This window comes from Salvelinus namaycush, chromosome 2 (assembly GCF_016432855.1).
Source record: "Salvelinus namaycush isolate Seneca chromosome 2, SaNama_1.0, whole genome shotgun sequence".
NCBI classification, from domain to species: Eukaryota; Metazoa; Chordata; class Actinopteri; order Salmoniformes; family Salmonidae; genus Salvelinus; species Salvelinus namaycush.
In genome coordinates, this window is record NC_052308.1 from 10,427,816 (window position 1) to 10,499,904 (window position 72,089).

The 72,089-nt window shown below is 43.9% G+C and overlaps 3 protein-coding genes across 4 annotated transcripts in view; 2 read left to right on the forward strand and 1 right to left on the reverse strand.

Annotated features, from left to right (window-relative positions):
* Positions 1-6,283: 6,283 nt before the first annotated feature.
* Positions 6,284-29,685, forward strand: LOC120058825 (protein phosphatase 1H-like). Its single transcript, XM_039007560.1, has 10 exons — positions 6,284-6,612; positions 20,953-21,070; positions 22,224-22,559; positions 22,869-22,981; positions 23,561-23,645; positions 24,361-24,479; positions 24,646-24,709; positions 26,329-26,436; positions 26,735-26,886; positions 27,973-29,685. The coding sequence occupies exons 1-10, from the start codon at positions 6,353-6,355 to the stop codon at positions 28,151-28,153; spliced, it is 1,536 nt and encodes a 511-aa protein (XP_038863488.1). The 5' UTR covers positions 6,284-6,352; the 3' UTR covers positions 28,154-29,685.
* Positions 29,686-56,391: 26,706 nt separating this feature from the next.
* Positions 56,392-62,607, reverse strand: LOC120058850 (F-actin-capping protein subunit alpha-1). Its single transcript, XM_039007590.1, has 10 exons — positions 62,489-62,607; positions 60,592-60,655; positions 60,420-60,471; positions 60,262-60,325; positions 58,708-58,914; positions 58,542-58,621; positions 58,254-58,332; positions 57,945-58,016; positions 57,566-57,628; positions 56,392-57,450 (listed from the first exon to the last, which is right to left on the reverse strand). The coding sequence occupies exons 1-10, from the start codon at positions 62,525-62,527 to the stop codon at positions 57,310-57,312; spliced, it is 861 nt and encodes a 286-aa protein (XP_038863518.1). The 5' UTR covers positions 62,528-62,607; the 3' UTR covers positions 56,392-57,309.
* LOC120058835 (suppressor of tumorigenicity 7 protein-like) overlaps positions 62,569-72,089 on the forward strand; it is a 35,556-nt gene continuing 26,035 nt past the window's right edge. The window contains exons 1-11 of one of the 2 annotated variants that reach the window (XM_039007572.1): positions 62,569-62,820; positions 63,646-63,728; positions 63,937-64,096; positions 64,233-64,287; positions 68,544-68,659; positions 68,872-68,950; positions 69,096-69,184; positions 69,308-69,408; positions 69,852-69,966; positions 70,471-70,543; positions 70,782-70,884. In XM_039007572.1, coding sequence (XP_038863500.1) covers positions 62,613-62,820; positions 63,646-63,728; positions 63,937-64,096; positions 64,233-64,287; positions 68,544-68,659; positions 68,872-68,950; positions 69,096-69,184; positions 69,308-69,408; positions 69,852-69,966; positions 70,471-70,543; positions 70,782-70,884 — 1,182 coding nt within the window. In that variant the 5' untranslated portion in view covers positions 62,569-62,612. The remainder of the gene's footprint in view (positions 62,821-63,645; positions 63,729-63,936; positions 64,097-64,232; positions 64,288-68,543; positions 68,660-68,871; positions 68,951-69,095; positions 69,185-69,307; positions 69,409-69,851; positions 69,967-70,470; positions 70,544-70,781; positions 70,885-72,089) is intronic. The other variant, XM_039007581.1, reaches the window with a different exon arrangement.

Below are 72,089 nucleotides of genomic sequence, written 5' to 3' on the forward strand. Positions count from 1 at the left end.
CCGGATCCCTCTTTGGCATTCATAGTGGAGGTGGACGCGTCCAAGGCTGGGATCGGAGCCGTGCTCTCTCAGCGCTCGGGCACGCCACCGAAGCTCCGCCCCTGTGCTTTCTTCTCGAAGAAGCTCAGCCCGGCGGAGGGGAACTATGATGTGGGGGACCGGGAGCTGTTGGCTGTGGTTAAGGCTTTGAAGGCGTGGAGACATTGGCTTGAGGTGGCTAAACACCCTTTCCTCATCTGGACTGACCAGCGCAACCTGGAGTACATCCGGGCAGCTAGGAGACTGAATCCTCGTCAGGCAAGCTGGGCCATGTTCTTTACCCGTTTTGTGTTTACCCTGTCCTACAGACCAGGTTCTCAGAATGTGAAGGCAGATGCATTGTCCCGGCTGTATGACACAGAGGAGCGGCCCATGGATCAGACTCCCATTCTCTCGGCCTCCTGCCTGGTAGCGCCGGTCATGTGGGAGCTGGACGCGGACATTGAGCAGGCGTTGCGTACAGAGCCCGCTTCCCTCCAGTGTCCCGTCGGGCGTCAGTACGTTCCGTCTGCTGTCCGTGACCAGTTGATCTATTGGGCCCACACATCACCCTCCTCTGGTCTTCCAGGGATTGGTCGGACGGTGCGCTGTCTGACTGGGAAGTACTGGTGGCCCACCTTGGCTCAGGACGTGAGGGTTTATGTTTCCTCCTGCTCGGTGTGCGCTCAGTGTAAGGCTCCAAGACACCTGCCCAGAGATAAGCTACATCCCTTACCCATTCCACAACGAACTTGGTCACACCTGTCGGTGGATTTTCTAATGGATCTTCCTCCCTCACAGGGAAACACCACGATCCTGATCGTTGTGGATCGTTTCTCTGAGTCCTGTCGTCTACTCCCTCTGCCCGGTCTCCCTATGGCCCTACAAACTGCGTAGGCCCTGTTTACACATGTCTTCCGGCAGTACGGGGTGCCTGAGGATATACTGTCTGATCGAGGTCCCCAGTTCACTTCGAGAGTCTGGAGGGCGTTCATGGAACGTTTGGGGGTCTCGGTCAGCCTCAACTCGAGTTTCCACCCCGAGTGTAATGGGCAGGTGGAGAGAGTGAACCAGGATGTGGGCAGGTTTCTGCGGTCCTATTGCCAGGACCGGCCGGGGGAGTGGGCGGCGCTCGTGCCCTGGGCAGAGATGGGGCAGAAGTCGCTCCGCCACTCCTCCACTAACCTCCCCCCCTTTCAGTGTGTATTGGGGTACCAGCCGGTTCTGGCACCGTGGCATCAGAGTCAGGCCGAGGCTCCTGCGGTAGACGATTGGTTCAGAAGCACGGAGGAGACCTGGGAAGCCGCCCATGGTCACCTCCATCGGGCCGCTCTGCGTCAAAAGACCAGTGAGGCCGGGGGACACCGGGGGACAGGGTCTGGATCTCGACCCGAAACCTGCTCCTCCACCTGCCCTGCCGGAAGCTGGGCCCGCGGTTTGTGGGGCCATTCAAAGTCCTGAGGAGAGTGAACGAGGTATGTTACAGGTTACAGCTTCCCCCTGATTACCATATTAACCCCCCATTCCATGTGTCTCTCCTCAGGCCGGTGGTGGCTGGCCCGCTCCAGCAGTCTGAGGTGCGGGAGGTTCCTCCACCCCCTCCCGCACCTCAGGTGGCTGATGTATTTAACCCTGAACTGCTGCGGGAATTCCACCATCGCCGGCCGGATCACCCTGCGCCTCGCCCTCCGGGTCGTCCCCGAGGCCGGTGTCGACGCACCGCTGGAGCAGCGCGTCAGGGGGGGTACTGTCACGACTTCCGCCGAAATCGACTCCTCTCCTTGTTCGGGCGGCGTTCGGCGGTCGACGTCACCGGCTTCCTAGCCATCACCGCTCCATTTTTCATGTATCCATTTGTTTTGTCTTGTTCCCTGCACACCTGCTTTTCATTCCCCAATCAATCTACATGTATTTATTCCGTTGTTCCCCATCATGTCTTTGTGTAAGGTTGTTTGTGTTCCGTGTGTATTGTTGACGCGCCAGACTGGCTTGTTTTTTCCGTGGTTTTTTTCACAAAGATGTTTATTGTTAAACAAAGTTCTTGTGACTGTTTTGCACGTTTTGCACTTTTGCCTTAATAAAGTGTGTGCCTGTTCACAAATCTCTGCTCTCCTGCACCTGACTTCGCTACCAGTACGCACACATCTGACACTTAATATAAGGAATTTGAAATGATTTATACTTTTACTTTCGATACTTAAGTATATTTTAGCAGTAACATTTACTTTTGATATTTATGTATTTATGTAAAACCAAATACTTTTAGACTTTCACTCAAATAGTATTTTACTGGGTGGCTTTCACTTTTACTTGAGTCATTTTCTATTACGGTATCTTTACTTTTACTCAAGTATGACAATTGGGTACTTTTTCCCCAACAGCTTGCTAGTTTGGCAAACCAAACCATCAGTCTTAGCTTGCCATTATGAAACTTGAATTCAACCATGCTAATGTGTCTTCAATTCTATGTTTGCTTTCAAAAGCAGCTCAAACATAGAACATGTAAGAATGAACTATAGCCATTGAATTCTACCATGCAAATATACAAATATAAAGCCTGAAGGGTTGTAGTATATGGCCAATATACCACGGCTAAGGGCTGTTCTTACGCATGTAGCAACTCGGAGTGCCTGCATACAGCCCTTAGCCGTAATAAACTGGCCATGTATCACAAACCCCTGAGGTGCCTTATTGCTATTATAAACTGGTTACCAACGTCATTAGAGCAGTAAAAATAAACGTTTTGTCATACCCATGATATACGGTTTGATATACCACGGCTTTCAGCCAATCAGGATGCAGGGTTTGAACCACCCAGTTTATAAAGGGAAATAATGCACGCTCTAGAATGCCCTTCAAGCCAATCAGAAAGAAGTATTCAACAATGCCATGGTATACATTGCAATACCAAATGTAATGATTGATTTACAGTATAACCAGCCAACATATGATTCAATGATGTACTGTAAATCTAGCCAAGATGAACCACAGATCATTTACACAGGACTGCCTTTCATCTCATTCTCTGTCCTTATTCTGCACTCCCACCCACCTGGCATTCTCTCTCTCTCTTTCTCTCTCCATCTCCCCCGCTTCCCCTCTCTCTATCTCGCTCGCTCCCTCAAACGCCCTCTATCCCAACTTAGCTTTACCTGTCATTCTTGGCTGCCTCTCCCAGAGCACACACCCCCACAGAGAGCGAGAGAAAGGAGATAAAAGAAACTAAGTCACATGTCATTCTCCCTTTTTCCAATATGATACAGCTCAGGTCTGGGGTTACACATTTGTGCCCAGTAAATCATTCCTCTGACAGGCAAGTAGAGGGCCTTTTATCAGCTCAGAGATTACATCTTCAATGCCAACCACAGTCAGTTGGTAAATTGGGAATACTCTATCTTAGACAAAATAGAAAATTACAAAAAATTGTTCTTTGAGGCTAAAATTCTCATTTTGTTTTCTGGTATAATTTGCAAGGGTTGCTTCCTGGCATTGTTGGCAGCATGTATTTTGGCGTATCTAGATCACCAACAGTGATCGCAGCAATATAACCACAGTTATTAGTTATGGTAAGCAAAAACATGCATCAAATGTAATTTGAATGCATTCTCTTCAGCAACATAATGGCCATCAGGCATTAACAGTAAGTACAAATATGGCCTGTATCCTTTCATAAACACTTGGCTCCAAGGGCCCAGTTGATTGGAACGTGGTGTTTGTGTAACAGTACTCTTCTTGCGTTGTGTACAATCAATCCTCGACACGAATTCCAACATGTAGCACCAGTCATGGAGATTTATTCTTTAACAATGTACCTGGTAGGAACAGCACAAAATTGCACGTCATGCAATGCACGGCTCACCATCCAACTCTGCACTCACGCACTGTACAAAATATATGAACCCCCCCCACCAGACACAGTAAGTTGCTAGCTAGTACTGGCGGGAATTCTTTACAACCAAAATGCACAACCAATATTCTCCAAAAAACATTGCATCTTATGTGTGATGTTCGAATAACATTTACAAACAAATGTATATAAATTGTACACTTAAATCATCACTTGGGAGTATAAAAATCACTTTTGATGTACAGTGCTTTGCAACCAACAACTTACCGCTGGTTTGGTGCTTGTTCACTGGGACGATTCTAATGAAACATCCTCCCTCGTAAGCAAGCTACGCAAACCAGCCAATAAGATGCCATGTTGAGTAGGTGACGGCAAGACAAAACTAAAACCAAAAACCCATTGGCTTAACAATAAAGTGGCAAGGGGAATCACCAATAAAACCCTGTTACATTTGCTACAACATATTTGTGGATTTAATTCTTGCATGGGTCATAGATACTTAGTTTAAAATGTGTGGTAACTGCAAATCACTTTGTTTACAAGCATCTGCTAAATAACCATTACTACATTACATTTTCATCTGTTCATCAGCTGATGAGCCAAACTGCTTCTCATCTCCTATACTCTGCCTCCCTCTATTGGGGAAATATTTACACTACATGACCCTAGAGTAATTACAGAGAAAATGTGACGTGATCTCTGTGATTAGACTACCACTTTAAACTGAACACAACACGTTTTTTAATTATGTTCTTCTGTCAAAGACTGAAGACCTTGAAATATATGCGTCATCCTAGACCTGGAAAAACCTAACCGTGGTGGAATTGGCAGACCCTCATCCAAACGTCATTGCAGTAGTGTAGCAATTGAAGGGGAACAGCTGCATCAGCTCTGGACCTCAAACAACCTGTCTTGTGCCAGACCTCTTTACAGAGACAGTAGTAGGCCTATGTTTAATGTAGTTGTGCCCCAATGGGAACAAAGACTGAGGGATTGTCCCACCACTCCCACCAGTGTAGCGTTGTAGGGAAACAGGCCGTGTCATAAAGGTCCAGACCACTCAGGCTTTCATATCTAAATCAGACTGAAATTTATCATCACTAAAATAATGCAGGTGAATGTGAATTTGTCCTTGTGATATAGGCCAGGGATTTTGTAGGCCCACAGATCCATTTTCAACTCTGGAAAGCATGAGGTTTATTAGGCTACAGATGAAATAAATGATGATGAACTTCACAGGGAGGTGAAAGTGCAAAGTGATGAGCTTGATGTTTCTTTCCAATAAATACCAAGTGTCTTATTCTGGTGACACAATGATCGATGCTTGGCTGCCGTTTTACAAATTTAAATAATCTCTCTCTTTTGTCCATAATAATCTCATCATGTATGCTATACCCGCACTGTATCTGCCAGCTTTTGGCTAGAGCAAACGTGCCAATACCAGAGTGGGCACATTTGCTATAAACAGTCTTTTTTTGGTGACAAAACCAAAAAGTTGAAAATGCGAGGGAAACCCATTTAACTTGTATTTTTTATTCAGTACATGGAAATTTAACCGCAAAATGTATTTTTATGTGTACTACCTCATCACGCACAGACTTTTATTCGCAACAAGTTAATTTGATGGAAATACATCTCTGGTGGGAAAATTATAATATTTTATTTATGCAGATTTTAGAATATTCGCATGAAAATCTGTCGCCAATTGGGTGGAAACCTAGCTACTGACAGTCACTCAATTAGCCCATGTCAGCTACATTTTTTTAGATTGTAAATTAGTCTCGCAGCCAGCTATCTAAACTTGTAATCATGGTGGATATACCAACAGGGAGGGGGGGCCCCATTGATTTTGTTAGTCACTCTTAGTCAGATATCATATTAAAAACTGCAACATTGTTCTCCACCGTATTGCAAAATGTGTAGAATTGTAGGAAATTGACTGTAAAACTGCACATTTTTCTCTACGCCCCATGGTAAAATGAGCCAAATTGCATGAAATTAGTTACACAATTGCTAAATCTTCTCTACGCCCCATGGCAAAATGTGTAGAATTGCAGGAAATTAACTCTAAAACTTCGCTTAGGGCCCCCAACCCCATTAAAGTTGCCCATCCCTGATAGAGACTATCAATTTGTTTTGATAAATGGACCGCTCAAGAGTGTGCATTTTCTGCATTGTGACAGGGAATAGTTATTTTGTGTCCAGTCCAGTCAAGAGCGCAATTTGGAGTGTGTCCCCCCACAGACAGCAGCGTTCACTAAACCCCTGCCTTCTGAGGGACTCCTTGGTTATTATATGCACTGAGTGTGCAAGGGGTAGGCTATATTTTCAGTGAGGAAAACAGTGTCTGTCAAACGTCACATGAGGCCGGAAACGATCGCTTCCTGAAATGCTGTTTATAGTCATTGGATCATTTTGTTCTTCGCTACGTTAGTATTGGGTTATTAATTAATTTCTGTGTCGTGTTAGGTTATTATTCCCACCGCAATGATAAGTAAAGTAAAAAATGCGATGTCCACGCTGGTGGGAGGAATGATACCCCACGGTCATCACCAGCACCACGGTTCCGGGAACGTTCATCATCAGAACTGTCACCAGGACGGTCTGCCTCCACGGTTCCCTTACGGTCGACCCGAGTTTCTGGACCTTACATCGGAGCTTCTTCAATACTCGACAGAACATGCATCTCGACCTGTGCTGACTTTGAAGAGGGACAGCAGGCTTCCCTGGCGGACAGGATACGCAGAGTGAGTGGTTTCTCGACTGGTCATTCATATGCACTGTTGGCAATAAAACCGTTTTAGTGTTGCAGTAGAGAACGCAGTTAACGGTGTGTGGCGAATATGGACACGGTGTTGCTATTGCAAATTCACCAAATAGCACACAGCCTTCTGCTGCTGCTGAAACTGATGCTGTAGCAGCCACTGTCTGGTTACTATGAAACAGTGTAACAAACAATGAACTGCTACAGTTGTTGCAGTTCAATCTTTTTTGGGATCCTGTATTTAATAGGATCTCGCAAAATGTAGGATAAACAAAAACGTTGAAACGCTACAGACTCACAGTATGATATATTCAGTAGTAGTCTATGATAATTTGTCCACGTCACTAATGATCTATTATAAGCCTTTTCTTTCTTAATTGGACATCAAATAATATAAATCATGTGACTTAAAGCTATTGCTGGAAATGTGTCTTATACGATATGGATGGACTGTGTACTACTATACTATTACGTGTCAAAATACGTTTGGTCTCTTTCAAAAAGATTCAATAAGTCGCATAGTTCAGGGGTTTTTTGCACCGTTTTTTTGCTTTAGTTTTGCTATGACTTTGTCAGTACATGGCCAGACGAACCAAGTCTTGGGCCTTGGAAAGGGCCCTTGGCATCGGAGAGAAAACGTTACTCTTTTCATCAAATTTCCTGCAATTCTGCACATTACAAGAGTACAAGAAATAGGGAGTTGAAAAATGTATAATTGGTGGAGTACTGTGGATACCTGTAAACCTCCCAGGCCCATGTTGCCCAGGGTGAAGAACATAAATTGTAGATGAATAATGTTACATTGTATTGTATTGTATTACACCCTCTAAATGTTATTTATCCACAGATCCCTTGGCCAAAATGTGTTTAATCTTTTGTAGGGCTGGGCGATATGGCCAAAATATCATATCACAATATTTTTCACATTTGTGATGGTATTTGACAGGATTTTATGTTTTTGAATAATAAAAGTTCTAAATAGTTTTTATAAGTAGTTAATGACCCCAGGGTGGCAACAGTTAAATTATAAGTGATTTTAGCCATTCCAATTGTTTTATACTGTTCAATCCAACTTCAACCCAAATTCATTTTCAGCATTTTCATCAATATCTGCATTTCCTGCACTTGTTATAATTTCCACACTGTGCCACACAGGGCTGTATTATATGGGTAGAAAAAGCTAGGCCTAATTCATTGTTGAACTGTTAGAATCATGGAAATAGAATGATTATTCTAATTCTATAGTTGGAATATAATGGGCAGCACTTTGAATACATTGTTGTTTGATGAAAAAAGCCAGGGAGGAATTATTGTGTCTGGGTATGAACCGTGTCCGTCAGTGTTTCCCAGGGGACCCTAATGACATGTTACATGACATGTTTTCTCATGACATGATATGTTTTCTCTTCATGTAGCTAGCTTGTTGTTGCATTGTCAAGAACCAGCAAGTAAGCATTTTGTTGGATGGTGTATACCCAGGGCTCTAAAGTGCTGCCAATTTGGTGGCACATGCGACTTAAAATGTTGCTGTGCGACCAGTACTTTGGGAGCACCCAAAAAATGATCCAATAAAAAACTAAATGTAGTTCCTCTCTTCACTGCTCAAACAAGACAGGCTGATACATTGTTTACCAATCATAACCAATCATAATTCTACAAATGTTCTGTTTTGTATATTACATTTGTTTGTCCAAAACAAATCACCTATGTAAATATGTTTGCAGTTGCACTTTTGAATACAATTATTAAAAGTTATTTTAATTATTTTGTCTTGCCCACTCTCTAGTGATGTGCTATACATCATCAAAGTAACAACTGATGACAATTAAGAATGATAGGACAGTCATTTGCAGTAAAAAATAAATCAATGCAATCTGGTGCTCCAAGATTTTGTCTGGTGCTCCTTACTTTTTTAAAGTTAGGAGCACCAGTGCTACCAATGAAAAAAGTTCATTTAGAGCCGTGTATACCATGTGTGTCCCGTACATATAACTAATAAAACATGAAACTAGCTAGCGCTAGCTAACATATTCATGCTTCCACTATAGGCCTTTATAATTCATAAAGGTAATGTTAACTGACTGATATTATCTCACATAAACAAAACATACACCATAAGCTCTCCTAATCCTTTGTTAACATCAGACCTTTCAGCATTTATCCCCATTAATTTCCCCCCATAGGAGTGGCTGAACAAACCAAAGGTAACTTATTTCCAGTTTTTAGGACTACATGCTGGCGAGCTCTATTCCTCTCTGATTTAAAATATACCGTTGCACAAACAACATGCTGATCTAGACCTACACCAACACTGATACCAGGCTGTATTAGCTAGCTACTTTTGCCCGGACTCTTTGTAAATTTAGCTAGCTTGATAGCCAGCTAACTAGCGATTAGCATTTATCGGCCAACACAATTTATTTGAGTCACAACTTACTAAGAAAAGACAAACTAGCTGTTTGCAGACAGTTAGATACACAAAATAATAGTGTAATTATAGAACACTTGTGGATTTATATTAAGATGCAAAGTGTAAATCTGCATCGTCGTCACCAACATTTTGTTGCATCTGACCATGCAGACAGAGTGAATGGCACGGCAAGTGCTTGAGTAACAAGAGGCAAGGCTTGGTGTCAGAAGCGCATGGGGAAGTGGCATGCAGGACGAGAGGGAAAGAGATGACTCAAGTAGCAAACAGAGAAAACTATAAAAACGGACATTACACATGCCAGAGTGGTATATCACATTTATTTTAAGAATGTGAAATGTCAGAATAATAGTAAAGAGAATGATTTAGTTCAGCTTTTATTTCTTTCATCACATTCCCAGTGGGTCAGACGTTTACATACACTCAATCAGTATTTGGTAGCATTGCCTTTAAATTGTTTAACTTGGGTCAAACGTTTTGGGTAGCCTTCCACAGCTTGGAAAATTCCAGAAAATGATGTCATGGCTTTAGAAGCTTCTGATAGGCTAATTGACATCATTTGAGTCAATTGGAGGTGTACCTGTGGATGTATGTCACGATCGTCTTTGGGAGAGAGAGAGGACCAAGGCGCGGCGTGTGCAAAATACATCTTCTTTTATTTAGAAGACAGGAAAAACCACACGAAACAAACACTAGACACAAACTAACAAAATAACAAACTGACGACCGTGAAGCTATATCTACCAATAGTGCTGACACAAACACTACACATAGACACAGACATTCCCCATGTCACACCCTGACCTAACTAAAATAATAAAGAAAACAAAGAATACTAAGGCCAGGGTGTGACAGTACCCCCCCCCCCCAAAGGTGCGGACTCCGACCGCACAAACTGACATAGAAAGGGGAGGGTCCGGGGTGGGCCCCATCATGGCGGCGGCTCGGGTGCGGGACGTGGCCCCCACTCCACCATTGTCCATACCCGCTTTGGTAGCCTCCTCCAAATGGCCACCCTCCAAATACCCCCACCTAAAATAATAGGCCTCAGCAGGACAAGGGGCAGCACCGGGACAAGGGGCAGCACCGGGACAAGGGGCAGCACCGGGACAAGGGGCAGCACCGGGACAAGGGGCAGCACCGGGACAAGGGGCAGCACCGGGACAAGGGGCAGCACCGGGATAAGGGGCAGCTCCGGACTGAAGGACGGCAGCTCCGGACTGAGGGGCGGATCCTGGCTGGCTGGCTCTGGCGGATCCTGGCTGGCTGGCTCTGGCGGATCCTGGCTGGCTGGCTCTGGCGGATCCTGGCTGGCTGGCTCTGGCGGATCCTGGCTGGCTGGCTCTGGCGGATCCTGGCTGGCTGACGGCTCTGGCTGGTCATGGCTAGCTGACGGCTCTGGCTGGTCATGGCTAGCTGACGGCTCTGGCTGGTCATGGCTGGCTGACGGCTCTGGCTGGTCATGTCTGGCTGACGGCTCTGGCTGGTCATGTCTGGCTGACGGCTCTGGCTGGTCATGTCTGGCTGACGGCTCTGGCTGGTCATGTCTGGCTGACGGCTCTGGCTGGTCCTGTCTGGCGGAAGGCTCTAGCGGCTCCTGTCTGGCGGACGGCTCTAAAGGCTCATGGCAGACGGGCGGCTTTGAAGGCTCAGTCCAGACGGGCAGTTCATGCGGCGCTTGGCAGACGGACAGTTCAGACGGCGTTGGGCAGACGGGCAGTTCAGGCGCCGCTGGGCAGACGGCAGACTCTGGCCGGCTGAGACGCACTATAGGCCTGGTGCGTGGCGCCGGAACTGGAGGTACCGGGCTAAGGACACGCACCTTTAGGCTAGTGCGGGGAGCAGCAACAGGACGCACAGGACTCTGGGGACACACAGGAGGCTTGGTGCGTGGTGTAGGCACTGGTGGTAATGGGCTGGGGCGGGGAGGTGGCGCCGGAAATACCGGACCGTGCAGGCGTACTGGCTCCCTTGAGCACCGAGCCTGCCCAACCTTACCTGGTTGAATGCTCCCCGTCGCCCGACCAGTGCGGGGAGGTGGAATAACCCGCACCGGGCTATGTAGGCGAACCGGGGACACCATGCGTAAGGCTGGTGCCATGTATGCCGGCCCGAGGAGACGCACTGGAGACCAGACGCGTTGAGCCGGCTTCATGACACCTGGCTCAATGCCCAATCTAGCCCTGCCAGTGCGGGGAGGTGGAATAACCCGCACCGGGCTATGAACACGTACAGGAGACATCGTGCGCTCTACTGCGTAACACGGTGTCTGCCCGTACTCCCGCTCTCCACGGTTAGCCTGGGAAGTGGGCGCAGGTCTCCTACCTGCCCTCGGCCCACTACCTCTTAGCCCCCCCCCCCAAGAAAATTTTGGGTATTACTCACGGGCTTCCAGCCTTGCTTCCGTGCTGCCTCCTCATATCGCCGCCTCTCTGCTTTCACTGCCTCCAGCTCAGCTTTGGGGCGGCGATATTCTCCTGGTTGAGCCCAAGGTCCCTTACCATCCAATTCGTCCTCCCATGTCCAGAAATCCTGTGTAGGTGGGTCCTGTTGCCGCTTGACACGCCGCTTGGTCCGATTTTGGTGGGTAATTCTGTCACGATCGTCTTTGGGAGAGAGAGAGGACCAAGGCGTGGCGTGTGCAAAATACATCTTCTTTTATTTAGAAGACAGGAAAAACCACACGAAACAAACACTAGACACAAACTAACAAAATAACAAACTGACGACCGTGAAGCTATATCTACCAATAGTGCTGACACAAACACTACACATAGACACAGACATTCCCCATGTCACACCCTGACCTAACTAAAATAATAAAGAAAACAAAGAATACTAAGGCCAGGGTGTGACAATGTATTTCAAGGCCTACCTTCAAACTCAGTGCCTCTTTGCTTGACATCATGGGAAAATCAAAAGAACTCAGCCAAGCCCTCAGAAAATAAATTGTAGACCTCCACAAGTCTGGTTCATCTTTGGGAGCAATTTCCAAATTCCTGAAAGTACCATGTTAATCTATATAAACAATAGTACGCAAGTATAAACACCATGGGACCACGCAACCATCATACTGCTCAGGAAGGAGACGCGTTCTGTCTCCTAGAGATGAACGTACTTTGGTATGAAAAGTGCAAATCAATCCCAGAACAGCAGCAAATGACCTTGTGAAGATGCTGGAGGAAACAGGTACAAAAGTATCTATATCCACAGTAAAATGAGTCCTATATCGACATAACCTGAGAGGCAGCTCAGCAAGGAAGAAGCCACTGCTCCAAAACCGCCATAAAAAAGCCAGACTACGGTTTGCAACTGCACACAAAGATTGTACTTTTTGGAGAAATGTCCTCTGGTCTAATGAAACAAAAATAGAACTGTTTGGCCATCATGACCATCGTTATGTTTGGAGGAAAAAGGGGGAGGCTTGCAAGCCGAAGAACACTATCCCAACCGTGAAGCACGGGGGTGACAGCATCATGCTGTGGGAGTGCTTTGCTGCAGGAGGGACTGCTGCACTTCCCAACATAGATGGCAACATGAGCAAGCAAAATGATGTGGATATTTTGAAGCAACATCTCAAGACATCAGTCAGGAAGTTAAAGCTTGGTCGCAAATGGATCTTCTAAATGGACAATGACCCCAAGCATACTTCCAAAGTTGTGGCAAAATGGCTTAAGGACAACAAAGTCAAGGTATTAGAGTGGCCATCACAAAGCCCTGACCTCAATCCTATAGACAATTTGTGGGCAGAACTGAAAATGCATGCGCGAGCAAGGAGGCCTACAAACCTGACTCAGTTACACCAGCTCTGTCAGGGGGAATGGGCCAAAATTCACCCGACTTATTGTGAGAAGCTTGTAGAAGGCTACCTGAAATGTTTGACCCAAGTTAAACAATTTAAAGACAATGCTACCAAATACTGATTGAGTGTATGTAAACTTCTGACCCACTGGGAATGTGGTGAAAGAAATAAAAGCTGAACTAAATCATTCTCTCCACTATTATTCTGACATTTCACATTCTTAAAATAAAGTGGTGGACCTAACTGACCTAAAACAGGGAATTTTTATTAGAATTAAATGTCAGGAATTGTGAAAAACTGAGTTTTAATGTATTTGGCAACGGTGTATGTAAACTTCCGACTTCAACTGTACATAGATTGGTTGTATTATTTAATCAAACTGCAACAGCTAAATTAGTGGCATTAAATGTGTGTATTTAGTTTGGCACAGCCATTTTAGAATGGAGAAGAATTTAGCTGCTCCCTCTGTACCGATGATCATTACTAAGTCCATATATAACCTCCATGCAGTCCAAATCACTCTAGTCAGGACAGGGTGGAAACAATGAGCACGCAGTGAAGATGGACTCTGGACGCTCCAGCTGGTCAAACTTAACTATGTAAGTTCAGATGTGGTCATTTTGATATCAGAATTTGCAGCCAGTCACCTATCCCAGTCACAACTCTTTTCTGTCCTCTACATTAATGACCTCGTCTTCACTATGGTCAGGACAGCAGACTAAAGAACGGTCTCTTCAGACTGAAAGCACTCTGGCCTCCAGCAACTTTAGACTCAAGAGAGTCCCTCCCCTCCCATCTCCTCCGGCTCCTGACACTTACTATATCTTTGTCTAACCTAGATCCCTTATGGAATGGCACTTAACCATGTCGCACACACTACTGTGGTTTCTGCCTTTGGATTTGATGCATGTTATGCAATTGTTCATGGCCCTTCATTTGAATGCACTTATTGTAAGTCGCTCTGGATAAGAGCGTTTGCTAAATGATAATGTCAATGTAATCTCCTCGTGGCATCAATTGACAGATCCTTCACTGTTTCACTGAGTGAGGCTGAGATAAATGTTAAGCAGCACAACTGTGGCCAGTGTGCTGATGTTCATCATTGCAGTACAGTTGATTATATTGTTAAATTGTGACACCTATGGCAAACCAGACAGCTACCAATGCTTTTCCAGCCTTGGAACTGTTTGGAGCCAGTATACTGCATACTGTGTCAATATTTTCAAATTGGGTGCATACCCAGAGTGCATTCACACACAACACTTCCTCAAAGCAGTTGCCTCACAGTATAAACAATTAGCAAACAACCGATCTGTCATCTGTCTGTGAAAGCTTTTAGGTGGGAACAGAGAGTCACAGGAAGGCTTACTGTACAGAAATTCAATGGACGACTTTAACCTTTTTCAAAGTTGGCATGCTGGAGCTCAAAAGCCTTTTGAATTACTCATACAGTAGCAATCCATCTCAGTGAGCCTGGCATCAATTATCTGTAACCCGGAACTACCTTCCATTACATTCCACTTTAAAAGCCTTCAGTCAAATTATATTAGAAGCACAATTTACAAATCGCCCAAAAAGGCTGTGAACACTGCCTAAAACAAAAAGTCTGTGAACACTGCCTAAAACAAAAAGTCTGTGAACACTGCCTAAAACAAAAAGGCTGTGAACACTGCCTAAAACAAAAAGGCTGTGAACACTGCCAAAAACAAAAAGGCTGTGAACACTGCCTAAAACAAAAAGTCTGTGAACACTGCCTAAAACAAAAAGGCTGTGAACACTGCCTAAAACAAAAAGGCTGTGAACACTGCCTAAAACAAAAAGGCTGTGAACACTGCCAAAAACAAAAAGGCTGTGAACACTGCCTAAACAAAAAGGCTGTGAACACTGCCTAAATAAAAAGGCTGTGAACACTGCCTAAAACAAAAAGGCTGTGAACACTGCCTAAAACAAAAAGGCTGTGAACACTGCCTAAACAAAAAGGCTGTGAACACTGCCTAAAACAAAAAGGCTGTGAACACTGCCTAAAACAAAAAGGCTGTGAACACTGCCTAAACCAAATAGGCTGTGAAAACTGCCTAAACAAATAGGCTGTGAACACTGCCTAAAACAAATAGGCTGTGAACACTGCCTAAACAAAAAGGCTGTGAACACTGCCTAAATAAAAAGGCTGTGAACACTGCTTAAACAAAAAGGCTGTGAACACTGCCTAAAACAAAAAGGCTGTGAACGCTGCCTAAACAAAAAAGGCTGTGAACACTGCCTAAAACAAAAAGGCTGTGAACACTGCCTAAACCAAATAGGCTGTGAACACTTCCTAAACAAGAAGGCTGTGAACACTGCCTAAAACAAGACCTCGGAGTCTAAATGTTTGTGTGTTTACTTTTCAGTTGTTTCTACCTGTAAAATACTTTTGAAGTTCAATCGTTTTATACACTGAACAAAAATATAAACGCAACATGTAAAATGTTGGTATCATGTTTTATTAGCTGAAATAAATAATCCCAGAAATGTTCAATACGCACAAAGCTTATTTATTTCTCTCAAATGTTGTGCATGAATTTCTTTACGTCCCTGTTTGTGAGCATTTCAACTTTTCCAATATAATCCATTAGTGAGGCATATCAAGATGCTGATTAAATATCATGACCATTATACAGGTTCACCTTGTGATGGGGACAATAAAAGGCCACTTTAAAATGTGCAGTTTTGTCACACAACACAATGCCACAGATGTCTCAAGTTTTGAGGGAGCGTGCAATTGGCATGCTGACTGCAGGAACATCCACCAGAGCTGTTGCCAGAGAATGTAATGTTAATTTCTCTACCATAAACTGCCTCCAACGTCCTTTTAGAGAATTTGACAATGCATCCAACTGGCTTCACAACCACAGAAACCGTGTAAGGCACGCCAGCCCAGGACCTCCACATCCGGCTATGCACTCCCAGGCCCACCCCTGCCCACCCCTGCTCATGTAAAATCCATAGATTAGGGCCTAATGAATTTATTTAAATTGACTGATTTCCTTGTATGAACTGTAACTCAGTAACATCTTTGAAATTGTTTCATGTTGCATTTATGTTTTTGTTCAGTATATAATTGTATAACCTTGTAAGTACAAGGTTTTGACTATACTATTAGCATATTTCCCCTCAATATATTTTGTACCACCCTCCTTATCTCACTCTCAGTGTAATAGAGGGAACAGTTTACCACCTCCAAATGTTATATCAGATCAACTATCACGTGTTCATAAGATAATAAATGAACTTGAATAAACTGTTTTACTACTATATTTTCTTCTGAGAAGTTGAATAGTTTGAGAAGTGTGGAGGCTGTTGTCATGCAGGTCCTCCTACACTACAACGAATCACTGCATGCTTGAGAAACTGTGACAGGAAACCGCAGGCACCTCAGGCAGGAATAGATCATCTTGACTTCTGGTGATAAACTTGTTTGGCTTTCTTAGAAAACTGATTATGAATGAAGTTAGAATCAGAGTTCTTTTGACCACTAAGTTCACTTTGTTAAAGACATGTGACTCTTACTCATTTTTGTCATGAGATGAAGTCAAACATGAGGCAGTGCAATGGTTAATAACCTCTCTCTCAATGTAACAAAATGAAGGAGCTGATCGTGAACTTCAGGAAGTAGCAGAGAGAGCATTCTCCCATCCACATCGACAGGGCCACAGTGGAGCTGGTGAAAAGCTTTAAGTTCCTCAGCGTGCACATCACTGACGACCTGAAATGGTCCACCCACACAGACAGTGTGGTGAAGAAGGCGCAACAGCGCCTCTTCAACCTCAGGAGGCTGAAGAAATTTGGCTTGGCCCCTAAAACCTCCACAAACTTCTACAGATGCACAATTGAGAGTATCCTGTCGGGCTGTATCACCGCCTAGTACAGAAATTGCAACGTCCACAGCCGCAGGGCTCTCCAGAGGGTGGTGCGGTCAGCACAACACATCACCGGGGCACTGCCTGCCCTCCAGGACACCTACAGCACCCGGTGTCACAGGAAGGCCAAGAAGATCATCAAGGACATAAGCCACCCGAGCCATGACCTGTTCACCTAGACAGTGCAGGTTTATCAAAGCTGGGACCGAGAGACTGAAAAACAGCTTCTATCTCCAGGCCATCTGACTGTTAAATAGTCACCACCAGTACCCAGCCCTTAACTTCAGTCACTGTTACTAGCTGGCTACCACCCGTACTCAATCCTGCTGCACCTAGAGACTGTTGCCCTATATACATAATCATTGAACACTGGTCACTTTAAGGATGTTTATATATACTGTTTTACCCACTTCATATGTATATACTGTATTCTAGTCAAGGATCATCCAATATAACTACTGCTGTACATACCTTTTCTATTCATATACTGTCCATACTGTCTAAACACACCATCATACACATATATATTTATATTCCGCTTTCGTGTGTATTGTTTTGTATTGTTAGGTATTACTGCACTGTTGGAGCTAGAAACACAAACATTTTGCCACACCTGCGTCTAACATCTGCAAATATGTGTACGCAACCAATAACATTTGATTTGATTTGATTCACTGAATTGTAATCATCATCACTGTGGTTTGTGATGTATGCTAAATTCTCTTGAGAGGATGAATTATACAACAAATAGAGCACAAAATGTAGATGGTTCTCTACAGTATGTCATCATTACTTAGATAAAAGGATTGAACGATTTTCATCAGCAACAAAATAACTTACCCAACTGATGAGGGACTCAGTGGAACTGGAGGCTTCCTCTTTTGAAAGTCTCCTACGTGAGTTAGCAAGATTTTTTTTTAACGCTGTTCTTCTGTTTAACGCAGACAAAGTATTTCAGTCACATGTTTACAATGACTGAAACTGTGCCTTGATGAGAAAATATGTCACAAATTGAGTAGAACATGATCTTCATTGTTTTGTTCTCGTACATCATGAAGACCAGGGAATGACTGGCTTGCACTTTAATTGACTCACTGAAATTAATGTCTATTTACTCGTAGAGTACATTCCTTGGTTGCCAAATTAGTTATAATGAAATAGATATTGCAGATGTGACACATACAAAATAAATCCCATGAATTGTGAGATGTAAAATGTTTGTGAACATTTTGAAAAAGCTGCAAGCTCGGACTTTATCCAGCAGGCAAAAAAAAGAACTGTCCCCTCTAACCCAATGTATGATTTTTTACCTTTATTTAACTAGGCAAGTCAGTTAAGAACAAATTGTTATTTTCAATGACAGTGGGTTAACTGCCTTGTTCAGGGGCAGAATGACATATTTGTATCTTGTCAGCTCGGGGATTTGATCTTGCAACCTTTCGGTTTCTAGTCCAACGCTCTAACCACTAGTCTACCTGCCACCCCAAATATTGACAAACCAGTTGCAGATGTGTTGTAAGAAATTATTTATATAATGCACTAGATGACTGATAGGGGGTGCTGTGTTGAAGACACTGTGAATATATCTTGGCACTCCTCCAACATTGTAAAAAATACAGAAATGCATTTGTTAATGTCTACAGTACATTAGTTTTTGGCCGTATTTACTCTATTACAGACACTTCAGTGCATACTTTATATGATGTGAGCTAAACATAAACATTTAATACATGTACAAATATTAAAACATCTTTAAAGTATAATTGTTTGAGATATTTTAAGATTACTAATGTTACTGTCCCCACTACAACAAAAAAAGACTTAAACATTTGAAACATGTAATTGAAATACTGTAGAATTTCACTAATTCCTACAGAGAACTGCTCCCGAGTGGCGCAGCGGTCTAAGGCACTGCATTGCTGGTTCCCTGGTTCAAATCCAGGCTTTATCACATCCGGCTGCGATTGGGAGTCACATAGGGCGGTGCACAATTGGCCCAGGTTTGTCTGGGGTAGGCCGTCATTGTAAATAAGAATTTCTTCTTAACTGACTTGCCTAGTTAAATAAAAGTGTCAATATGTCTGACTGGTGACTTCAAAGCCTCTCAATGCCCAATACATAGCATCATCAATCCAGGGTTTACATACATCATTGGTTGTAAAACATGGAACAACATGACCTGGCCTCTAAGTTCATGTCCCTGTCATCAGGACTAATGCTCCCCTGGCCACTACTCTATGGTGCCAGCTTACTGATTACAAACTGGATGGCTTTTTATAATCATGATTTGGGCAGCCATTGCTGTTTCTACCTCATATTAGAACACTGATATCAGAACATCAAACCAAATAGGGATAATTTCCCTCTACCTGTTGAAATAGCATTTATTTTGCCAAATTTGACATAGCCCTTTTGCCACCTTTATATAGCAAGACATTTGCTTAAAGGTGTACCATGCAAAAATCAATCTGCCATTTCCTGATTGCTAAAATTCTAATAATTTGCTTAATTTCAGTTTATGTGACAAAACAAGCAAGTATATTTTCCATAACCAAAAATATTGGAGTTTCAGCTGTTGGAACCTAGTGTACAAAACCAAAAGTAAAAGACGCAAAAACTAAACTTAAGAACGGGAAGCATAGAAATAGCGCACATGGAACAGATTTACCGCTTCTTAGACTTGCTTTCAATGAGAATGGCAGAGATATAACACACATTTCTATGTGAATTTGGTCAGGTCGCCCAAAAAGTGACATATTTCAGCTTTAAGAATGATTTCTGAAGGATATGTATAGGCTTAACTAAGCCTTTAAAGTTATAACTTGTTTAGTGCAAGACCATTGTGAAAAGGTGAAAGTCAGTACCTTGACTCTGCCCACCATCATCATGATCCTAGACAGGTGGCTAATGTACATGATGGACCAGCTTGTAAACCTGTTGGTTAGATATCACCCATCCTCTCAGGTGATGAAATATCTCTCCTCTGTATGACTGGGGTAAGGGCACAGCTGTATAAAACAGACTCTCTCTTTCTCCACACTACTCCTAGTACATCATTAATAATATTTTGGCGGGTGCTTATATTTGTCCTATTTCACAGATGTACAAATGTGGAGAGTCACGGCCAGGATCTGCCATTATCAATGGCGACCATCGACAGAACTTTCACCTTGTCGGCTCAGGGACTTGAACTAGCGACCTTTCAGTTACTGGCCCAATGGTCTATCCGCTAGGCCACCTCTGTAATAGTTAGGGACACTTTAAGGATTATGCTCCAATTTGTGCAATACATTTTTACAATACGATCCGGCTAAAACCCATTGTTCTAAATACCGCTAATTGAATCTGAAAAGGCTATAAAAGTGTCTTGACCCTGTTGGATCCTCGCACCGAAGTGGCAGAGAATCATCGTTTCTCAGCTTTAACGGTAAAACAGGGGTGAAACCTTTTGGCAGCCCCTCTTCCGAATCACAAAGCCCTAAGGATAATGGCTTTGTAATGTAATGCATGACTTCATTCCATTTCAGTGTCATGAAAAGTGTAAACATTGCAGTGATCTGAGGTGAAGGGAGAGAGCTGGAAACTGTCCTCTGTGGCAAAATATTCTTAAAGGGGCTATACTGTATCTAATACATGTGAATGGAGAGTATGATATTAACTATGGTAGTGGTATACAAGTATGAGGAAAAAAACACTCCACCTCTGCTCAGACTACTGCAGTGTCTACTCCCACATACTGCAAGCACAGTCCCATGCCCACTGAGCCCCAGTCCACTGAGCCCCAGCCCACTGAGCCCCAGTCCACTGAGCCCCAGCCCACTGAGCCCCAGTCCACTGAGCCCCAGCCCACTGAGCCCCAGTCCACTGAGCCCCAGCCCACTGAGCCCCAGTCCACTGAGATGGTCAGAATATGAAGTCATGCTGCACAAAGCCATTATCGTTAAGCAGCATAGGCCAGTAATGAAAACACTTCATCCCAGTCCTACAGCACTATCTGTTCCACTTTATGTTTTTACATAGATCATAACATTACTATCTCACCATGACAAAATGAAACAATGTCTGCCACGCTGATAGGCTCTCATTAGTGATTTATCTGAGATGCACCTTGGTTGGGTGATTTGTCCGTCCAGCACCTGAACCAAGGAGATTTATGATATCCCCATACCTTCTTTACCACCATCCCACCCTCCCCAGGACCATCAATGCTGGGAAGAGCATGCTAAATGAGGACCAAGCGTCCTGTGAGCTGCTCTACGTGAAGAAGCTGAGCGACAAAAAACAGTGCAACTCCACACTGCTGGACGACAGTGGGGTGAGACTACCTGAAATCATAGAATGTTGAGCACTACAATAGGAGAGTAGGCAAAGCATGCACACATCCTGGTCAAATGTCTGTATTCTATGTACTACTGCCTCTATAGTGAAGGTTGGACCCTTGGTGACATACTACAGCAAGGTTCACCCAGGTCTCTCTAATACAACCATGTCAGTTTAAATGTCTCCAGTCCAAACTTCGAAGAACCAGACGTTATTGGGTGGCTGGGGATTCATTTTTTTTCCTGGCAAAGCAAAGACAATCTCCTTAAGACTGACTGTTGTACGCTGCTGTATTTAGAAACAGCTTTGTGTGGGTCCGTAGAGCAGCTAACCGCCCCTAGCACACAAAGCCAAAAACCCACTCACTAAGAGATGGCTCCATAATCTCTCAAATGTATTTACACAGCAGAGTCTATAGCAGTCAGTGCTGTTCAAAGGGTTGTGTCATGTCGGGTCAATCGCTCCCGTCCTTCTGCTGGCCTCCCAACCCCCTCCTCTATTCTCCATGTTCACCCTCTGTCCCTCCCGTTAATGAATTACATCATTGCTTCGTGTGGCCCTCCTCCTCTAGTCCAGTAAGAGGTTAACAGAGTTCCATACTGCTGTCCATTCTGTGCACTGGGCTCTTAGATATGTCCTAACCGTCTGAACATACACTACTACACTATACTTAACACTATTACTTCTTGGCATAGGCGCAAAAGAAGATGGTGAGAAGTAAGATTCACCGGTTTGGTGGAAATCTAGTTAGTGGGATTTACCGGCATAAAGAAATCCTGTGGAAGGGAATAAAATCAAGTGGGATATTCACTGTCTTAATATTCACTGTCTTTAGGAGGTTTTTCTGTGGCACAGTAACTGCTGTCATTGTGAACATATTTACTATGATGTCGTGTCATGAAGATGAAGAATTATTCCCATCCATTTTCTGACAGAAATTTCCACACTGGAAATCCTTTAAGCATTCACTGAGCTTGTAATTCTCATTGAGTTAAAATCTTGCAAGAGACTTGTTAGAGAGACCCATGTGGCCAGTGTTATTATTTCAGGCTATTTATCTCCTTTCTTACTGTCAGCCTAATTGTATTGGTATATCTAAATGCATGTTTGATATGATTCGATCTTGGTTTGACTTAAACTTTTTCCAGGATGGCACAGGAATCCCTCTGCAGTATTGGGGCATGTTCGACGGCCACGCTGGCTCAGGGTGTGCCATCATGGCGTCCAAACTCCTCCATCGCCTTATCAGAGACAGACTGGAGGACATTGCCCACCTGCTGGAGAACCCCTCTGCGGCGCTCCCTATCTGCCTGGCCAAGAATGGCAGCCCCTACCAGGTGGCGGTGAAGAAGGGGGCAAATGCCACCCAGGACCCAGAGAACCCTGACGCCATCTCTGATCCCTCCATCCGCTTCCACATGGAGAAGGCTGTCAGTCTGGAGAGTCTGATCATGGGTGTCATAGAAAACGCCTTCAAACAGATGGTAAGACACAGGCGTACGCTCACAGCATATCACCTTACTTTGTGAAATAGCACCTTACTAGTCTCGCAAGACCATTCTTCCAAATCTCCTCTCAGCGAAGCCTGGGCATCTGAGGCTAGCGGTTTACCACATGAGACGGGATACAGTAGCTAGTGAGCAAAATGGGTTTCACAGAATGCACTGATTATTTATCTTTTGGTAGTCGTTATCTCTCAAGTTAAGTATAATGCAATAAGTGCTACTGACTTCATTCTGCAAGCCATTGAATGAATGACCTTTTGTTTTCTGTTCCTGTTCTGTTGATTACAGGATGAACTGATAGAGAAAGAGAAGATGTCCTATACCATCTCTGGTGGTTGTTGTGCCTTGGCTGCCATTCATTTGATGGGGAAGCTCTACGTTGCCAATGCAGGAGACAGCAGGTAGGTCAACAGATCAAACTAATAGCAGCAGGATTGATTAATGCCCTAATGGCTAATGACTGATGTATTACAGGCCTGCTTGTTGTACACATTCAACTCAATGTATTTGATTTCAGTCACTCAATGCAGAGTTGAATGACTGAAACAGAGGTTAAAGGAAGTGATAACATGTTGCCCATAGCCATTAATTCAAAGAGGTTTCCTTTGGTCATGCTCATAATAATGTCACACCGCAGTTCTTTCGACCTCTGTTGGCCACTCTTTGTACTGCAACACCATTCATCCTGAACCGTAAACTCCTGGTAGAACTTGCCCATAGGCACAGATCTAGGATCAGTATACTGTTTGTCAATCTTAGTCTAAACCGACCTTAGATCAGTGTCTAGGGGCAATAATCATCCAGTAACATCCCTGGACTTCATGCTGTGTCATCCCTCTTAACACCACATTATCTGTCTTGAGGGTCCACCTAATATGGGGTCACATTATGGTGTCTGTCATCATACAGTATGTCATTGTCCCTCCCACAGAAATAGAATCATTATTCATTATACTTTGGTTCTTCCTCTGTCTCTACAGAGCCATCATCATCCGTAACGGTGAGGTCATCCCCATGTCCAACGAGTTCACGCCAGAGTCTGAGAGGCAGCGCCTGCAGTATCTGGTGAGGACGGGGTTAATACATCTATTTATGTATTACTTATTTAAAAGGGAGATTCACTCATTAATTAAAGTTTGTCAGATGTTTTCAGACTTTAGAGGTCTGAAAACATCTGAGAAACTTTGATTTTAAAGTGTAATGTCCCTTTAACCAGGTGAGTCCCATCACCACGGGATATGAATCTCTTTTCCAATGGTGCCCTGGACAAAAAGGAAGATGCAGGGGAGAGGGAGGGTGATGTTATTTAATGTCTGATTCAGACTACATCTTTATTAATTTATTGTCGGCTTGGTGGGTGGCTGGCTGTGTGGGAGAGTGGTGGAACCCTCAGGGAGAGAGATGAATGGTACTGTGCATCACAGCTATATAATGTTCCACCCTCACTTTTCTTACTGCCATGACACTTCCTTGACGGTATGTTTATCAGGGTTGGGGTCAATTCCATTTCAATTCCAGACAATTCAGGAAGTAAACTGAAATTCCAATTCCAACTCCAATTCTCTTCATTGCTTTCCAATGCAGAAAATGTGGAATTGGAATTTTGTTTACTTTCTGAATTGACTGTAATTTACCCCAACTCTGATGATTATTGCTCTATTCACATCTTAAAAATATATTAAATCAACGAGCCATTTTGTCACAAGTCAAGTCAATTTGACATGACAGTTTGTCATATAAAGTTTTGTCACTGTTTTCTCTGCTCTGTGTGTCCCTGCAGGGCTTCCTGAGACCGGAGCTGCTTGGGAACGAGTTCACGCCCATGGAGTTCCCTCGCAGGATCCAGTACAGGGAGCTGGGCAGGAAGATGCTCTTCAGGGACCACACAATGAACGGCTGGTAAATGACAGCTGTTGTCGAACATGTGTGTTACTTTTCAGGCCATTGTATTTTTTATGATTAGGGCCAGGAGTTTTTACAGACCACATAACCTGACCAGGAAAATAATATACTTGTTGACAGAATAGAATCACTAATCCCTAACCCGTAATCCTATTTGTTGCAGGGCTTACAAAACCATCGTAGAAGACGACCTCAAGTTCCCACTCATATATGGAGAGGGCAAAAAGGTGAAATGTTTATGGACTGGGTACTGGTGGACATCATAACAGAATAGCACAGTAGATGTATGTAACGGCTGTCCTCCTCCTCTTCGGAAGAAGAGGAGGAGTAGGGATTGGACCAAAGCGCAGCGTGGAATGTAGACATAATTAAGTTTATTAAAGTAAATACGAAAACGGAAAACACTTCAACAAACTACAAAATAACAAACGCACGTAGACTGACCTAAAACATGAGAACTTACATATAACACGAAGAACGCACGAACAGGTACAGACTACAACAAACGAACGAACAAACCGAAACAGTCCCGTGTGGTGCAACATACACAGACACGGAAGACAATCACCCACAAACAAACAGTGTTAACAGCCTACCTTTATATGGTTCTCAATCAGAGGAAACGTCAAACACCTGTCCCTGATTGAGAACCATATAAGGCTAATTACACCTGACCTAAACATAGAAACACAAAACATAGAATGCCCACCCCAACTCACGCCCTGACCAACTAAACACATACAAAATTAACAGAAAACAGGTCAGGAACGTGACAATGTATGGTGCTGTAAGGTCTGCTTTTAGCGCGAAAAATAAGAAGGAAGGCATAGCTGACAATGGATGAAATAACCTGAAATAGTTGGCTAGCTAAGTCTTTTGACGAGGTTGGCTACCTTTATATATGTATATAAAGGTAGCCAACCTCGTCAAAAGACTTAGCTAGCCAACTATTTCAGGTTATTTCATCCATTGTCAGCTATGCCTTCCTTCTTATTTTTCGCGCTAAAAGCATTAATGGTTTACATGAGATATATGGTGCTGTAAGGTCTACCGTACTGTAGGTAGAGCCACATTATTTTTCCTGACCAGGTAAAACCCTGACCAAGTCATGGGACGTTGGATTGGCTATACAGTAAAGTATAGCTGGTTCTTCAAACCACATGTAGAGTTGCGGTTATCCTCCCGCCCTCGTCATGTTTCCCTGACAGGAATAATGCTTAGCTGCTTAGCTTAATTGTCCCCCACGATGAAATCGGGGAGGGAACTGTGAATCTGTCTCCGTTCGTTCGTATGTTCGTCACACACGATGTCTCAGACAGCACTGGTCCAATTTTGACTAAACTTGGGTGAATGATGCGTCTTGCCATAAAGATCTGGCATTTACAAAATGACACAGATTGGCCCAAGGCGGGAGCTACAGTAATTAACTGAAGTACTGAAATGTGTTAGTCGTGACATCTAATTTGGCCCATGGGGGGCGGCATCATTCGTGGGGGACGACATGTTTACTGTTTCCTTGTTTACGCTGCAGGACAGTTCACCTGCAGGACAGACATAGCAAGATATCATTTTTAGTTGTTCATTCCACTGTATGTGTGGGAGGATTTCATGGTTGTTACTGAACTCTCCCAGTCTTTAGCTGTGTGGTTAAAGATAAATGCTCCTGAGTCACTAATCCGTCATAAGTGGATATTTCTCAAATTTAAGCATATCCACAGGCACTAACCCACATTATTCACATTGTGTGTGTGTGTGTGTGTGTGTGTGTGTGTGTGTGTGTGTGTGTGTGTGTGTGTGTGTGTGTGTGTGTGTGTGTGTGTGTGTGTGTGTGTGTGTGTGTGTGTAGGCCCGTGTCATGGCCACCATTGGGGTAACACGTGGCCTTGGGGATCATGACCTGAAGGTGTACAACTCCAACATCTACATCAAGCCCTTTCTCTCCTGCTGCCCAGAGGTGAATGAGAGATGTTATGCTGTTTGTGTCTAGGACCATTTATCGCCAACCATCTGCAAGATCAAGACTTGTCTAGAAGCATCCTAGTGTGTTCCAAATTTTGGCCGACATCTAATGACATAAGTTTACTTTATTTTGGCTCATCAATCTATGTATTGTCCAGTATTTTATTGATTATCCTGAAAAGCAAAGATATCTGATCCAAATTCATTGATAGATGGGAAGCCTCTATGATTTATCTTATTATTACAGCCGTGTTTAACACTCGACCTGCACTCCTTCCCTCCCGTATCTCCAGGTGATAGTGTACGACATGTCTGACTACGAGCACGGCCCTGATGACGTGCTGGTGATGGGTACAGATGGGCTGTGGGACGTGACCACGGACAGGGAGGTAGCAGACACAGTTTCAGGCTTCCTGTCCTGCTGCGAGCCCACTGATCCTGTGAGGTACTGTACTATAATCTCTAGTCTGTATTCTACACAACAATTGACCTTTGATTAATTATTGAATTAATTAATAAGATGAGGTCTAAGGGTATTCCATAGCGACTGCGTTCGAGATAAGTCACGGGTCAAAGACTGTACCTGCTAGCAGCATGTGTCCCACGTTCGAAGCTACATCCATAATCGGTAAACGGTTCTGATTGAAGGATCGCTGTTTGCGTCGCCGAGCAGTGAACAATAAACTATTTAATCCAGTTTTTAGATGCTGCCCCCCTCTCCAAATCAAAATATAATATGAATGCCAATGTTTTTATTTCTCTTTGCCTGCACAGCTGTCTGTGGTTCACAACTGTCTGTGGTTCACACCTGTCTGTGATTCACACCTGTCTGTGGTTCATACCTGTCTGTGACTCATACCTGTCTGTGGTTCACACCTGTCTGTGGTTCACATCTGTCTGTGGTTCATATCTGTCTGTGGTTCATACCTGTCTGTGGTTCATACCTGTCTGTGGTTCACACATGTCTGTGGTTCATACCTGGCGGCGGTGCCTTAGAGACACACCTGAGGCAGAGAATGGCTGGTTGCCTTGTCATGGAAGGATGTGATTCATACTATTGCAGTTATTACCAATTAAAACGGTGTAGATATCACAGGGGGTTGGTGGCACCTTAATTGAGGAGGATTGGCTCGTGGTAATGGCTGGAGGGGAATAGGTGGAATGGTATGGAATACATCAAACACATGGTTTCCAGGTGTTTGATGCCATTCCATTGGCTTCGTTCCAGACATTATTATGAGCCCTCCTCCTCTCAGCAGCCTCCACTAGTAAATATTGAATATTCAGGTAGCCTTGGAAAAAAAAACTACTGAATATTGGTTAGTATAGGAGGAGTATTTAAATGATATCTCCACTAGAGGCCAGTATCTAGCCTGTACAAATGACTACGGTGGCAATACCTTTTTGACAAACACCTTCACATAACACATATTTGGGATGCATTGCAAATTCAATTCATGAACATTAAAAAAATACGCATTTGAAATAAATTGCACCTTTCGATGTTTTGACCCCAACTCTTCTCATTCAGATACACGCTGGCTGCCCAGGACCTGTTGATGCGGTCGCGAGGGGTCCTGAAAGAGAGGGGCTGGCGGTTACCCAATGAGAGGCTGGGTTCAGGAGACGACATCACTTGTTATGTGATCCCCTTGGCGGGACCGGCGGGGCCGGCGGGGCCGGCGGGGCCCGAGAAAGAGACAGAGACATGACAGGCCCTGTCCCACCACCCCGCCAGGAGAGGACTAGTTCCCTAGGACCGACCAGTGTCACTCCGTGCCCCCTACCCTAGCCTGGGGGAGGGGGAAAGAAAACACCTCTCTTGTAGGGAAGCCTCAGGTTGGAGAGCCGGCGCTAACGTGTTGACCAGCCCATTCCCCTGGCTTCTACAACAACACACTCACACACCGGGTTCTCCTTATTGTTTATATTTGGTACTCCTGTAACCGGTGTTCAATAGCATTACCCGACCGACCGACTGACACATGTCCATATCTGAGACCTGCTCTTTATGATCGCTACTTCACCAGACATCTGCCCCTGTAGTTTCACATTTGAATCTCTCTAATTGAACGGCTGATCATTTCATCAGGGTTGGTCTGGCCATCATCCTATAGCAGTGCTTGGTTCGCCCTTCTGAGGAAAATCTCCTTATTAGCTTATGACCCCCACATGTGATTTATGTTACGCTAAATTGGTCAAATAATCTAATTTATGGCTTGTGTAGAGCACAGTATGACAGGTGGAGGTAGATGGCCATGCATATTGTTTAACGCAGATAGCGTGACTCTGATAGCAGTTGAGGGACTAGCCTCAAGTAGGAATGACGCCACTTCTCAGAAGGCAGTGGAGCTCTGTGAGAAAATATCTATATAAGCCCCATGTCAAAGGTCGGGAGATGCGTCTGAAACATGGATGGGGATGAGGAAGACACAGAGAATGAAGAGGGAAAAGTCTGTGACCCGTCCCGTGCCAGTGTTTCAATGTCCAATGTCAAAGCAGCAGTGAATGATTATGAAGATGTGAAACCTGAAGCACTTTAAGACAATCTGTTTGTTTAGTGGTTATGAATTCAATGGCTTTTCTTAAATGATGTATGTTTAGAGATATCTTTTTGTTTTTTTATTGCTAGTGTTGTCACCAAGAAAGTAGATTGTATTTTTTTGTGTCAGAAATGACTAAGCTGGACTGAGATGTTCATGACATTAGTCTGTTGTGATGTAATTCGATCCAACTCAAATAGCAAAGGGTCTTTTGGCATATAGGCGCAATGTCGTTTTGAATTTGAATGAAACAAAGCTTTCTTTCCTCTCAAAGTGATCCTATATAATGTATCGGTTTGAGTATTTTCTCCCAGATTTAAAAGATCCACACTTTTATGCTCCAATTAAATAGTGCGCTGGATGTGTTATCTTCTACTTTATTTTCTGGAGTGACAACTTGTAGTAGAGAATCTGTTTGTCGGTATGTGATCAATTTCACTTGACTGCCTTACTAACACTCGAGGGACATTGTGAGCCAGGGCCTGTATGTTAATACGTGAACTCATTCATATCAAATACTTCATTTCACTCATGTTAAAAGTTTCTAAGAAAAATGTATGCCCTCAAATGTCTTACTTCTCTCTGTAGCCACTAGGTACGTTATCCAGAGCTTTTGAGAACTTTGGTTAAAAACAGTATCATACATTATTGCTTTATTTATAATAAAGAGGTAGAGAATAAAGTATCCTTTAATACCAAAATAAGAAGTACACTATGTTCCTTGGCCATACTCCCAGTAATTCTGAACCGTATGTTGAACTAATAATTTGGTAAATCATGGAATTATGCCTAATGCAGTTAGATAATGTCCATTCAGTGCAGGAATAAACACTGTTAATCTTTCAGAAATGTGTGCAATCCATTACAGTTATACAGAGATCTCTGGCCTCTAAATCTGGAAAGGGAAGGTAGAGGAAAACCATTTTGACTTATTAAATAAATGACTAGGTAATACCATAGTGTTTAGTTTATGTTCATTTTGATGGGTTGTTATTTATAATCATTACTTAGATGTTTAATCCAGATGACAAAAAGAAGGAATCGTTTGTAGTACTGTAGCTATGGAAAATTAAATGACTACCCTAAATACAAATCCTGCAACACAGTAAGCCACATATAGAATACATTTTATAGTGCAGTAATAGCTCTGAGAATGCTGTTAAATAAGAACTGTTTAGGTTACCATTTTATCCACACCCTACTAGTGTATCAAATCAAATCAAATTATTTATTAAGCCCTTTTTACATCAGCAGATGTCACAAAGTGCTTATAGAGAAACCCAGCCTAAAACCCCAAACAGCAAGGAATGCCGTTGTAGAATCACGGCAGCTAGGAACTCCCTAGAAATGCAGTGTACTTCCTTGGCTTGATGACGTGCAGTCTCTGGAATCAGTGAGGTCCCCTCCATCTCCACGGTAAAAAAATACATCAATGGTAGAGTTCGTTTTGCATGGCTCGGAGCCCCGGGTGAGCGGAGTTTGCATATTTTAGTCAATTTCATTGGCCATTATGTGAAATCTCCACCCACCCAGGGCACCGTATAATGCAAAACGAACTCCACCATTGACATTATTTTTGACCGTGGAAAGGGAGGGGACCTCACTGATTCCAACGGCTGCACCTCGTCTGGCCTGTTTCTTAGAACCCTCTATGTAGGATAGTAATTCAGTGGTTCTCAAACCTCTCCTCACTCGGGGACCCCTAGACATTTCACAGTTTTGTTGTAGCTCTGAACTAGCTCACCTGATTCACCTATTCAAGGCCTTGATGATTAGTTGACAAGTTTAATCAGATGTGCTCTCTCTGGAATAGATCAAATACCTGGAACGGCTGGGGGTCCCTGAGGAGAGGTTTAAGAAACAATGTACTAATTTACCGAATACTGCAGAAAGGATGGCACGATTCAGAGGGGATGAAGACAGGAGTCAAATCTGAACAGTGACCAGAAGAGGTTAATTATTTTTCGTTTAAATATCTTCAAGTGTTACAGTTTCTGGTGTGGACTAAGATTGTCCATTTGGAAATAAGTGAATAGGTTACTTTGCGTCGGGTGGAAAAGTAGGTGGTGGCTCGTGACCATAGCAGGGGCGTCAGTTGGGTATGGCAGGGTAGCTGAAGGCCAGAAATGTTCAAGTCTAATCATTCCAATCCCGGCTGTTGGCTGTTTAGTTTATTGGTTGGCTTGCTTTAGTACAATCGTTTAGAGAGCAGATGGCAGCCTGCGCGCCTTTCTCTCAGAGCAGACACAGTTTTCTTTGCTGGTCAGCTGTTTAGGCAATGCAGAGATTGCTTTAGATTCTCAATTGCTTAGACAATTCCTGGAACAATTCGCAATTTTCTCAAATCTTCACACACAATTTTAAAAACTCACACCCAACGGTACAAACATCTAACTTCTGGGTCCCAATTCAAACTTTGCCCTCAGACAACACACACAAGCTGTCAAAAACACAGACTACATGACTGTTTGTTACACACTGGAGGGATTCATTAATAACACTGCTACCAAAATGTTTAGAATAGGTTTTCAGAGAAATAGTTTGGAACTTTGTAAAATCACAGCACTGATTATCCAGATGACCCTTTCAGGAACACCCTGATGAGAGAACTTGAAAACAGTACCGTAATTAATACTTCTTACATTAGTGGATAAGGGAATACTACTGGATATGCTGTTTTAGTCAAAAACCTGATCTTTGAAATGTTACACTGACAAAACATGTAAGGAAGAGTCCATGCACAGTAAAAAACCCAATTTACAAAAGCTTCATTTCCAAATGCAGCAAATGTACAGGTTACTCAGCGTTCTCATCATCTCGTCTCAGGCCAAAATCTCATCAACGTCATACATTATGTTTGCTCTTGCCAGGCAGCGTGGGAAAAATGCCCTTGTGTGCCTTAGAAAACCCTGGATAGACTCCACAGACACATCACCAGAGGCTTCCATCATTGCTTCCAGGAGGTTTTGCTGTGCGTAGGGGTTGCGGGAATACACTCTCCACCACCATGCTGAGAAAAATTCCTCAATCGGATTCAGAAATGGGAAAAATGCTGGCAAAAAAATAACGGTGAACCTGGGTTGGTCATTGAACCAGGCACGAACCAGAGCAGCCCGATGGAAACTCACGTTATCCCAAATGACAACATATTGGGCTTGCTCTGGTTGCCCTGGCTCCCATTCCTGTTGAAGAATGTTATTGTGCAGCTGATCTAGAAATTGAAGTTGTTCCGTGTTGTATGGACCCACTTTGGCATGGCGGTGGAGGACGCCACGATTGCTGATGGCTGCACATAGGGTGACATTACCTCCTCTCTGGCCAGGAACTTGTATGGTGACCAATGATGTTGCGCCCCCTTTTGCGCCTTTTTGTGAGGTTGAATCATGCCTCGTCGATGAAGATGTACTCCTGTGGGTCAGCCATGGCATCCAGCTCAAGATTCTCTACAGAAGTAAAAACACATTTTACTGTACTACAAATGCACTACTGTACTGGAATGAAAGATTGTGTACTCCTTAGATTGAAAGATTGTGTACGCCTCTAGCACTGAGATGCAGAGCCTTGAACCGGTTACTTTCACATTGATGTTGGCATAATGTAGGTGGCATAGATTCCCCAGTAAATTAAATATAACTTGCCAACATCAGCTGCATAATTACTCGTGCCTACAGTATACAGACAGGAATCATAAGAAAGCAAATGGCTATTCCCGAAAAAAGACAAAGAAAACATTAATCCGTCTCTAGATTCTCTGTCTTAAAATTCTCAACTGCCAAATTGTGTGGACAGTAGCCTATTTTATTGGCACCAGCAAAGAGCATTTTAGTCATTTAGCAGAGTGATTTACAGTCAGTACATTCATCTTAAGATAGCTAGGTGGGACAACCACATATCACGGTCATAGTAAGTACATTTTTCCTCAATTAAGTAGTTATCAGCAAAGTCAGAGCTAGTAAGGGGGGGCAGTATTCAGGTGCGAGTGTTAGTTCACAAAAGGCATTTTTTGAGGGGGGGAGCGGGGGATTATTTAAGATATTCTTTGAACAGGTAGGGTTTCAGGTGTTTTCGGAAAATGGCCAGGGACTCCAACATTGGGGTGCCAGAACAAAGAAGTGCTTGGACTGGGTTGAGTGGGAGCCTCCCTCACGTACGGGTGAGAGGGCCAAGAGACCAGAGGTGACAGAACGGAGTGCTTGGGTTGGGGTGTAGGGTTTGAGCATAGCCTGAAGGTAGGGAGGGGCAGTTCCTCTTGCTGCTCCGTAAGCAAGCACCATGGTCTTATAGTGGAAGCGAGCTTCAACTGGAAGCCAGTGGAGTGTGCAGAGGAGCGGGGTGACATGGGAGAACTTAGGAAGGTTGAACACCAGGCAGGCTGCAGAGTTCTGGATAAGTTGAGGGGTTTGATGGCACATGCGGGGAGCCCAGCCAACAATTAGTTGCAGTAGTCCAGACAGGAGATGACAAGTGCCTGGATCAGGACCTGCGCCGCTTCCTGTGTGAGGTACGGTCGTACCGATGTTGTGACTTGGATAGAGAGTGAAGAGGGCCTAGAACCAAGCCCTAGGGGACACCAGTAGTGAGAGTACATGGTGCAGACACAGATCCTCTCCACGTCACCTGGTAGGAACAGCCTGCCAGGTAGGATGCAATCCAAGAGTGTGCAGTGCCTGAGACTCCCAGCCCTGAGAAGGTGGAGAGGAGGATCGTATGGTTCATGGAGTCGAAGGCAGCGGATAGATCTAGGAGGATGAGAACAGAGGAGAGAGAATCAGCTTTGGTAGTGCGGAGCGCCTCCATTACACAGAGAAGAGCAGTGTCGGTTGAGTGACCCGTCTTGAAGCCTTACTGGTTAAGCCCGGGTTTCCCCAAACGTGGTCCTCGGGAACCCTAAGGGGTACACATTTAGGTTGTCATAGCACTACTACACAGTTGATTCAAATAATCAACTAATCAAGCTTAGTTCATTTGAATCAGCTGAGTAGTGTTAGGGCAAACACAAAAATGTGCACCCCTTTGGTGCCTGAGAAAGATCATTCTGAGAGAGATAGTGAGAGAGTTGGTCAGAGACCGCACGCTCAAGTGTTTTGGAAAGAAAAGATAGAAGGGATACCGGTCTGTCGTTTTTGACGTAAGAGGAGTAGAGTGTTGGTTTCTTCAGGAGGGGAGCTACTCGGGCCATTTTGAAGTCAGAGGTGACACAGCCAGTGGTCATAGATGAGTTGATAAGGGAAGTGAGGAATGGGAGAAGGTCACCAGAGATGGTCTGGAGAAGGGAAGAGGGGATGGGGTCATTGTCGGGCGGGCAGGTTGTTGGGCGGCCGGACCTCACTAGTAGCATGATTTCATCTGGAGGGAAAGGTGAGAGAGGTCAAGGCGTAGGGTAATACTGTGTGAGCAGGACCAGTGGACTCAATAGGCTGAGTAGATGAGGAGCAGATGTCGTTAACTTTCTTTTCAAAGTGCTTGACAAAGTTGTCTGCAGAGAGGGACAGGTGGGGGATTAAGGAGTGAGGAGAAGGTGTAAAATAGTTTCCTAGGGTTAGAGGCAGAAGTTTGACATTCAGAGTGATAGAAAGTGGCTTTAGCAGCGGAGACAGAGGAAGAGGAGAGAGTGAAAGGATTATAGGTCCTCCGGACCTATAGTTTTCCTCCATTTTTGCCTAGCTGCCCACAGCCCAATTCCATAACATTGCAATGAGCCACAAAGCAGGAGGGACGGCTTCGTTGGCCTGGAGGAAAGGGAACAGTGAGAGTCAGAGAGAGAGAGAGTCAGAGAGAGAGAGAGGCCCTACTTGGATTTCTAATGGCCACACACACCGACAAATACACCATTGTTTTCTCTTTTTGAACATGGCACAGAGTGCATTCCTCTTAAAAGTATCAAATATGTCCTTCATTGCTCTAATAAACATTGATTATTGAAAGGGAAGTACATTATAAGGACAGGAAGGTTTTTGTTCCACTCTTTGGATTTCTAGAAGTGGGTGTTGGATTCTTACATCCAAGGTTCCAGTAAGGGAAATAGGCTTATATGGTATTCAAATAGAGGAGAAAGAACAGAATTTATATTGTGATATTGTGTAAGATCCATACACTGACCGAGAATTAAACTATGCAGCATTTCCAGTCCACACACAGTATTATGCTAATTTCACACGGTGCCAGGATTAATCTCTGTAAACTGTGTCAGTGTGTGTGGCCATTAGGCCCATGGGAAGAAATACAATTTACACTGAGAAACTGTTCTATAAAATGAAATAGCCTAATCTATGGCAGCCATGGGAACTATAGGCAGGCCTGGTTCCACGAGGGACCCCCTCAGTTTTTTTATGTTCCTATATAAGCAAAAAAGTTCAAATGATTGAGTGACAGGTTGGCGCAAAATCTGTATCTGTGCTGTGCCAGCACAATGGACAGAGCACGCCGAGGTGTGTGTAGGGGTGCTATGGAAAGCCACTGGGGCGGTTAGGTATGACTCCTTGGGGTTTTCCATAAACTGGTAGGCTAAGTGAATAGTGTGATATGCCTCCACCTGTAATATTAGATTTGTATTAGGGGTGGGGTTGAGTTTACGGTTGAAGCTGCTTCACTCAACTCTGCCTCACGAGCCACCACTACAGAGTTTAGTTCGCTTGTAGGCTATCTGTAAAAAGCGTTAGAGTTATCAGCCTTAGACTATTCAGCAGGCTCAAACCAGCTAATCTGCCATTGCCACGATGGGTACCAGAAATGGGCTTTGCCAAAGTACCCAAACAATACCAAAGGAGAAGAACCTGAATACTGTGTCAATGGTTGTTAAAAGTTGTGAGCATTGAGGCGCCTCCCAAGTGGTCTAAGGCACTGCATCGCAGTGCTAGCTGTGCCACTAGAGATTCTGGGTTCGAGTCCAGGCTCTATCGCAGCCAACCGGGAGACCCATGGGGCTGCGCACTATTTGCCCAGCGTCGTCCGGGTTAGGGGAGGGTTTGGCCGGCAGGGATGTCATTGTCCCATCACGCACTAGCGACTCCTGTGGCGGGCCGGGCGCAGTGCACGTTGACACGGTCGCCAGGTGTACGGTGTTTCCTCCGACACATTGGTGCGGCTTGCTTCCGGGTTAAGTGGGCATTGTGTCAAGAAGCAGTGCGGCTTGGTTGGGTTGTGTTTCGGAGGACGCACGGCTCTCGACCTTCGCCTCTCCCGAGTCCGTACAGGAATTACAGCAATGAGACAAGACTGTAACTACCAATTGGATACCATGAAATTGGGGAGAAAAAGGGGTAAAAAATAAAGTTGTGAGCATTGTGAAGTTCCTCTCTGACATGTACAACAGACGACTGGAGGCTACAGGGCTGCTGACGGCGGTGAAGGACCCCAGCTTTAAGTTTACAGTCACCATGGTGCACAGAATCCTCAGTCTTCTCCATCCTCCAAACTAATTACTCCAGGCAAAAGTAGCGTATCTTTACACTGGTCTGGAGTGCGTCGAAAAGCTGGTGTGTGACGGCGAGTTCGAAGCCTTTTGGGCACATTTCAGTGCCAGTGGCACTGACGCACCACCAGCTCCAAGCAAACGATGATGTTATGTAAGTACAAATCTCCAGCAACATGTACAGTAGGCCAGCAGGACAGAGGAGAAGAGACTGAGTGTAGAAGACTGTTCTTGGATGTGTCAATGATGAAATGTCAGAACGATTCAGCGAACGCAACAGCCAACTGGTGGAGACCCTGTGTGCCCTTGACCCAGAGAGCCATGACTTTCTAGATGTGAAAAAGGTGAAAACACCGCTGGATCTAAGCAAAACAGATTTGGTGGAAGCTGAGTTTAGTGTCACGTGGCAGTTTTTGCAGACTGAAATCGCTTGCTCCGGCTCCAATGAGGGCAAATGGACCCAACTTGATATCCTCCAACGATTCTCTGGGTCTCTCTCCGCTATGCTTACTGCGCTGAAACATGGATTGACTTTTGGGGGTCTACAGCTACATGTGAGAACTCATTTTCCACTTTGACAAACGTGTTCCGTCGGTACAGAAGAAGCATGCTACTGTACACCCGAGGGAAGCTCAACTAATCCAACCTGCAGTTGAGTGGGATCTTACAAGAACATTTCAGGCCGAATGGAATGACCGATTACTCAGGAATTTCCACAGAGCATAAAGGAGGCTGCGACTCTTCTGAAAAGGTAAGAAACAATCTAGCTGGTTGGTTTCTATCCAAATCTTGGTGGTATAGCCAGTGGTGTCATGATATTTTTATAGGCCTACCTGGTACCGCTGTTTTGTTCTGTTCACATTAATTAGTTCGCATTTGCGTCAGTATTCTAAGCAAAACTGCTATTCAGTATTTTTGTTTGCATGCATAAATAACTAGGCTACTACTATCAGCATTTAGTTTGCATAATTCTGGTAAGACAGCTAACAGGTTGCATTCACATATGCTGTTTGTAATAGGTCAATTGCCCTATCTATCTTGTAGCCTACATGTATAAGTATCACCAAAACGGCCTTGCTTTAGTGTGTGGGGCTCTGTCCATTGTGCTGATAGGCACTGTAAGTGCTGTTATTGTGAAGTTGAAACGTCTAGGAGCAACAACGGCTCGGCCGTGAAGTGGTAGATCACACAAGCTCACAGAACAGGACGGCCGAGTGGTTGCAACACTCACTACTGAGTTACAAACTGCCTTTGGAAGCAGCATCAGCACAAGAACTGTTCGTCAGGAGCTTCTTGAAATGGGTTTCTATGGCCGAGTAACTGCACACAGCCCTAAGATCACCATGCTCAATGTCAAGCATCTGCCGGAGTGATGTAAAGCTCTCCGCCATTGGACTCTGGAGCAGTGGAAATGCATTTTCTGGAGTGATGAATCACGCTTCACCATCTGGCAGTCTGACGGACGAATTTGGGTTTGGCGGATGCCAGGAGAACGCTACCTGCCCGAATGCATAGTGCCAACTGTGAAGTTTGGTGGAGGAGGAATAATGGTCTGGGGCTGTTTTTCATGGTTCGGGCTAGGCCCCTTAGTTCCAGTGAAGGGAAATCTTAATTCTACAGCATACAATGAAATTCTAGACGGTTCTGTACTTCCAAATTTGTGGCAAAAGTTTGGAGAAGGCCCTTTTGTGTTTTAGCATGACAATGCCTCGTGCAAAAAGCGGGTCCATACAGAAATGGTTTGTTGAGATCGGTGTGGAAGAGCTTAACTGGCCTGCATAGAGCCCTGACCTTAACCCCATTGAATACCTTTGGGATGAATTGGAACAACGACTGCGAGCTAGGCCTAATCACCCAACATCAGTGCCCAACCTCACTAATGCTCTTGTGGCAGAATGGAAGCAAGTCCCCGCAGCAATGTTCCAACATCTAGGGGAAAGCCTTCCCATAATAGTGGAGGCTGTTATAGCAACAAAGGGGGGTCCAACTCCATATTAATGACCACAAATTTGGAATGAGATGTTCGACAAGCAGTGTTTACATACTTTTGGCCATGTAGTGTATATTAGTGAAGGTATACAAATCCCTCCATATCTAGCTGGATATGTCTCAATGGTATGCTAGGTCAATTAAAACATGCCTGCCGTTCCACTGGATACAAATATGTTTGTATTGTTGTTTTTAAATATATTTAAGGTTACACACATACTTATCCCTTGGAGCCACCTGTATTATTGTGCTCTAATGTGAATAGAAAACAACTCGGCTATGTTTTCCTCGTACAGTCTTAAGTTCTGTTGAGGACTATATTCTTATTAGATTGCTATGTAAGGCTGTTAATCAAATGTCAGTCTCTTCATCAATGTAGTGGATACTGGCTAGTGATGTGTATTTAACCAACTGATGGCTCCAGAGGATAATGTTTTGAGAGGGAAGTTGAAGCATGGGTGTAGGCATCTCTCTCGCTCTCTCTCGCGCTCTCTCTCTGTGTGTGTGTTATTCTGAAACTGCCTGGTGGTTCCACACAACCAGCATTCTAACAACAGGAGTTTAAGGGAGGTTTGCATTGTGTATGTTTTTGTTGTATTTATGTCAAGAACCATTTGTTTAGCTAGGCCTATTTTAACTCCTTAGCGTAGTTTCATTAACTTCCCAAGATTGCAGAATAGTTTTTAAGTAGTAATCTTCATGTTTTATGAATGCAAGCAGCCAAGACCAGGAGCGCAGCATCAATATGAGTCTTTCTACTTTCATTCATTGTAATCATAGGCAGAGGCATTTCCATTATGGCTAGTATGATTATATTTCAGTGGTTTTAGGGGTGTTTTCCACCCTAAGAAGATACTGTATATCGGGCCCTACTGATGAAATGTAGGTTTAATCAGTGGTGTAAAGTACTTAAGTAAAAATACTTTAATGTACTACTACTGTTTTTAGGTATCTGTACTTTACTTTACTATTCATATTTTTGACTACTTTTACTTTTACTTCACAAAATTCCTAAAGAAAATTATGTACTTTTTACTCCATACATTTTCACTGACACCCAAAAGTACTTTTGAATGCTTAGCAGAACAGGGAAATGGTCCAATTCACGCACTTATCAAGAGAACATCCCTGGTCATCCCAACTACCTGATTTGGTAGTAGGGATGATATATATATATTTTTTAAATGTAATACATAAATATATATATTTATCAGGAGGTGCTCCATCACCCTCAGCTCCTCTACTTCCCACGGCTATAAACATGGGTTAGAAATTAGTGTTTTCACCTAATACATTTTTGTTTGTTATTTTCCTGCAATGGGCACACTGTCTTTCATGTAGTTTTTCAAAAGCATTTATTTTAGCTGCCGCTTTAAGAAGATAATACATGTTTTTGTATGCAACATATTTGGCTGTCCTTTCCTGAGCCTGTACAAGCAACAGTTGGTCCCCTGAGCTTCTTATTATTAACATGCACACTATTGGAATCAGGACTCGCCCAAACCAGTGTTCCTTTGTAACCTGTCCTGCTGTCAGTTAGCATAGTTTTATGGTGAGGGTCTACTTTCCAGGGGAGATGTTTTGTTCTTTAGAACCAGTTCCTTTTTTAGGTTATTTTTCATATTTTTTAAGTCCTTGCATACCACCAAGTAATGGTGGGGAGCTGAGGGGAGCTGAGGGCCTTCCCACTGTTCATTTTACACAGTATGTATTGTTATGCAATTGGTGCTTTGTCGCAAGTAACCCAGGCTTTCAGGGCTGTCGACAACTAGCCACACGAAATCAGGGATGTAAAGTACTTAAGTAAAAATACTTGAAAGTATTACTTAAGTAGTTTTTTGGGTATCTGTACCTTACTATTTATATTTTTTGACAACTTTTACTTCACTATATTCCTAAAGAAAATAATGTACTTTTTACTCCATACATTTTCTCTGTCACCCAAAAGTACTCATTACATTTTGAATGCTTAGTAGGACAGAAAATTGTCTAATTCACGCACTTATCAAGAGAACATCCCTGGTCATCCCTACTGCCTCTGATCTTGCGGACTCACTAAACACATGCTTAGTTTGTAAATTATGTCCCTAGCTATCCGTAAATAAAAAATGTAATGGTGCCGTCTGTTTTGCTTAATATAAGGAATTTAAAATGATTCATACTTTCACTTTTGATAGTTAAGAACATTTTTTGCAATTACATTTATTTTAATTTTTTTATTTTTTATTTCACCTTTATTTAACCAGGTGGCCAGTTGAGAACAAGTTCTCATTTACAACTGCGACCTGGCCAAGATAAAGCAAAGCAGTGCGACAAAAACAACAAACATACAGTCAATAACACAATAGAAAAGTCTATATACAGTGTGTGCCAATGTAGTAAGATTAGGGAGGTAAGGCAATAAATAGGCCATAATGGCGAAATAATTACAATTTAGCATTAACACTGGAGGGATAGATGTGCAGACGATGATGTGCAAGTAGAAGTACTGGGCTGCAAAAGAGCAAAAATAAATAACAATATGGGGATGAGATAGTGGGTGGGCTATTTACAGATGGGCTGTGTACAGGTGCAGTGATTATTTACTTTTGATACTTAAGTATAAATAAAACCAAATACTTTTAGACTTTTACTCAAGTAGTATTTTACTCGATGACTTTTACTTGAGTCATTTTCTATGTAAGTATTTTTACTTTTACTCAAGTATAACAATTGGGTACTTTTTCCACCACTGCAAGAAACAACTTCAGACTTAATTTTACTTAGCGTAAAGCATCAGTCGGCCAATTGGTATAGCATAACATAGTCTGAAATCAGTACACCTCACAGTAAATGACTGTTAGTCGGAGCACCTCAAGGCACTGTAACAAAGCCCTACAGATGTGGGTACAGAGGAGAAGTTAATCCGCCCCTCAAATAAACAGCTGGTTCTCACAGTCGTTCTGAACCCCTGCAGAGAGAAGCTTGACAGGCTTTTTAAAGAATAGCCCCACAAACCGAAGCCGACTTGACTGTACAGTACAGACTAACCCTGATTCAGATGACCATAATTTACAGATCGGAAGGTAAGAGTGCTCTCGAGCAGCTAGATGTTCTTTACCATTCGGGCCATCAGATTTGCCACCAATGCTCCTTATAGGACATATCACTGCACTCTATACTCCTCTGTAAACTGGTCATCTCTGTTTATCCGTTGCAAGACCCACTGGTTGATGCTTATTTATAAAACCCTCTTAGGCCTCACTCCCCCCTATCTGAGATATCTACTGCAGCCCTCAACCTCCACATACAACACCCGTTCTGCTTATTTATAAAACCCTCTTAGGCCTCACTCCCCCCTATCTGAGATATCTACTGCAGCCCTCAACCTCCACATACAACACCCGTTCTGCCAGTCACATTCTGTTAAAGGTCCTGAAAGCACACACATCCCCGGGTCACTCCTCTTTTCAGTTCGCTGCAGCTAGCGACTGTAACGAGCTGCAACAAACACTCAAACTGGACAGTTTTATCTCAATCTCTTCATTCAAAGACTCAATCATGGACACTCTTACTGACAGTTGTGGCTGCTTTTGTGTGATGTATTGTTGTCTCTACCTTCTTGCCCTCTGTGCTGTTGTCTGTGCCCAGTAATGATTGTACCATGTTTAGTGCTGCTACCATGTTGTATTGCTACCATGCTGTGTTGTCATGTGTTGCTGCCTTGCTGTTGTTGTCTTAGGTCTCTCTTTATGTTGTGTTGTGTCTCTCTTGTCGTGATGTGTGTTTTGTCCTATATGTATTTATATATATTTTTAATCCCAGCCCCCGTCCCCGCATGAGGCCTTTTTCCTTTTGGTAGGCCGTCATTGTAAATAAGAATTTGATCTTAACTGACTTGCCTAGTTAAATAAAGGTTAAATAAACAATAAAATGAAATGAACAGACCCACCACACAGGGGGACAAGTTGAAACAGGTGTCGCATGATTAGAGGAACATAGCTACAGTATAGATTTGTATGAGTTGATGCCATCCTCTTTTTAGAATGAAAATGTAAACGTATTATCACAAGGCTGGAGTATATGGGACATGGTATTGGGGACTGACTGGTGGATCCCGTCCGAAGTGACCCTGTCAGGTTTGACTGGCCTGTGGATTTCCAGTCAGAATGCTGCTTTAGAATGCAGTCCAAGTGAAGAGCCACATGATTGTGTTTTTCAGTGCCTTCTCTTTCCTGGCAACCTGTATGCCTTTGGCTTTCCCCTCCCCAAGAGCAGAGCAGAGAAGTATATTGTATTTCAATCAAGGAAGTGTGCCTTTGCATGATTTTCAGGAACTGGTTTATAAATTCTGTTTGTTCTGTCTCTGTTCTGTCTGAATATAAATTGGTAGCCTAAATATATATATATTTTGAAGATGTGAGACATTTGTTGGCTACCAAGAAATTCTCCGACAGAATTCAGTCAAAATGACATGCTCTGCACCTTGCTGTGTTAACTGTAACGTGTGTATGGGAGTTGGAAATGTTGTGACATTCAGACACGATTGCTTGTCTTCTGTCATTTTATATTTCACTGCTTAGAACAATAACATACATCGGGGGGCGTTGAGGTCACTGGTCAACCTGGGCTGTGGTTTTTGGAAGTGTTTGTCATTTGACTTGATTTACATAATGTAACAGCACTGGAGCTTTAACATGCCAGAGACATTCTGGGGCTGGAATATACTGTATCCTCATATGTTTGTCTTTAGCTCCTAAACCACCTCTTTCTATGGAACCTTTTACTTGTGTCCTCCCTGGCTCCAACATAACACAACAACTCCAATGTGCATGGTCTGTGTTTTCTGTACTGCTTGGTCTGGATTAGGCGTTTCACTTGCATGGACATGACCGTTGAAGTTGACTCTTTTGTATCTTATGATGTTGACCCTTCATCTAACAGTAGCCCGATAAGCTTTCCTCTGTACTGATTCTTCACAGCATCCCTATTTCTCCTGACATGCATCTGTCTGTCGTTCAACCTGTCCGTCACGGTCAGTCCAACCAAGTGGGGCTCAACTTTCCAAATGTCTCATATTAGAAATGTCACATGACGTGTTTTAAGTGTTGCGTGCAACCTGTTGTGTGATGCTAGCGATAACCAGTATTCCACAATGCCAACGGAAGCATATTGGACGGTTTGATTGGCATTTTGAGTCGTTTTGATCTAATTGGCTATCGTGTAACAGGGCTGGACAGAGCTCTCTGCTAGCTACGCATCCATGTTAACAGAGATTCTACTGTGGTAGGAAAATGACTTCATGTTCAAGCAGACAGAATCCAGGCTGTGTTACTAGCGCTCTCCCAGTATCGCCCAGTACCGTGAAGCTCAGAGGAAATATGAGTTTGCTCCTTCACGAGTATGTTTGTCCACACAACATAGAACATATTAATAATATGTGTGATTTTGTTACCATATTACCTTTTTGTATGTTACCTTTGGGTGTATGTGTAAACAGTGTTGCCACGCCATGATAAGGACACCAAGGATAGAAACGTTTAAGATATCAGACCTTTACGCCAACCTAAATTCAAAGGAATTCTGGGACATCTATCTCAGTGCTTCCCAACTCCAGTCCTCCAGTACCCCCAACAGAACAAATGTTTTGTTGTAATCCCAGACAAACTCACATGATTCAACTCATTGAGGGCTTGATGATTAGTTGACAAGTTGAATCAGGTGTCCTTGTCCGGGGTTACAGCAACAAATGTATGCTGTTGGGGGTACTTGAGGACTGGAGTTGGGAAACACTGAGCTAGATGAAGGCATTTGTGAGACTGTAGAAGTCCAGCATAATACTAACAGCACAGCATAATGTTAAAACCAACCCGCACCCACAAAGCAGAAGGCAAACCACATATCACCAAGAGAAGTATGTATACTGCTGTTTTGTGTAAGCTAAAGATCACACTGCTACTAAACTAAGAATGGCTTTATCATGTCAGTATCTCCATGGTCTCTTCTATCTAGCTTCTATCTGCTCAGTGTCTGTAACTCTCCTCTTTCTGGAAGTATTTCAATTGATAATCCAGGTTTATATGAAAGAACATTGTAATAATGCTTTGTAAAAGGAAAGTGTTGTAGTGAATGTTTGATTTAAAGTGAACACGAACAATGTTAATAAATTATTTTTGAGACAATTATACACAGCCTTCCTTGTTCAGTTTTCCATTCTACACAGACTATTTGACACATTTATTGCTTGTTTTCCAGTTTAGCAGCCACTGCTTCAGTTAGGGACGCAGTAGTGCGACATGAACACGCATGGTTATAGATTCCTGAGAGATGGATAGCATCTATTGTGGATAAATGACTGAAACATGATGTAATGACGTTAGACCAGGTGACACTGATCCAGTAGTCATCATACTACTGCATCTAAAATGTAGTGATTCAATTGTCAGCATACAAAATACAGTGGAGGTTTAAAAAGACATCGACAAAAACAGAAAATATCAAATGTGAATATAAAATAGTTGATAAAACTCTCTTCCATCATATGCTCTGAGGAGATACTGCCCTTTGAATTATATTTTTGTTTTTATTGGTCACTTGTCAGTGGGACATTTCGGATTACCAAACGGTGAACTGGTCAGGCTGAAGATTTCATCCACCTTCTACTGAGCAAGGGTTTTAGTCACCCATCAAGGCAAAACTTTCAACCCATCCCAAAATGTTCTAAAGTGCAGTTCTTGCCTATTTATTTAATTGCTTGGTATAAATGTGGTATAAAGTTCAGAAAGTCAGCAAAATCTGTATTTTGAATGTCAGTTTGAGAAGTACCTCCAGTCTGATCCTAGTAGTACCTGTACAGCGTTGCTGGTGTCCAGAGGGTTGCGGCCCAGTCCTCCACTCTGGAGGTCCCTCTCCTCTTTCGGACCTGAGCCGGACTCCACCAGGATTTTAAGAGAAGCCAGTGTACCCCTCCTCCACACAATAGCTGATTAACCTGAACACACAGAGACTGTTGAATGAGCTAAAAAGCCCATCAAAGTTCAGTGTTATAACTACGAGGACAAGTAGTTTTCCTGTGTTCTGTTTTCTGATTTGCTATGTAAGAACAGAGAAGAAGAAAAGAGCACCAAACAGGTGTGTGTGTGGAGGATAGTGAACAGTCTCAGAACACTAACCAGTAGGTGTACAGTGTGTGGAAGATAGTGAACAGTGTACCCAGGTTAACTACTCTTGGCCCTTAGGAGATCAGAGGTGTTACCGCTCCCAGGTTAGGTTCTTGTTGAGGATAACAGTGTTTCTCACCACTATCAGCAGGGCCTTGTCTCTGGTCATGGTCACTTTGAACCAGGAGAGAGGAAAGAGAGAGGAAATGGTGGGGTCAGCTGACTTCTGAACAGAGGGTGCAGATTTAAAGCTGCGGGACATGGTGAACAGCTAACATTTTCTCTTGGCTATAACTACTAGACTATGATTTATACATGCCGACACAGACGTCATTCAGGGAAAAGGTGAGTAAAAGGCTCTGGAAGTGCAGTGAAAGACCTTCTTGTTAGTGAGGAAGCTGAGGTTAAAGTCTTGGTCTATCTTGAAGTAGACACCAGTGGAGGCTGCTGAGGGGAGAAAGGCTCATAATAACGTCCGGAACGGAGCAAATGGAATGTCATCAAACACATAGAATATCCCTGGGAATCCCTGTACAGAAGCACCACCGGAATGCATCCAATACTGGAGACTTTTCCACCCCCACACAATCACAACTTAACCCATGATTCCTGCAACATGGGCACTCATATTTTATTTTGAAATATTAATGAAAAAAGCTCAGGAGAAAAAAGTGTTGAAACAGACCTGTAGCTGCATGTTTTAGACAGAGGAAGATGTCTTGTTAAATATACTGCTGCTAATGTTAATGAGGATTCAGGAATAGCTCTGCAGACAGACAGACAGACAGACAGACAGACAGACAGACAGACAGACAGACAGACAGACAGACAGACAGACAGACAGACAGACAGACAGACAGACAGACAGACAGACAGACAGACAGACAGACAGACAGACAGAGTAACTAGTAACTAGTGAGCTGCCTGTGGAGAAGAGTCCCTTTCCGGAGGTGTGACAACACTAACTCACTCAGATTAGAATCATGTCTAGTACGCACTACATTTGAGAAAACACCCCAAAAAAACTAAGGTCGATGTTCACGCCCCCATATAAATCTAATTAGCTTACTAAAAAAATCCCCATTAAAAAGAGTTTAAAGACCTGTTCATCCCCTCAGCAGCCTCATCTGGTTTCAAACCATAACATGTCAAAAGCAGCATTTCAAAAAGGGTGCATTTGATGTCATTTGCTAATATTTCTGGCACATGAGGCTGCTGAGGGGAGAACGACTCATAATAACGTCCGGAACGAAATGGAATGTCATCAAACACCTGGATACCATGTGGTTGATGCATTTGATACCATTCCACTCCAGCCATTACCACAAGCCCGTCCTCCCCAATGAAGGCGCCACCAACCTCCTGTGATTCCTAGCTATGAGACATGATGGCAATGGGGATTGTGTATTGACAATAATGATTGGGTATGATTAATTGATTACATATTAGTCCCTATCCATTTCATACCGCAGGGCCAGGGGTGATCGTAAGATGGGTCCTAGCTGCTGAGGGTCTCCAGCCAACACCAGCCCTCGTCTGGACTGAGCAAGCCTGTGGATGTAGCAGGCCTGTGGATGTAGCAGGCCTGTGGAAACAAGAGGCAGCCATTGGCTACTGGATAGTAGACAGACTACATGGTTATGTTGACTAGGGCCAAAACTGGATGAAGCATTTTGAAATAGAGTTAAACGGAGGAGGTCCCATGTGGCTCAGTTGCTAGAGCGTGGTGCTTGCAACTCTAGGGTTGTGGGTTTGATTCCCACGGGGGATCAGTATAAAAATAAATGCACTCACTACTCTGGATAAGAACATCTGCTAAAATGTAAAACAAATATAAATGAAGTGCAACAGCAACTTGTCCAATAAGGTAAAAAATGGCTGTTCTCTGTTTCAAAATGTTGTGCCACAAGCCTGGCTTTGCATGCACAGATTACTGTAGGGCATCACACATTGAGCATTACCCTCACTGGTATCAAATGTTAGTGGTCGCATACACATATTTAGAAGATGTTATTGCGGGTATAGCGAAATGCTTGGTATTCTCTCTCTTATCTGAAATCCCAATGATAGTCTCTGGCTCCACTGCTTTATCCGAATCATCTATGAACACGTGGGTGAAGTGAACGACTGGGACGCCCCCAGACACAAGCCTAGGGGAGGAACACCAGCACAGTGGGGTCAACCAGAGAGACTTCTTCAGGACAAAGGATATATTTTGTGTAATGGTCATTCCCCCACACCTCCTAAACAGTCTTTACTCTGCCTCCACCACAATGGACATTTATGTATTCATCACTGGTACAGTTATGATGTACACTGAGTGTTCAAAACATTACATACACTTGCTCTTTTCATGTAATGGACTGACCAGGTGAATCCCAGGTGAAAGCTATGATCCCTTATTGACGTCACTTGTTAAATCTACTTCAATCAGTGTAGATGAAGGGGAGGAGACAGTTTAAAGAATAATTTTTAAGCCTCCAGACAATTGTGACATGGATTGTGTATGTGTGCCATTCAGAGGGTGAATGGGAAAGACAAAAGATTGAAATGCCTTTGAACAGGGTATGGAAGTAGGTGCCAGGCGCACTGGTTTGTGTCAAGAACTGCAACGCTTCTTATTTTTTCACTCTTAACAGTTTCCCCGTTTGTATCAAGAATGGTCCACCACCCAAAGGACATCCAGCCAACAACTGTGGGAAGCCTTGTAGTCGACATGGGCCAGCATTCCTGTGGAACGCTTTCAACACCATGTAGAGTGTCACTTTAATAATGTTTATATATTTTGCATTACTCATCTCACATGTATATACTGTATTCTATTCTATTCTACTGTGTCTTAGTCTATGCCGCTCTGACATTGCTCGTCCATATATTTACATATTCTTAATTCCATTCCTTTACTTTAGATTAGTGTGTATTGTGTGTATTGTTGTGAAATTGTTAGATATTACTTGTTAGTGTCACGTTCCTGACCTGTTTTCTGTTGTTTTGTATGTGTTTAGTTGGTCAGGGCGTGAGTTGGGGTGGGTAGTCTATGTTATGTGTTTTCTATGTTGGGTTAATGTGTGGCCTGGTATGGTTCTCAATTAGAGGCAGGTGTGTGTCGTTTCCTCTGATTGAGAGCCATATTAAGGTAGGTTGTTCTCACTGTTTGTTTGTGGGTGATTGTTCCTGTGTCTGTGTATACCACATGGGACTGTTTCGTTTGTTCGTTCGTTTTAGGTAGTCTGTTCCTGTTCGTGCGTTCTTCGTCTATATGTAAGTTCGTTTGTTTCAGGTCTGTTGCCTTCGTTTATTGTTTTGTAGTTTGTTCTAGTGTTTTGTCAGTGTTTTCGTCTTTCATTCAATAAATTAGTATGTATTCCTCACCTGCTGCGCCTTGGTCCGTTCATGCACCACAAGACAAACGTTACAGAATCACCCACCAACAAAGGATCAAGCAGCGGTGTAACGGGAGAGAGAGACAGCGCACGAAGGAGGAATGGACATGGGAGGATGTTTTGGACGGCAAGGGTTGCTACACATGGGAGGAGATCCTGGCTGGAAAGGATCGCCTCCCATGGGAACAGCTGGAGGCAGCTCGGAGAGCGGAGGCAACCGGAGAGAGGAACCGGCGTTATGAGGGGACACGTCTAGCACGGAAGCCCGAGAGGCTCACCCAAAAATTTCTTGGGGGGGGGGGGGGGCTAAAGGGTAGTGTGGCGAAGTCAGGTAGGAGACCTGCGCCCACTTCCCATGCTTACCGTGGAGAGCGGGAGTACGGGCAGACACCGTGTTACGCAGTAGAGCGCATGGTGTCTCCTGTATGTGTTCATAGCCCGGTGCGGGTTATTCCACCTCCCCGCACTAGCCGGGCTAGATTGAGCATTGAGCCTAGTGCCATGAAGCCGGCTCTACATATCTGGCCTCCAGTACGTCTCCTCGGGCCGGTGTACATGGCACCAGCCTTACGCATGGTGTCCCCGGTTCGCCAACACAGCCCAGTGCGGGTTATTCCACCTCCCCGCACTGGACGGGCTACGGGGAGCATTCAACCAGGTAAGGTTGGGCAGGCTCAGTGCTCAAGGGAGCCAGTACGCCTGCACGGTCCGGTATATCCGGCGCCACCTTCCCGCCCCAGCCCAGTACCACCAGTGCCTACACCACGCACCAGGCTTCCAGTGCGTCTCCAGAGCCCTGTTCCTCCTCCACGCACTCTCCCTGTGGTGCGTGTCTCCAGCCCAGTACCACCAGTTCCGGCACCACGCACCAAGCCTCCTGTGCGTCTCCAGAGCCCTGTACGCACGGTTCCTGCTCCCCGCACTCGCCCTGAGGTGCGTGCCCTCAGCCCGGTACCTCCAGTTCCGGTACCATGCACCAGGCCTATAGTGCGCATCGAGAGTCCAGTGTGCCCTGTTCCTGCTCCCTGCACTAGCCTTGAGGTGCGTGTCTCCAGTCCGGTACCACCAGTTCCGGCACCACGCACCAGGCCTACTGTGCGCCTCAGCAGGTCAGAGTCGGCCGTCTGCCCAACGCCGCCTGTACTGCTCGTCTGCCCAGCGCCGTCTGAGCCATCCGTCTGCCCCGCGCCGTCTGAGCCATCCGTCTGCCCCGCGCCGTCTGAGCCATCCGTCTGCCCCGCGCCGTCTGAGCCATCCATCTGCCCAGCGCCGTCTGAGCCATCCGTCTGCCCAGCGCCATCTGAGCCATCCGTCTGCCACGAGCCATTAGAGCCGCCCGTCTGTCCCGAGCCATTAGAGCCGTCCGTCAGTCAGGAGCCGCTAGAGCCGTCCGTCAGTCAGGAGCCGCCAGAGCCGCCAGCCAGTCAGGAGCTGCCAGAGCCGCCAGCCAGTCAGGAGCTGCCAGAGACGCCAGCCAGTCAGGAGCTGCCAGAGACGCCAGCCAGTCAGGAGCTGCCAGAGACGCCAGCCAGTCAGGAGCTGCCAGAGCCGCCAGCCAGTCAGGAGCTGCCAGAGCCGCCAGCCAGTCAGGAGCTGCCAGAGCCGCCAGCCAGTCAGGAGCTGCCAGAGCCGCCAGCCAGTCAGGAGCTGCCAGAGCCGCCAGCCAGTCAGGAGCTGCCAGAGCCGCCAGCCAGTCAGGAGCTGCCAGAGCCACCAGCCAGTCAGGAGCCGCCAGCCAGTCAGGAGCTGCCAGAGCCGCCAGCCAGTCAGGAGCTGCCAGAGCCGCCAGCCAGTCAGGAGCTGCCAGAGCCGCCAGCCAGTCAGGAGCTGCCAGAGCCGCCAGCCAGTCAGGAGCTGCCAGAGCCGCCAGCCAGTCAGGAGCTGCCAGAGCCGCCCTCCAGTCATGAGCCGCCCTCCAGTCATGAGCCGCCCTCCAGTCATGAGCCGCCCTCCAGTCATGAGCCGCCCTACAGTCATGAGCCGCCCTACAGTCATGAGCCGCCCTACAGTCATGAGCCGCCCTACAGTCATGAGCCGCCCTACAGTCCGGAGCCGCCCTACAGTCCGGAGCTGCCCTACAGTCCGGAGCTGCCACTCAGTCCGGAGCTGCCACTCAGTCCGGAGCTGCCACTCAGTCCGGAGCTGCCACTCAGTCCGGAGCTGCCACTCAGTCCGGAGCTGCCAGTAGTCCAGAGTTGTCCCTCTGTCCTGAGCTACCTCTTTGTCCTGAGCTACCTCTTTGTCCTGAGCTGCCTCTTTGTCCTGAGCTACCTCTTTGTCCTGAGCTACCTCTCTGTCCTGAGTTGTCTCCTCTATCTAGGAGGGGCTTTGGTGAAGGTTCCTGGACCATGGTCGGGGGCGAGGGTCGCCACTCAAGGGACGCTAAGGAGGGGGACAAAGACAGTGGTGGAGTGGTGTCCTCGTCCACCGCCGGAGCCGCCACCGCGGACAGATGCCCACCCAGACCCTCCCCTTGAGTTTTAGGGGTGCGCCCGGAGTTCGCACCTTGAGGGGGGGGTTCTGTCACGTTCCTGACCTGTTTTCTGTTGTTTTGTATGTGTTTAGTTGGTCAGGGCGTGAGTTGGGGTGGGTAGTCTATGTTATGTGTTTTCTATGTTGGGTTAATGTGTGGCCTGGTATGGTTCTCAATTAGAGGCAGGTGTGTGTCGTTTCCTCTGATTGAGAGCCATATTAAGGTAGGTTGTTCTCACTGTTTGTTTGTGGGTGATTGTTCCTGTGTCTGTGTATACCACATGGGACTGTTTCGTTTGTTCGTTCGTTTTAGGTAGTCTGTTCCTGTTCGTGCGTTCTTCGTCTATATGTAAGTTCGTTTGTTTCAGGTCTGTTGCCTTCGTTTATTGTTTTGTAGTTTGTTCTAGTGTTTTGTCAGTGTTTTCGTCTTTCATTCAATAAATTAGTATGTATTCCTCACCTGCTGCGCCTTGGTCCGTTCATGCACCACAAGACGAACGTTACAGTTAGATATTACTGCACTGTTGGAGCCAGAAACACAAGCATTTCGCTACACCCGCAATAACATCTGATAAACACGTGTATGTGACCAATACAATTTTATTTGATTTTGAGTCCATGCCCTGAAAAATTGTGGCTGTTCTGAGGTCAAAGGGGGGATACAACTCAATATTGTAAAGGTGTTCCTAATGATTTGTCCACTCAGTGTCTATAGTGCTATTTCTATTTTATTACCATTTTCATTATTTTATTTCACTCAGTTCTGCATGTTGGAGTATAAGATTTTCACTGTACCCTGCAATCAAACCTGCAAACCTGTACATGTGACTATTAAACACTCCAAATTTGAAGAACAATGTAACAACTACTGTAATGACTCAATGCAAATCCGTTCTTAGAGCAGTTTAAATCCCTTAGGCCTTTCTACTGTAAAAGTGAGCCGTGCCGTCCTGTTGTCCCCAGTGTGTTGATGGTGTCCTTGTAGCCCACCAGAACCTCCTTCGTTGGAAACACAACGCTATCCTGCCTCGAGTCTCAGTTACGGTGTTTCTTAGAGGGAGAGACATCGGGAGACATTACACAGTGAAATGTCAGTGAGTTTGAAAATCTGTTGAGACTTGCATTCTTCTCTGTGGACTTTAATTCTATTGCATTTATTTAACCCTTGCTTCACCATGCAGGTGGCCTACAATGTCATGTAATATGTGTGACCCTGTATTTTTCTAAAACACAAGAGTCTCACCAGGAGGGTTTTGGGGCTCATTGCTGAGGTCTCTGCTGCTGGTGTAGAGACGGAATACACAGTGGGTGTCATGTGACCCAGTAACCTCTCACACAGCAGGTCTGATGCACTGTTAGATGGAGCAAATGCCAGGATGTGGCATGAAGCACTCTGTTTAGCTGTAACACAGACATAACATTTAAGGCAGGTTTGAGGGGGGAAAATATTGTTTCTATTGTTTTTATGTGATGCTGTGTTATGCTATGTACATGTAATGTAATACATATGGTATCGCCCTCTGCCCCATAACAGCGAACGAAGACAAATATTAACACACATCATAGATGTAAGAAGATTCATGAACTGTGTTATACTGTATTTGGTATACTGTATTTTGTATACTGTATGTTTAAAAAGAAGATGCTGAAGGCACAAAGAGAGAATGGTCACTCCGTTCTGATGCCAGGCTTTTCTGCTGTCATCAACTGTCTGAAGCGGTATAGGAAAATATGCTTTTGCATGACAAGTACACACTGAACTGTATGTCATGTAATATCAAGAAATGGGCCATGCCAACATGACAGAGGCAAAGTTGCCAGTTGGTTTCTTTATTTGAATAAAACCTCCTTGGGAAAATGTCGGCCTATCTTGTGAGAAGAGTGGGATACCATCTAGACTCATTAATGAGAAAGTCTAGCCACTGACATGAAACCAAGAGGCCAGAGGGAGCAACATGAGAAATATGAGAGGAGCAATTCACAATCTACATTTTGAAATAATATATTTGTGACACTCCATTTTACAAAATGGCATTGTATAATGGGAATCCCACCAAAGATTCTGTCTGTAGCAACACTCATTACTGCAGTTACATAATAGTAATTGGTCTTGTGATTCCATACTAATAGAGTTTTTGCTATTACAAGTGGAATAAGGATGTCTCTATTCTTGTGTAATGACAAAACCATCTACCCACAACAACAGAGCTGAGGGAACTAATTCAGAAATCCAGCTTGAGTGCTTTGCTATTGGCTGGAAGGGAAGATCAAGACCTGAGTTTGGGTATGGGGGCAGTCCAGATCCCAGAGCCCAATAGGAGGAGCACCTCGTCCAGCTGGTGCTTCTCTGCCAGGTCCACCGTCTTGTGCTGCAGCTTTAGGGGGAAACGGTTGATGGTAAACTCTAAGTCAAACCTCATGTTACTGATGAAGCTTTGCACCAGCCTGAGAGGCAGAGAGAATGGGGTTGGAAAGTATCCTACAGATAGACACAGATCATGCATTGGATTATGAGGGTCTCTCTTTCTCATCTTTGAGAAGCCCAGATTTATTCTCTCTAGCTTCACTCTGTGAACGTAGCCTGTGTACACTGTGATGGGTTGGACCTTGTCCTCAGACCTGGACACCTTCAGGACATACTCTACCTCAGGTGAACAAAACCTTGAGACTTCCTTAGATACCGTGCACTAGCTGTTGTTTACAATTATACATAGACCGTCACCCCTTGTCTTACCAGAGGCTGCTGTTCTATCCTGCTGATACAGTGTATAACCCACCACCCCTTGTCTTACCAGAGGCTGCTGTTCTATCCTGCTGATACAGTGTATAACTCGCCAGCTGTATGTTATTCATGTCGTCGTTCAGCCACGACTCGGTGAAACATAAGATATTAATGTCCCGTAGGTAGGATATACGTGTTTGTAGTTCCTCCTATTTTATTATCCAATGATTATACGTTGGCTAATAGGACTGATGGTAAAGGCAGATTACTCACTCGCCGCTGGATCCTTACAAGGCACCCCGACCTTTGTCCTCGATATCTCCGTCTCTTTCTCCTGTGAATGACGTGGATGAGGACCTTGTTGGGTGTCTGGAGTAAATCCCTCTCATACGACTCATTAAAGAAGATTTCTATGTCCAGAAGCTCTTTTTGGTCATAAGAGACAGTAGCAGCAACATTATGTACAAAAGTTACAAACAATGTGAAAAAGAATGGCAGCCATCCCCTCCGGCACCATTATAGTGAGTGACATTTTTGGTTTTCTTGCTGGGGAACGTAACACAGACTCAATTACAACCAATTGATTACAGCAATACCTCAAAAATGGAGGAGGCAGTGGGAGATGGTAGGGACTTGGTCTTTCTGCCCAATACAAAGAATCAAAACTGGCAGAGGAAAAATAATGGCAGAAATAGGACAGTATACCAGTTCCATTTGTGGACCAGGATATGAACCGCTGTGCTATACAGATTGCAAAATAGCTGAGAAGAAAATAAATACACTGATTCCATGGCACAGGATGTATGAGTTGATATATAAACCGACGCAAGATTCAACACTTCGTACAGTTCCTGCTCAGCCCAGTCAAAGCTCTCCTCTGTCCTGGCACCCCCTGAAGCTAGGACAGCAGAGTCCCTGACCATCTTCCAAAAACATCTGAAACCCCACCTCTTCATTTTAAATAATCCCACAGCCCCCCCCCCCCAAAAAAAGTGCCTTCCGTGATCTAATACTTGCACTTGACTCTTTCCCCCTACTAGTATGAGGAAAATGTACTTAATATGACTAAGATGTGTGGTTGTCCCACCTAGCAATCTTAAGATGAAAGCACTAATTGTAAATCGCTGTGGATAAGAGTGTCTGCTGAATGACAAACGTTTATGTTAAATAAATTTGCTCATCAGAGTCTTTATTTTCACATTAATTTAATGATAATCCCATCAACTACAGCAGTGGAACTGTGTGTAGAAAATGCTCATAATATCAAGGCGAGACCCAAATGCAGACACAGGAGGCAGATGGTTGGTCTTACAATGTTTATTCATCCAAAGAGGTAGGCAAGAGAACTGTTGTGGACAGGCAAAAAGGTCAAAACCAGATCAGAGTCCAGGAGGTAAAGTGGCAGACAGGCTCGTGGTCAAGGCAGACAGAATGGTCAGGCAGGCAGGTACAAAGTCCAGAAACAGGCAAGGGTCAAAACCGAGAGGACTAGAAAAAGGAGAATGCAAAAAGCAGGAGAACCGCTGGTTGACTTGGAAACATACAAGACGAACTGGCACAGAGAGACAGGGATAAATACACTGGTACACAGAGAGACAGGAAACACAGGTATAAATACACTGGGGAAAACAAGCGACACCTGGCGGGGGTGGAGACAATAACGAGGACTGGTGATACTGATCAGGGTGTGACACATAATGCAAATCACTTATGTCTGATCTAAAACATGAAGTTCTAAGTTCTGTGCTTAGTATTCTAAGATAACTGATTGTGTTGTCTGTCACCTCTTGTCCTGTGAATTGTGTTATTTAGTAATATTTCATTTTGAAAACCTAAAAATAAAAAATTGTACAATCTAAAATGGGCCGTAAATGTTTTCACTAAAGCAGCACAACAGCATGTGAAGATAAGATTTATCCTGCCGGTAAAATGAAGGTAAGGTCATATTGAAGCGTTCAGAGAAAGGGACTGAAAGCAGAGAATAATTGTGTTTTTGTCCATCAACACGGTTTTACACATTCGACACAAAATGTACAGACAATGCAGATGAAATATACCGATGCAAAACGTCAAGAGGCGCATTTTAAGGTGCGCTCCATTAAAGTGATATACAATAATCTGTTTCTTTATTCAAATGTCCCTTTTACTTTTTGCTGTGCAAGCCAGCATTTACACACAAATACACATTTGGCACCAAATCAGATTATACTTTAATCAGCATATTTCTACATACTGGTAAGTAAAACGCTATTTATGGATAACGGTTAATTATGACAATAGTTACAGCATAGTATTTGGTGCAACTTCTTTATTCCTTTGAATTATACATGTTCTTACATTTTGTATAAAAAAATATAGCAAAAAGCTGAAGGAAGGCATGTGGGAGGTAAGGAGGAATATAGGTATATTATATATTAAGTTGGCCTAATCACTGATAGTGGATACTGATGGATACTGATGGTGCTCTGCTTGTTTAGGCCTGATTAAACCATTGTACAAGTACATCTCTTTCCAACGGGAAAGCTTGCAGGGGACAGAGCTGATACTTGGGACTTTTTTTTAGGGGTGTGTGCTAAATTTAGTCATTAAGGAGTATACACCTCACTTGGAGGAGACCTTGGGTTACAGATAAAATATAGGTCATGATTCAATCCAACGACCTGCGCACAGCAATAGGCTTTTAAAGGCAATTTCCCAGACATCACGCAGCGGATGGCAGCTCAGTCAGAAATCGCCTTTAAAGATTAACCACAATGCACCGGGTCGTTTATCTGCATTTGTTTGAATCCCGGCCATAGTGGGTTACGAAATGGGCTGAAACTGATTACTACCTGTGGCCCCCAGACACAAAGTCAACCAAATGAGGGGTATGAGGATATGACTCTGATTTTTGAAGCATCGGTGTGGGAGAGCGAGGTTGACCCATGTAATCCAAACTTCCAGTGTCACTAAAGGCATTTTGTTCAAATGAAAAATTTGCAAATGAGCCAGAGCTAAACAACCCAAAATGTCCTCTTAAAATGAAGCCATCCCTCCTAACGCGCCTGAAGAAAGCATACCAACTCCATACACCAAATCAAACCGTGGCATAATTTAACAAAGACAGAATAGAGTATCATTTTTATTCCCCTTTGATGCCTCTTTTCCTGATTTCCCCTACCCTCTCGGTCTTTGCAGTAACACAGTAACAATGGCCGACACACTGTCCTCTAAGCATTCTGCATCTCCTTGCCAATCTTGTAGCTGAGGATCTTGTTCCAGTCAATCTTGGTGCGGGTGACAGGAAGCTGCCGGCGCAAGGCTTTGAATGTGGTGTCAGACATGGTCTGGTAGTTCTCACTGATGGCCGTCTGGAAAAGGAAAACAAATGTTTAGACTCTTGCCCCCCTCATTGAGGGAAAAAAATACATTCAACTGATTTATTCCAATTATGCTAATATTACTGTGAGGAAACATGTTGCATACCTGGTATTCATTTTCTGCATCCTCAATGATTTTCACAAACTCCTTTGCAGTCTGAGTCTCACTCTGCCAAAACAAGACAATGAATGCCTTTGACTATTGAATTGCCTGTAAACTTGACAGATTGAAGACCATCTCTCTTTATCATAAAGGACATTTCACTTGTTATTTTACTTCTTCCTACTTCTCATGCACTAATGAACAGCACTAGGGTTGCAACATTCAATACATTTTGGAGGATTCCCGGAATCAGGATGGAATAAGCAGGACATCCGGAATTCTACAACCAGGATTTCTGTAAAACCAGGAAAAGGTTTTACACCCTTCTCCCTTTCAATGCTTATGTTCAGGTCCAAAATATCCTACTGAAAGGGGAACTCACATTTACAGTGAGAGATTCCTGTACTTCCTTGTGGCTGACCAGCTGCACATTTCCATCCTCATAGTAATGCACCTGCAACCACAAGATGGCGGGTGAGGGAAACAATATACCATATGACAAAACAATATCCATTTTCAGTTCATCAATTTAACTGGCATGGGCCTGTGCCCTAGCCTCGTATGAACCATCCTGATCTCGCAAGCTAACATTCTGCAGGCTACCTGTGCCCAACCAGTTGTCTTTGAACAGGCTTTTAGACAGCCGGACAAAATGGTGGACAACCCTTGGCGATGGACACTACTAGCCTACCTGTATTTTGAGGACTCCAACGACTTGAGCTGTAGATTGGGAGATGCTGAACTTCCATTCAGACCTACAACGACCATTCCTGAGAATAGAAATCAAATATTAGTCCTTTCCCAAATTTATAGTGCATTTGCGTTATGTCTAAGGCACTATTATAGACAGAATTACATGTTTAATACAAACAATGAACATACAGTATAATGCTTCAAAATTAACATTTTAGTATACTCATTCCCTGATAAATTAAAGGTTAAATAAATAAATTATTGGTAACCATGAGACTACACTTACCAGAAGTTCTTTGGTTGAAATTGATGACCTTCAATGCAAGCAATTATGGTTTGCTGGCCATCAATAGTTTTCCCATAAACCTGTGATAAATAAAACAAGGTCCTGTCATTGTTTAACATGCTCATCTTAAAGATAACGTTATTGTATCATGAAAGACGGGACGTACAGTGCAGACGCCGCTGGGGTAGTGCTCCTTGACATAGGCCCTCAGGGCGCTGTCACACGCGTCTCTCCAGGGTCTGAGAGCTGCCTCTCCCTCGTGGGGCTGGGGGTCACTGGCCTCCTTCCTCAGGTGGTCGAATTTGAATGACCGCTTGTTGCGGGGGTCAAAGAAACGGCCATTGCCCAGGTCTCCATGCTCTGTGATCAGCACCTGGAGGGGAAATGGATCACAGGAACACAGATAGAGTTCCTCAGTTGCTGCACTGATCTTACAGGGATTTTTCTGCCATAATAACGCTTGGGCGGGCCACCTAAGGGTTTTTTGCGGGACACCTAAGTCCAAACTGTAAAAAAAAAAAAAAAAAAAAAATGTTATTAAATAATATATATATATATATATATATATATATATATATATAAATTAGAAAAACGTTTTTTTTTTCAGGATGGAAAAACACTTTCAGTGTGAATTTAAATGACTAAAACCAGATATAAAAGATAATGGACCTATATTTTTTATTATAATATAATATTTGAGAACTAAAACTACCAAGATAAAAGCTAGACAGTCAGTGGAATTGAAATCCAAAAACAATGACTAACAGTATTGATTTTGCTATTATGTCTGAGCAAAGGAACACAGCATTAGCCATGGCAAAATGCACAGGAAAATAACTTTAAATTGCAAAAATCTCTCAGTTCCATTGCAGAATATGTAGAATCTCTGGAAATGTGCTTTAAACTGCAAAGATTTATCTTGGCTCCATGGAGAAATTCAGAGAATTCCAGGCTTAAAAATGCTTTATCACCAAGATGGGGGGCATTAAAACTCAAAAATGTTGCTTTCGGCAACCATTGCCATGCCCCCTGTCACGCCCACCACCTAAGCCACCTTTTGATACAGAAAAAAAACTGTATTTTAATGATGCGTTCAATCTACACTGACTGTAAAAAAACATTAAGGACCCCTGCTCTTTCCATGAAAAAGACTGACCAGTTGAATCCAGGTGAAAGCTATGACCCCTTACTGATGTCACTTGTTAAATCCACTTCAATCATTGTAGATGAAGGGGAGCAGACAGGTTAAAGGATGATTTTTAAGCCTTGAGACAATAGACATGTGTTGTGTATGTGTACCATTCAGTTGGGGAATGGGCAAGACAAAAGATTTATGTGCCGTTGAACAGGGTATGGTAGTAGGTGCCAGGCGCACCGGTTTGTGTCAAGAACTGCAATGCTGCTGGGTTTTTCACCCGCAACAGTTTCCCGTGTGTATAAAGAATAGTCCACCACCCAAAGGACATCCAGACAACTTGACAAAACTGTGGGAAGCACTGAAGTCAACATGGTCCAGCATCCCTGTGGAATGCTTGACAACTTGTAGAGTCCATGCCCCGGCGAATTGAGGCTGTTCTAAGGGCAAAAGGGGATGGTGCAACGCAATATTAGGAAGGTGTCCTTAATGTTTTTTACACTCAGTGTATATATCACAGTATGAAACCAACAAGACTCAAAACAGCTGGGAAGGAGTCACAGCTCAAATGACTGAGCATCTTACCTGATCATCATACCCTTCAAGTTTGGCAAGGGTGAACTGATCCATGTTGTACTGGGCAAATGCACTGTTTTCCAATGGAGAAAAAAACCAAAATACAGCAAGTTAACACACAAATTTGCACAACAATACAGTAAATAAATCAACAAAATACTACTCACTGTGCTGCACCCTCCCTGAGAAGATTGTCATTGTTGAGCAGTAGCCGCACATCTGAAACCAAGAGATTGCCTTATCAAGAGATTGCCAACGCCTTAACAGACTATATAACAAATCAAGTGTATTGGTAAATAAACAAGCAGTACAAAGAATAAGATTTCTAAGTACACTCACCATTGAACACTTCATTGAATTCTCCAGGTGGAGCATGGACGACAAAATTAGCCGCAATGCGCACCTGAGGGAAAGAAAATACGAGGTAAATAGGCTACTATCCACTTTTTGGCTAGACAGCTTTTACACCTGAGTGCCAACGGAACATTTTTGCTACTATATGATAAAATGTTTACTCTATTCTACCGAGCCATTTGCTTTATGTTCATATTCTTATCTTTTCTTATTTCTTATTGATGTTGCATTTTCGAGAAGAGACCTGCAAGTATGCATTTCATTGGATGGTGCATACCATGTGTATCCTGTACACACGACTAATAAAACTTGAAAAGATATTGCATATGCAGTATATGAATATTTCTACCACTGATATGAGACCCAGAGAGTGTAATTATGCAGCCAAGTCATTATTACACTGGCCACTAGGGTGAAGCAGAGAGCGGTGACTAACTTGGCTTCCTGACTAGCCTACCTCTGCGCTGCCCACGCCACTCCTTAGACGGCAAGAGCTTTTCTTAGCAGCTGTAATGCATGTGTAAGCATGTGGTGTCAGATCAGAACCAAAAACAGTGAAACGGGGAGGGGGGCTAGGCAATCTTCATTAGGGCTTCCCTGAACCTGAATGTCTAGAGTTGCACTGAAATCAGTACGCAGAAAGTCATTATTTTAGGCCCTAATGTATGTTTTCATGTCCAGAAATAGACCCAAAGGTTGTGTGGGTTACACAGCTTAATTCAACAGTAAAAGTAAAGTATTTTTTGCAACACTTCACTAGGACATTGTAACACTACCAACAGGTTCTGGAACTTCTGGTGTGTGTGTGTGTGTGCTGTTGCCATACAGTTAGACGCTCCCAAACACTGTTCCTTCCCATGCTAAGTATTGTATTTACAAAATACCTATGCCCATTCTACTGGTCTGTACATGTATCTGACCGCATCCCTGCTGTGGGCCTGCCACTGAAGCGGCAGGAATGCTAGACACCAGTAGGCAGCCTCAAACATGTATCTATCTGCATGCTGCTAACAGCAACTATGGTCAAACCCAAGCTCTCATATTAAGGTTGTTCAGTTTTTGGTGATTCAATCTCAATTGGTTGAAAATGCCCACCATCACTTTTATCGTGTATGACCTTCAGAAGTCTTGTGAATAGGGTTGTATGGATTTGTGAACTTTTTCATGAAATCATGACTTCAATGATTCCTACACCAAATAATTGGTCAATCGAAAGATTGTGTTGTAATGCGTTACAATCAATAGGCCAGGGGCCATCCCAAGACAGAAAATGGGACTATAAAGTATGCCTAATATATTCAGAGTTGTTTCTAGCAGGGTGTGGAGGCTGTTGCAATCAATACAGGAAGTAGTGGCCTTTTCTAGTTAACTAACGTTAGTTAATAATATGTTTTTAGACTAAAGCCATTTGCAAATAACCCATGAACAATTGTATGATCATGTATTGCTAGATAGTAACTACCTGACTCAGGGGGGCAATTGCCATTGTAATGTTAGCTAGCCACCGTGCAAAAGCCCAAATGTGGCAAAGCCCAGCTAAAGTCAGACTTGACAATGCTAAGTACTAGCTAATATTTGGCTAAGGAACATGGCTAACATTTACAAACATTTTAGCTAGCTAGCTAAGCAGTAAGCAAACTGCTTTTTGTGTATGGTATGTTTTAGCATGGTGTATGGAGTTGTAGCTAGCTACAGTATCTAACTAGGTGATACAATGTATTCCCGTGTCAGTTTGTTCGCTAACTGTAGCTAGAGTGTAGTGTTAGCGAGCTAGATGTAGCTTAGCAGACATTTTTTTGCGGCCAAATATTTGAGTAAGGACACAAACAACCGAATTTACTAAACGTCGTAAAACAATGAGCAAAGCTTCTCAAGACTATACCTTCTCTTCCTCAGTGAGCTGTTCTTCGAAATCGGCCATCTTGGCTCATGAGACAAACCTCTTCTGATCCACGACTGACTGCAGCCGACAGTGAGGAAGCGGATCTTGACAGTGCCACTGGCACATGATTCCTCTGTTTACAGCACAGCCATCCGTTAAAAACATGGAGGACGAGACCAGCAGTAATCCTCAATCTCTTGGATTTACAGATAAATTAAAATCATGGTTGTCCTGGTCATGGACATACATATGTGCCGTTTGGTTTGCTATGGTTTTAACTATGATCTATGTTCTGCGAAGCCCCTTGAAACTGCAGGACACTCTTACCTCAGGTGAGTTAGCTAACGCTAGCTTTCTAAGAGTGGGCTAGCTAGCGAACGTAATGTAGCTAGCTAGCCAGCCTTCTAACGTTAGCGAGCTAACAAATAGAAATCGAGAGACAGTGGAGGAACTGAACGTTTGACAGGAGGCTGGCTAACTGTATGACAACACATTTCACAAAAACATATCCCAGGTTGGTTTATTTATTGAATCGTAGCGAGACATATTAAATAGCTGATGTGGCTACTAGCTATCTACGTTAGCTAATTTAGCTAGCTGTTAATGTTACGCTTGTGCATAACTAGCCAGCTAGCTAACGTTAGCTAACATCATTCAAACAATGCATAATGCTAGCTAGAATTGCATTTAAAAAAAAAAAACTTTATTTAACTAAGCAAGTCGGTTAAGAACAAATTCTCATTTCCAATGACGGCCTAGGAACAGTGGGTTAACTGCCTTGTTCAGGGGCAAAACGACAGATTTTTACCTTGTCAGCTCGGGGATTCGATCTTGCAACCTTTCGGTTACTAGTCCAACGCTCAAACCACTAGTCTACCTGCCGCTCGCAGAAGTTTATTTGTCAGTGTGTCTATTAGCTTGTTACATAACATTAGCTATATCTTCATCTAGCTATATGGTCATGGTACTTCAACATCACTACTGTAGCTAGCTACAGTACACACCGACTCAGTCAGCATCTGTTAGTGTGGTGGGCTCTGTATGATCAGCAGACTACTAGCTACCTTCAGAGTTGACAGTCTGAATCTCTGTTAGGCAAGTGTCATTCATTTTTGTGCGATGCGTTTGATCTAACATAGCGTTCATTGTTGTTTCAGCATCTGTGTTCTTGAATACACTGACCCCTAAATTCTATGTGGCACTCACTGGAACATCCTCTCTCATCTCTGGCCTAATCTTGGTGAGTTGTAATGATCACAGAGTTATTTGTAGTTTGATTGTAGACACTACATTTGGAAATGTGGATTTCAAATACCAACACCAAAGGTAGCATGTATTCATTGTACAGTTAGTGCACAATAATGATATGATAATCAAATAAATTGTTTAGAAGATTTGTATACCAGTACATTGCTCTCTGTATGACTGTCCCAATCCCCTGCCCCCAGATATTTGAGTGGTGGTACTTCCGTAAGTATGGAACCTCATTCATCGAGCAGGTGTCTGTTAGCCATCTGCGACCCCTCCTAGGTGGGGTGGAGAGCAGCTCAACCACTGGCCTGTTCTCCTCAGTCAACGGAGAGGCTGAGCCCAGACCCAGTGTCTCAGGTAAACATTCCACCAACTAAAATGTTTCCCCATTTTGCAACAGAAAACTAAAATGGCCGTGGGTTGAATATGTGATTCAGGTTTGCAAGGCCATCAATGTAACTAAGTAATGATACAATGACACTGTCTTTTGCAGAGTGTAAAGTTTGGAGGAATCCATTAAATCTATTCAGAGGAGCAGAATACAGCAGGTAGGATGAGACCCCACAGAATGTCACTGTCTTCATGTTGTACTTCAGCCTAACACTGTCTTCGTGTTGTACTTCAGCCTAACACTGTCTTCGTGTTGTACTTCAGCCTAACACTGTCTTCGTGTTGTACTTCAGCCTAACACTGTCTTCGTGTTGTACTTCAGCCTAACACTGTCTTCGTGTTGTACTTCAGCCTAACACTGTCTTCGTGTTGTACTTCAGCCTAACACTGTCTTCGTGTTGTACTTCAGCCTAACACTGTCTTCGTGTTGTACTTCAGCCTAACACTGTCTTCGTGTTGTACTTCAGCCTAACACTGTCTTTGTGTTGTACTTCAGCCTAACACTGTCTTTGTGTTGTACTTCAGCCTAACACTGTCTTTGTGTTGTACTTCAGCCTAACACTGTCTTTGTGTTGTACTTCAGCCTAACACTGTCTTCGTGTTGTACTTCAGCCTAACACTGTCTTCGTGTTGTACTTCAGCCTAACACTGTCTTCGTGTTGTACTTCAGCCTAACACTGTCTTCGTGTTGTACTTCAGCCTAACACTGTCTTCGTGTTGTACTTCAGCCTAACACTGTCTTCGTGTTGTACTTCAGCCTAACACTGTCTTCGTGTTGTACTTCAGCCTAACACTGTCTTCGTGTTGTACTTCAGCCTAACACTGTCTTCGTGTTGTACTTCAGCCTAACACTGTCTTCGTGTTGTACTTCAGCCTAACACTGTCTTCGTGTTGTACTTCAGCCTAACACTGTCTTCGTGTTGTACTTCAGCCTAACACTGTCTTCGTGTTGTACTTCAGCCTAACACTGTCTTCGTGTTGTACTTCAGCCTAACACTGTCTTTGTCTTTGTGTTGTACTTCAGCCTAAGACTGTCTTTGTCTTTGTGTTGTACTTTAGCCTAACACTGTCTTTGTGTTGTACTTCAGCCTAAGACTGTCTTCGTGTTGTACTTCAGCCTAACACTGTCTTTGTGTTGTACTTCAGCCTAACACTGTCTTCGTGTTGTACTTCAGCCTAACACTGTCTTCGTGTTGTACTTCAGCCTAACACTGTCTTCGTGTTGTACTTCAGCCTAACACTGTCTTCGTGTTGTACTTCAGCCTAACACTGTCTTCGTGTTGTACTTCAGCCTAACACTGTCTTCGTGTTGTACTTCAGCCTAACACTGTCTTCGTGTTGTACTTCAGCCTAACACTGTCTTCGTGTTGTACTTCAGCCTAACACTGTCTTCGTGTTGTACTTCAGCCTAACACTGTCTTCGTGTTGTACTTCAGCCTAACACTGTCTTTGTCTTTGTGTTGTACTTCAGCCTAACACTGTCTTTGTCTTTGTGTTGTACTTCAGCCTAACACTGTCTTTGTCTTTGTGTTGTACTTCAGCCTAACACTGTCTTTGTCTTTGTGTTGTACTTCAGCCTAACACTGTCTTTGTCTTTGTGTTGTACTTCAGCCTAACACTGTCTTTGTGTTGTACTTCAGCCTAACACTGTCTTTGTGTTGTACTTCAGCCTAAGACTGTCTTTGTGTTGTACTTCAGCCTAAGACTGTCTTTGTGTTGTACTTCAGCCTAAGACTGTCTTTGTGTTGTACTTCAGCCTAACACTGTCTTTGTGTTGTACTTCAGCCTAACACTGTCTTCGTGTTGTACTTCAGCCTAACACTGTCTTCGTGTTGTACTTCAGCCTAACACTGTCTTCGTGTTGTACTTCAGCCTAACACTGTCTTCGTGTTGTACTTCAGCCTAACACTGTCTTCGTGTTGTACTTCAGCCTAACACTGTCTTCGTGTTGTACTTCAGCCTAACACTGTCTTCGTGTTGTACTTCAGCCTAACACTGTCTTCGTGTTGTACTTCAGCCTAACACTGTCTTCGTGTTGTACTTCAGCCTAACACTGTCTTCGTGTTGTACTTCAGCCTAACACTGTCTTCGTGTTGTACTTCAGCCTAACACTGTCTTCGTGTTGTACTTCAGCCTAACACTGTCTTCGTGTTGTACTTCAGCCTAACACTGTCTTCGTGTTGTACTTCAGCCTAACACTGTCTTTGTCTTTGTGTTGTACTTCAGCCTAAGACTGTCTTTGTCTTTGTGTTGTACTTCAGCCTAACACTGTCTTTGTCTTTGTGTTGTACTTCAGCCTAACACTGTCTTTGTCTTTGTGTTGTACTTCAGCCTAACACTGTCTTTGTCTTTGTGTTGTACTTCAGCCTAACACTGTCTTTGTCTTTGTGTTGTACTTCAGCCTAACACTGTCTTCGTGTTGTACTTCAGCCTAACACTGTCTTTGTCTTTGTGTTGTACTTCAGCCTAACACTGTCTTCGTGTTGTACTTCAGCCTAACACTGTCTTCGTGTTGTACTTCAGCCTAACACTGTCTTCGTGTTGTACTTCAGCCTAACACTGTCTTCGTGTTGTACTTCAGCCTAACACTGTCTTCGTGTTGTACTTCAGCCTAACACTGTCTTCGTGTTGTACTTCAGCCTAACACTGTCTTCGTGTTGTACTTCAGCCTAACACTGTCTTCGTGTTGTACTTCAGCCTAACACTGTCTTCGTGTTGTACTTCAGCCTAACACTGTCTTTGTCTTTGTGTTGTACTTCAGCCTAAGACTGTCTTTGTGTTGTGTTGTACTTCAGCCTAACACTGTCTTTGTCTTTGTGTTGTACTTCAGCCTAACACTGTCTTTGTCTTTGTGTTGTACTTCAGCCTAACACTGTCTTTGTCTTTGTGTTGTACTTCAGCCTAACACTGTCTTTGTGTTGTACTTCAGCCTAACACTGTCTTTGTCTTCGTGTTGTACTTCAGCCTAACACTGTCTTCGTGTTGTACTTCAGCCTAACACTGTCTTCGTGTTGTACTTCAGCCTAACACTGTCTTTGTCTTTGTGTTGTACTTCAGCCTAACACTGTCTTTGTGTTGTACTTCAGCCTAACACTGTCTTTGTCTTTGTGTTGTACTTCAGCCTAACACTGTCTTTGTCTTTGTGTTGTACTTCAGCCTAACACTGTCTTTGTCTTCGTGTTGTACTTCAGCCTAACACTGTCTTCGTGTTGTACTTCAGCCTAACACTGTCTTCGTGTTGTACTTCAGCCTAACACTGTCTTTGTCTTTGTGTTGTACTTCAGCCTAACACTGTCTTCGTGTTGTACTTCAGCCTAACACTGTCTTCGTGTTGTACTTCAGCCTAACACTGTCTTTGTCTTTGTGTTGTACTTCAGCCTAACACTGTCTTCGTGTTGTACTTCAGCCTAACACTGTCTTCGTGTTGTACTTCAGCCTAACACTGTCTTTGTCTTTGTGTTGTACATCAGCCTAACACTGTCTTCGTGTTGTACTTCAGCCTAACACTGTCTTCGTGTTGTACTTCAGCCTAACACTGTCTTCGTGTTGTACTTCAGCCTAACACTGTCTTCGTGTTGTACTTCAGCCTAACACTGTCTTTGTGTTGTACTTCAGCCTAACACTGTCTTTGTGTTGTACTTCAGCCTAACACTGTCTTCGTGTTGTACTTCAGCCTAACACTGTCTTCGTGTTGTACTTCAGCCTAACACTGTCTTCGTGTTGTACTTCAGCCTAACACTGTCTTCGTGTTGTACTTCAGCCTAACACTGTCTTCGTGTTGTACTTCAGCCTAACACTGTCTTCGTGTTGTACTTCAGCCTAACACTGTCTTCGTGTTGTACTTCAGCCTAACACTGTCTTCGTGTTGTACTTCAGCCTAACACTGTCTTCGTGTTGTACTTCAGCCTAACACTGTCTTTGTCTTTGTGTTGTACTTCAGCCTAACACTGTCTTTGTGTTGTACTTCAGCCTAACACTGTCTTTGTGTTGTACTTCAGCCTAACACTGTCTTCGTGTTGTACTTCAGCCTAAGACTGTCTTTGTGTTGTACTTCAGCCTAACACTGTCTTTGTGTTGTACTTCAGCCTAACACTGTCTTTGTGTTGTACTTCAGCCTAACACTGTCTTCGTGTTGTACTTCAGCCTAACACTGTCTTCGTGTTGTACTTCAGCCTAACACTGTCTTCGTGTTGTACTTCAGCCTAACACTGTCTTCGTGTTGTACTTCAGCCTAACACTGTCTTCGTGTTGTACTTCAGCCTAACACTGTCTTCGTGTTGTACTTCAGCCTAACACTGTCTTCGTGTTGTACTTCAGCCTAACACTGTCTTCGTGTTGTACTTCAGCCTAACACTGTCTTCGTGTTGTACTTCAGCCTAACACTGTCTTCGTGTTGTACTGTACCCATCTAAAGGTACACCTGGGTGACTGGAAAGGAGCCTTTGACGTACTACGATATGAACCTGTCTGCTCAAGACCACCAGACTTTCTTCACTGGTGACACTCAGCAAATCAAGGCTGAAGATACTGGTTAGAATCCAAACTTTTTAATCGGAATATCATTGAAAAGTTTTAGCCAAAGTGTAAATGTCTGCGAAGGAATAGAACACTTTAATTATTTTTGAAAGACTGCTTTGGTCCTCATCGGCCTCATTCCTACTCCTGTGTTGATATTTTTCTGGATCCGTCTCTCTGTATTGCATTCAGTACAGTATTTGTTGTCTGGTTGTGGCCTGTTACAGTGATGCAGAAGGCCTGGAGGGAGAGGAATCCCCAAGCCCGGATAAGAGCAGCTTACCAGGCCATAGAGATGAACCACGAGTGAGTTCCACCGTTAACAGTTTCTGTTTAAAAGACTGCATGCTCATTCAGGAAAATCCCAAATTAAGTTTCTCATTCAGTAAAACAAGTATGTATATTCTTATGAACTAGATTGCATAGCAAATGTCTTCCCTGTGGTTTTTAGGTGTGCTGCTGCCTATGTGCTACTGGCAGAGGAGGAAGCCACCACCATCACAGAGGCTGAGAGGCTGTTTAAACAAGCCCTGCGGAGTGGTAAGCGAGAACAGAGAGTACAGGACCCGTCACACGCCTCAGGCCTCTGACCCTTAGTTTAAAAGCATTAGTCAGGGATGCGATTGTTATAATTACATTTATTCATTTTCCTCTCTTCCATAGCTGGCAAAGACATCAACTTGCTGGTGTACATCAAACGCAGACTGGCCATGTGTGCACGCAAGCTGGGACGCATCAAGGAGGCAGTGAAAATGATGAGAGATGTGAGTGTTGCCATTTCCTTAATCAGGGGTGTTCAAATCAGGGCCTTGAATTCTGCATTATGGCATTGATTGGCTAGAGGGAGTGTTCACACACATGTTGTCCCAGGTCTGAACCAGTCGCTGTTTAGAGAATAGGAGAACAACCAGAAGTATTGTGGAACTGGAGGCCCTGGGGCGCACTCAGCAGGACGCAACGTTTTGGAGCCTTTGTTCTACATAGCATATTTCTATCCAAACATGCCTCTGACATGTAGAATGACAAGGAATCATGACGGCTCTATTAGAATAATTTCCATCTGCAACGTTCATGAATGTTTGACTACTGAATGTAGCCCTGATTTGTGTAGTCCTGTCTTTAGTCCTTTTCTATGCTCCTTTAATACTGGTTAGTCCTGCCATTTTTTTGATTCCTTCGTTCACTCACTGTTCCTTACTTCTCCCAGTTAATGAAAGAATTCCCACTGTTGGGAATGTTGAATATACATGAAAACCTCCTGGAGGCGCTACTGGAGCTGCAGGCCTACGCTGATGTACAAGCAGTCCTCGCCAAATACGACGGTAAGATATATGCCATGTAGCAGATGCTTTTATCCAAGGCGACAGTAGTGAGTCTGTGGCCGGCAGTGGGAGTGAAAGCCATGATCGTGGTGTTGAAAGCATCATGCTACCAACTGAGCCACGCAGGACCACATCAGCAAAACAGGATTCAAGCCAACTAACTACTACAACTTTGAACCAGTCCTTTGTCACTTTACCCCTACCTACATGTACAAATGACCTTGGCTAACCTGTATCCCTGCATATTGACTCGGTACCAGTACCCCCTGAATATAGCCTTGTTATTGTTTTTGTTTTTTTTAACTGTAATTTATGTAGTAAATATTTTCTTAACTCTATTATCTGAACTGCATTGTTGGTTAAGGGCTTGTAAGTAAGCATTTCACAGTAAGGTCTACACCTGCTGTATTTGGCTCATGTGACAAATTTGATTTTGATACTCATGATTTCCAGACTCCTCGTTTGAGTTTAAAGTGAAATAACCGTCATGTGTTCTCGTTGTAGATATCAGCTTGCCAAAGTCAGCCACTATATGCTACACATCTGCACTGCTGAAAGCACGGGCTGTATCAGAGAAGTATGTCCCTGTGGAAAGACAGAAATGTGATTTAATGTAACATTTTTAAGATATAGACAAACAGTATGATCTATACTTGACATGGATGCATCGGTCTTTATAGGTCAGACTAATCTTTAAGACTTGTTTGTGTGACATCAAACCCCCTATTTGTGCATGATATTTCCTCCTTAAAGCTGTCCTGACTCCTGTGTCTTACCATGGGTGTGTCTTCTCTCTCTCTTTCTCTATCTATCAGGTTTTCTCCTGAGGCAGCATCCCGGCGGGGCCTGAGCACTGCAGAGATGAACGCTGTGGAGGCTATACACAGAGCCGTGGAGTTTAACCCACATGTGCCAAAGGTCAGTCCAGACCCTCAGTCACAGATCTAGTATCAGTTTACCCAATCCAAATCCTAACCTTAACCATTAGTGGGGAGAAATGTACAGATCTAGGATCATCTTAGCGTATCCTATCTAACTCCAGACCTGAACCAATGGTGGGGTTAACACGACTGATATACGACATTGTCTGTATATACAGTTTGCTTTATTTGAGCAAAGTCTCATATTTTACACACACAGGTGATAGCTATTTAGTTGTCTCTGTACGCCATACTCCTCTTGAATGATGGCTGCAGAGATCAACTTCTCAACCTGAAGCGAGCTGACTTTGCTCCACTGTATTACCTGTAGTGACCTATGTTAGCCAGTGGGTGTCAATATTGCACTGCATAGTAAACGTAGCTGCTGTAGTCAGGACTGGACCTGTGAGCCACTTCTACTCTCTCTGCTGCACAGAAGAACATGGTACCATACACTTAGTGGATTTTACTAAAGGAGACAATATTAGTCTAATTATTATTCCGTTGTCATGGCTATCCATCAGTGGACTAAAGAGTTCATAGTGAGATCTGGGTCGTGTTCAGTATGGCACATTGTAGCAAAATCTTTTGCAATGGAAAATACAAATCTGTGTTATTATTGCACAAGGTCAGGTAGTACATCCCCAGTTTCAAAACGTTTTCTACCTACTGAACAGGAAGTGCACCCTCCCTGATCATGCATCTGTCTGGGCTCTGGGCGACGACAAGGGGCCCCTGCCTCTCTGATGTATCTCCCTGCAGTAGACGGACAGAAACAATTCCTGCACATCTCTTCCCACAGGGATTAGGCTTGGATGTCCCATATTAAAACACACTCTCTCTCTCACACTCACTCATATGCACACACACACAGATCGCAGTACCCCCTACAGCAAAATGTAGTCTGTGTGTGTTGTATCCTGTGCGCTCCTTGTGTGTGTGTGTGTGTGTGTGTGTGTGTGAGCTGCAATGTGTGGTAGTCACAGGCAGACAGGGGGAAACTCAGCTCTTTGATCCAGGCTTTGATGACAGGGCCCTCATCCTGAGTGTCACCCGCCCCCAGGGGCACTGCTGCCCCCCCGCTACGGCGTTGACATACACACAGGGAGGGTCAGACTATAAAGTAGTGATCCCAGAGATAGTTCACATCTACAGTACCTCTGCTTTCAACTGGTGATACCCTAGACCGTTGAGGTAGGAGAG

Bases quoted from the DNA above. Each gene is read 5' to 3' on its own strand.
- LOC120058825 (XM_039007560.1), top strand. From the start codon at position 6,353: ATGATAAGTAAAGTAAAAAATGCGATGTCCACGCTGGTGGGAGGAATG. The intron at 22,982-23,560 runs GTAGGTCAACAG...CTGTCTCTACAG, and splicing joins GCCAATGCAGGAGACAGCAG to AGCCATCATCATCCGTAACG. The intron at 26,887-27,972 runs GTACTGTACTAT...CTTCTCATTCAG, and splicing joins GAGCCCACTGATCCTGTGAG to ATACACGCTGGCTGCCCAGG.
- LOC120058850 (XM_039007590.1), bottom strand. From the start codon at position 62,527: ATGGCCGATTTCGAAGAACAGCTCACTGAGGAAGAGAAG. The intron at 58,622-58,707 runs GTACGTCCCGTC...TATTTATCACAG, and splicing joins ACCCCAGCGGCGTCTGCACT to GTTTATGGGAAAACTATTGA. The intron at 57,629-57,944 runs GTGAGTTCCCCT...TTGTTTTGGCAG, and splicing joins AGGAATCTCTCACTGTAAAT to AGTGAGACTCAGACTGCAAA.